Below are 72089 nucleotides of genomic sequence, written 5' to 3'. Positions count from 1 at the left end.
AATACTTTGAAGTGTAAAACAGATGGGTAATTCTCAACCCTTCACTTTTTTCTCTTCTGTTTCCTTCCAAGTATTTAATTAAACCAAATAGTGCACGATAAATACACAGGTATAAAGAGTAACAAGCAAAATGGATAACTGCTGGTTTCTTTTGTCATTTGCATCTTATTGCTAATAAGGAGCAATTAAAAACTGAGAATGCAGCTGTTTAAGACTTAAATAAGCAATAAGGGTTAAAAATCTTAACAAGGGACATAACTAAAATAAAGCAGAAGTTTCTAGAGCAATAAGTGCTTCTTATTAAGCAATTGGGTTGGAACAAAAACCTGCTGTCACTGCGGCCCTCCAGGAATGACTTTGCCCACCCCTGTTCTAGATAGTGGAATTTTTGATGTTCAATTGCTTGGAGATCTTTTTAAATCTATTTCCAGACTCACAGGCATCTAGAGCCTTCTTTCTGAACACCTCGGACATCTCTTTCATTCTATGAATTCACTCTAGGAAAACACACACATACACTCTAACAAAAAAGAGAAAACCAACCAAAATGAACAAGGTTTAAATACAAGGACAGGTGCTGACAAGATTGTTTCTAATGTTGTTATAAGCATTTGGTGATCTGATGCACCTGATTCTAATTGTAGGTATTTTATGGTATCAAAACATCCCTGGGCGGCATGGTGGCGCAGAGGTAGTGCTGCTGCCTAGGAGTTAGGAGACCTGGGTCTGCATGGGTTTCCTCCAGGTGCTCCGGTTTCCTCCCACAGTCCAAAGACATGCAGGTTATGTGCATTGGTGATTCTAAAATTGTCCCTCGTGTGTGCTTGTTGTGTGTGTGTGTGTGCACGCTCTGATGTGGGCTAGCGCCCTGCCTGGGGTTTGTTTCCTGCCTTGCACCCTGTGTTGGCTGGGATTGGCTCCAGCAAACCCCCATGACCCTGTAGTTAGGATATAGTGGGTTGGATAATGGATGGATAGAAAACATCCCTTAGTTTCAACCTACAGTGCTTTCGGAAAGTATTCACAGCGCATCACTTTTTCCACATTTTGTTATGTTACAGCCTTATTCCAAAATGGATTAAATTCATTTTTTTCCTCAGAATTCTACACACAACACCCCTTAATGACAACGTGAAAAAAGTTTACTTGAGGTTTTTGCAAATTTATTAAAAATAAAAAAATTGAGATGTACATAAGTATTCACAGCCTTTGCCATGAAGCTCCAAATTGAGCTCAGGTGCATGCTGTTTCCTCTGATCATCCTTGAGATGTTTCTGCAGCTTAATTGGAGTCCACCTGTGGTAAATTCAGTTGATTGGACATGATTTGGAAAGGCACACACCTGTCTATATAAGGTCCCACAGTTGACAGTTCATGTCAGAGCACAAACCAAGTATGAAGTCAAAGGAATTGTCTGTAGACCTCCGAGACAGGATTGTCTTGAGGCACAAATCTAGGGAAGGTTACAGAAAAATTTCTGCTGCTTTGAAGGTCCCAATGAGCACAGTGGCCTCCATCATCCGTAAGTGAAAGAAGTTTGAAACCACCAAGACTCATCCTAGAGCTGGCCGGCAATCTAAACTGAGCGACTGGGGGAGAAGGGAGGTGACCAAGAACCCGATGATCACTCTGTCAGAGCTCCAGAGTTCCTCTGTGGAGAGAGGAGAACCTTCCAGAAGGACAACCATCTTTGCGGCAATTCACCAATCAGGCCTGTATGGTAGAGTGGCCAGACGGAAGCCTCTCCTTAGTAAAAGGCACATGGCAGTCTGTCTGGAGTTTGCCAAAAGGCACCTGAAGGACTCTTAGACCATGAGAAACAAAATTCTCTGGTCTGATGAGACAAAGATTGAACTCTTTGGTGTGAATGCCAGGCGTCATGTTTGGAGGAAACCAGGAACCACTCATCACCAGGCCAATACCACCCCTACAGTAAAGCATGGTGGTGGCAGAATCATGCTGTGGGCATGTTTTTCAGTGGCAGGAACTGGGAGACTAGTCAGGATAAAGGGAAAGATGACTGCAGTAATGTACAGAGACATCCTGGATGAAAACCTGCTCCAAAGCGCTCTTGACCTCAGACTGGGGTGACAGTTCATCTTTCAGCAGGACAACGACCCTAAGCACACAGCCAAAATATCAAAGGAGTGGCTTCAGGACAACTCTGTGAATGTCCTTGAGTGGTCCAGCCAGAGCCCAGACTTGAATCTGATTGAACATCTCTGGAGAGATCTTAAAATGGCTGTGCACCGACGCTTCCCATCCAACCTGATGGAGCTTGAGAGGTGCTGCAAAGAGGAATGGGCGAAACTGGCCAAGGAGAGGTGTGCCAAGCTTGTGGCATCATATTCAAAAAGACTTGAGGCTGTAATTGCTGTCAAAGGTGCATCAACAAAGTATTGAGCAAAGGCTGTGAATACTTATGTACATGGGATTTCTCAGTTTTTTTATTTTTAATAAATTTGCAAAAACCTCAAGTAAACTTTTTTCACATTGTCATTATGGGGTGTTGTGTGTAGAATTCTGAGGAAAAAATGCATTTAATCCATTTTTTAATAAGGCTGTAACATAACAAAATGTGGAAAAAGTGATGTGCTGTGAATACTTTCCAGATGCACTGTATGTATATATATATATATATATATATATATATACTAAAATACCAGCTTCACAGCGGAGAAGTAGTGTGTTAAAGAAGTAATGAAAAAGAAAAGGAAACATTTTGAAAATAACGTAACATGATTGTCAATGTAATTGTTTTGTCACTGTTGTGAGTGATGATTGATGCTGTCACATATATATATATATATATATACACACACACACACACACACACACACACACACACACACACACACACATAAACATATATATATATATATATATACATATCTATACATATACACATATATATATACACACACACATATATACATATATATATACACTCTTTGGGGTGCAAGCAACTGTTGCTGGGGGTGGCAGAATCCATCAAGGAAGAAAATGAAAACATTATTTGTACAAAATCTTAATTTATTTATCCATTCCTAAATAATTAATTGGGCAGGCTATTTCGTATCAGTGCAATATGCTGCTTGTTAAAACGGATGACTCCCGCTCTTACATGCAAGTCTGCGTGGATATTATGAACTATCGTATTTGTTCAAGTTCTATTTAAATTTTAAATAGAAGGAATTTTTATTTAGTCGACAGAAATATCTTTGGTAGGAATGGTAAAAACAGACAGGAATATTATTCCTGAATAAATCATTAAATAATGATTATAATATTATAATATACTTAAATAATTTATAATATTTTGCTCTCCATAAAAATATATCCTGTCTAAATTATACAAGTTAGAAATAAAGTAAACGTTAAAAGAACAAACATTCAAATTTCTTTACTCTTATGTAATTTTATATTTTATAAAAAAATAAACTTAGATTTTAAATATCCCAAAAGATTTTGCTCTCCATAAAAATATATCCTGTCAAAATGATACAAATTCAAATATGAACATGCTGCATAACAAAACCTGGAAATATAAATAAAATGTGTTCCTTTCAGCAATAACAAATCAAATCATTCAGTTGTCTTTGCTCATATGTCATTTTAGAGCTGGACGCCTGGCATCTTTTTTTGGCAACAGGTTCGTTTCTGTTTGGTGTGAGGTTCTGTGTTGTGGAGATTCTCAGGATGGATTGCAGGTGCTCATCAGTGAGGCGACTCCTGTGTGCTGTTTTGTTAGTCTTTATCACTGAGAAGAGCTTCTCACACAGATATGTGCTACCAAACATGCACAAGGTTCGAGCCGCATGTAGACGGAGCTGGAGCATTTCTCCGGTAATGGAGTGAATAAACTGTGCGGGCCCTGCAGTATCGTACTTTGCCTTCAGTGTGCCATTACGCTGCAGCTCAACCACCTCCATCTGAATCTGCACAAGTGCAGTTTCCACATTGACAGCAAATGGGTTGCGAAACAAGTCATAATTCTTTTTTTGTTCTTCAAAGTCACCAAAGCGCCGTGCAAACTCAGTGGGCAGTGCGCTCAGTTTATCAGCAAAGTGCGTATTTGGGAACACCATTGTGCCGACTTGGTTCAACATGACTTGGCAACAGGGAAAGTGGGGCAAGTTGCACTGGTGCATTTGCGTCTCCCATAAAAGAAGCTTCACTTGAAATCATTTTGTGATTGTGCACGGGTAAAAACGTCTGCTGAAGTGTCAGATTCTTCTTTAACTCCTCTACTTTCTGTATCTTCTGCATTGCATTCAGGTCTTTCAGGTTATCCTGATGTTTTGTCTCATAGTGCCGTCTTAGATTAAATTCTGTAATTACAGCCACATTAGCACCACAAATGACAGATACGGGTTTACCGGCAATGTCAGTAAACATATAGAAAGCCTCCCAACGGTTTTTAAAGGCTCTATTTTCAGAATCAACTTTTCTCTTCAGCATCGTGTGGGCTAGTTTCGCAATAACTTGCAGCATCATAAGCTAGACTTGATTAACGCGGTAAGTGTTCGGCAAGGCAGCTGAAGCGCTGCATTATAGGATCTGTACTTTATTGTGTTACCAGCGCTTCATATACCCAGGCCATTAATAACAATAATACAGTATATAAAATGATCTTGCGGGCCGGATGTGGCCCGCGGCCATTGAGTTTGACACATATGGACTAAATAGAACTTGAAAAGATATATTTTTTCGTACATCGAGCCCACGTTCTATTGTTGTTTTGCCTGCATGCCTCAATAAGTCATCCTCCCCTCGCTCTTACTTTTTTACCGTTCATCTAATGGATACACTGAGTATGGCTTTACCAAAACAATCATTGATGGCGAATAAAGTATCCATTATTCGAGTATGTAGATCGAGGTATATATACATATATATATACCCGCGTATCGCAGCGGAGAAGTAGTGTGTTAAAGAAGCTATGAAAAAGAAAAGGGAACATTTTAAAAATAACGTAACATGACTGTCAATATACAGTAATTGTTTTGTGAGTGTTATTGAGTGTTGCTGTCATCAAGGATTTGATTATCATTATTTCTTTCAATCAGGTTTGTATTTGTAGGATGTGTTGTGTTCAAGTTACATTCCGTGTTTGTCAATCGTTGTAAAGATAACAGGTTTCATTCATCGATTTGTTTCTTACTGCATCAATAAACAGGTCGTCTTCTTCTTTATCTGAGACCTGACACACTGCATGCAAAGGTTTTTTTTTTACACTGTCTTCCTTTAGCGGGACATTGACTTTTTCCACTGTGTGCTTTGTTTCCGCAGTAGCCGCACTTATGAATATGCTTGTATGTATCAGACGCTTCATATTTTTTTGCTGTCTTTTCAATTGTGTAATTCGGTTTTTGTTTAGTGCTCTTTGGAACTGTTGCTTTTTGTCTGTGCACTGCGTCAGTTCACGTGAGTTGCTCAGTGTACATGCATCGAAGTTTCCCAGCTGTGCTGGTGCCATGTCGTGCTATGTCCATGGCTGTATTTAATGTTACCGAAGTCCCGGCACTTAAAACTTTCTCTCGCAGTTTCGCTGAGTTTGTGCCAAACACCACCCTGACCATCTCATCTTCCTCTGCATAAGCACAGTCCTTCACCCGTGAATATTTAGTGGCAGTGTTTCTATTGGATTGCTGCTGATGGACGGCCTTATATGGGCAGGCACTAAATTACAAATGCCAGCGGCAGCCTGTCTATGAACTTAATTTAAAGTGTAGGTTTACATCGTGCTTTGTTTCCGTAGTAGCATCACTCATGAATATGGTTGTATGTCACTCGCTTGCTTCTTATTGTTTCGCTGCCTTCTTAATTATATAATGCATTTTTTCTTCAGCGCTTTTTGGAGGTCTTCCTGGTTTTCTACGTACTGCGTAATTACGTGGGAGGCGTGATGTTGTCACACGAAACTCCGCCCCCACGGCTTTCACGCTCATCTCCATTACAGTAAATGGAGAAAAACAGATTCCAGTTATGACCATTACGCATAGAATTTCGAAATGAAACCAGCTTAACTTTTGTAAGTGAGCTTAAGGAATGAGCCTGCCAAATTTCAGCCTTCTACCTACACGGGAATTAGTCTAATAAGTCAGTGAGTGAGTATATATATATGAACTGCATATTACTAATGTTTTTGAAAGGTGATTTAAGTTTTTTACATGAAAAAGCTATGCCGAAATTTATATTGGACTGTTTGTGAGGTGATGTCTCCTTGATGTAATTTCATTTATTTCTAATTGTTTGTTAAAATATACAGTATAATACAAACATTTTAGGAAGATGGTAGACACCAAATAATTGTCATGTAATTAATCTCATTGCTGAAGGTTATTTATATTTGTTTTCATAATTATTATAAAATATATCATTCATTTTCAAAGAACGCAGAACCAATTTTCATGTTCAAAGAACAATTCCTAGAATGAAATGGTTCCTGTTTAAGCGATGGGTCTATGAAGAACCACACAACTCAGTAAAGTGCTATAAAAGAACTTATAATAATACAATAATGACCACATAAAACTAAACACATTTGATTTACTTTAACAAAGGTTTAGGTGAATGCCTACTGCATTTTAAGGTGAGCTTTATACTTAGCTTTTTCGTGTGTGTCTGCGTGTGTGTGTTTCTTGCTATGTTTGTAAATCGTTACAGATTTCCATACATCTGTGACATATTAGCATTTTTTCGTAAACTATCCATTGTCTGGAATACATCATTATGTATTAGTACTGTTTTACATTTTTAATACTGTATTTTCTTTTCAATAATTGTTGACACTTAAACAAAAACTTAACATTTCTACTCTGTATATGCACTTGGTGTGTCTTCTTCATCTCACATGACAGCAGTTAAGTTTCTATTCTTCTGAACAGGTTATATGTGACTACTGAGTGCCCTATTATAACAAAACCTATGATAATTGAAGGCGCATTTTTCACAACATCCTTTTGACTTGCCAAACTAAGGAGGCTACTCAATTAAACAAAGAACAGGTTTAACGACTAAGTGCTGTCCCTTTGCCAGCGCTGGTAGTTTGACTAAAATGCGGATTTCACAAATGGGAGATGAAGTGTGCTCTGTTCCTGCAAAGCGAGTTAAGTTTCGATTCTTCCGAACAGGTTAGATGTAACTACTAAGTGCCACCATATACCAAAACCTAGGATAATTGAAGGCGTATTTTTCACAACATCCTATCTCATATTTCTTGTGCGTAGTATCTATCTATCTATCTATCTATCTATCTATCTATCTATCTATCTATCTATCTATCTATCTATCTATCTATCTATAATGCAACTGCAATGTTAACTCTCAAGTGCGATGCATTTGTTTTTTTAAATGTTTAATTTACCTTTCAATAATAATAAAGTAAAAGAAACAGTTTATTGTTTAATAGCCGTATTGTATTCATGTGATGTTGTTAAAAATAATTCCACAGAAACATTTGGTTGCTAGTTAGTAAACAAATCAGAAAACAGTAGGAAGAAGAAATGTTCGGGCAGAATACGTGCCAGATGCTATATCTCTTTGCTTGCAGGTATGTACAGGAAGCTCCTTGAAAAAAATCTAATTAGGTATAAAATAAACCATGGTTTAGAAAAAAACAAGGCATAAACTGTGTGCTGGGGCTTGGTGGGGGTCTGGTGAGTTGGAGTTGTGCACTCTTCAAAAGGAAGGTGTCAGAGTGATTATTCAGAGCAACACCATAGGGGAACCATTTTTGTTCCCAAAAGACCCACTCACGAGAAGGTTCCAGAAAGACCAATAATTAATTTAGATCTGTAACAAGCTCCAAATAACCATGAATAGTGTGGACTGGGACCCGGACACAGACAGACGGACAGCATAGTTCCACCACCAACTGTTTATTTACACTATATATACAAATTACGTGCACCACAAACCCCAGTGCCTCTTGCACCGATTCCCCAAAGTCCAGGCCACACTCTCAGTCACTGTGCTTCTCTCTCGACCGCCTCCCATCCTCTCTCCAGCTCTGTCCTCTTCCACCCGACATCCACTACTGACTGGAGGGAGGCGGCCCTTTATATGGGAACCCGGATGGGCTCCAGCTGCTTCCCGGCAATCAGTCCTAGCCACACCCCAGTGTGGCGGAAGTGCCGGCTCCGCACCCGGAATCCGTCCAGGTGTCCCCTGTCATCTTCCCCCCAGCACTTCCTGGTGTGGCAGAAGTGCTGGGCTCCAGGGTTCCTCAGGCACCTGGGCGCTGCCTGTCAGTGGCCACGGGCCCCTACAGGGTTGGGCTTCCAAGCCCTCTACTCGTGGCCCCCAATACAACCAGGGCGATCACCCCCTTTTGGTCTGGAGGAGGCACAAGCCCTCCTCCGGTCCTCCAGGGCATCCCGGCCGGGCTCCAGCCCCGACCGGGTCCCACACGGGATACTCCGGCATCAGGACGCCGCCTAGCGGTGGCCACGGGTCCCTAAAGGGCTGGGCTTCCAAGCCCTTTACCCGAGGCCCCCTACATAACCAGGACGGACGCCCCCTCATGGTCCAGAGGAGGCACAAGCCTCCACAATAGGTAGTAAAGGATTTATCAAATATCAGTTCATTATGAGTTTAAATGGACTGTCGCTGCATACCTCTAGTAACACAAGCTAACTGCAGGTTTTCTTAATCCGTTTGTGTCCTGTAGCCCACCATACATTAATGATTTTTTCTACATATTAGGAAATTTTTCAAAGCATAAAGAACCAACTTCATATGCAAAGAACCCTCCCCAGAATGAAATGGTGCTTTGTCAAGTACTGCGGTAGTTCTATGAGAAACCATACAACCCAGAAAAGAACCATGAAATTCCAATAAAGAAACAGTATTTTTAAGAGTGAATACCTTAAGTGACACATTTGGCAATCTATAATAAAATTAGAAAAATATATATTTCAACCAGTCTGCAAATCTATCCCATCGCATGATGTCACCTCTTACTCTCCATTTGCTTAAAGAGAAAAGGTCCAACTCTTCTCTATCTCTCCTTATACCTCTTATTCCGGCAATCATCCAAGTCGCTCTTCCCTGGTCTTTTTCTAGTGCTGCTATGTCTTTTTTGTAATATGGAGTCCAAACTCAAACAAAGCCCATGTGAGACCTCATGAGTGAGTTACAAAGATTAAGCATACAGTACCTTCTCTAGACTTGTACTCCACATATCACAATATATTACCATCTAACAATTAACCTATCAGCCTTCTTGATCACTTCTGTCTGCTGTCTGGATATAGATAGTGATGAGTCCACTGTCACTAAGGGACATTCAAGTTTCAGATCTCCCTTTGGGTACTCAAATTATATATTTTTTATGTCCTACATGTAATACTTTACATTTGCTTACATTAAGTTTCATCTGCCCAAGTCTGTAAGTACCTCTGTAACAATTTAAACAATTCTGCATTTTCTGCCCTTTCCACCTGTGAAGTCATCTGCAAACTCTACCAGTTTAAAGGTTATACTCTTGTGTAGATAATTTATGTATATTGTACTATATATAAATAGTACTCAGCAAAAAAAAAGAAACATCCCTTTTTCAGGACTTTGTATTTCAACAATAATGTTTTAAAAATCCAAATAACTTTACAGATCTTCATTGTAAAGGGTTTAAACAATGTTTTCCATGCATGTTTAATTAACCATAATCAATTAATTAACATGCAACTGTGGAATAGTCGTTAAGACCTTAACAGCTTACAGAAAGTAGGCATTTAAGGTCACAGTTCTAAAAACGCAGGACACTAAAGAGACTTGTCTACCGACTGTGAAAAACACCCAAAGAAAGATGCCCAGGGTTCCTGCTCATCTGCGTGAACGTGCATTAGGCATGCTGCAGGGAGGCATGAGGACTGCTGATGTGGCTAGGGCAATAAATTGCCATGTCCGCACTGTGAGACGCCTAAGACAGCGCTACAGAGAGACAGGAAGGACAGCTGATCATCCTCGCAGTGGAAGACCACGTGTAACAACACCTGCACAGGATCAGTACATCCGAATATCACACCTGCGTGACAGGTACAGGATGGCCACAACAACTGCCCGAGTCACACCAGAAACACACAATCCCTCCATCAGTGCTCAGACTGTCCGCAATAGGCTGAGAGAGGCTGGACTGAGGGCTTGTAGGCCTGTTGTAAGGCAGGTCCTTACCAGATATCACCAGCAACAACACCGCCTATGGGCACAAACCCACCTTCGCTGGACCAGACAGGAGTGGCAAAAAGTGCTCTTCACTGATGAGTCACGGTTTTGTCTCACCGGGGGTGATGGACGGATTTGTGTTTATCGTCAAAGGAATTGAGCACGTCTGGGACCTGTTGGATCGCAGGGTGAGGGCTAGGGCCATTCTCCCCAGAAATGTCCAGGAACTTGCAGGTGCCTTGGTGGAAGAGTGGGGTAATATCTCACAGCAAGAACTGACAAATCTGGTCCAGTCCATGAGGAGGAGATGCACTGCAGTACTTCAAGCAGCTGGTGGCCACACCAGATACTGACTGGTACTTTTGATTTTGAGCCTCCCTTCATTCAGGGACACATTGTGAAACATTTTTAGTTTATGTCTTATGGTGTTGACTCTTTTAGTGTTCATACAAATATTTACACATTAAGTTTACTGAAAGTAAAAACAGTTGAAAGTCAGAGGACGTTTCTTTTTTTGCTGAGTATATATACTGTATATATGAGCTGTATATTGCTAATGTTTTGGAAAGGTGATTTAAGTTTTTTACATGAAAAAGCTATGTCGACTGCGGTGGGCTGGCGCCCAGCCTCGGGTTTGTTTCCTGCCTTGCGCCCTGTGTTGGCTGGAATTGGATCCAGCAGACCCCCATGACCCTGTAGTTAGAATGTAGCGGGTTGGATAATGGATGGATGGATGGAAGCAATGCCGAGATTTAAATCGGACTGTTTCTGATGTGATGTGTCCCTGTTGTGATTTTAATTATTTCTAATTGTTTGTTAAAATATACAGTATAATGCAAACATTTTGGGAAGCTGATAGACACCAAATAATTGTCATGTAATTAATCACATTTGCTGAAGATTATTTATATTTGTTTTCATAATTATTCTAAAAAAAAATCATTCATTTTCAATGTACACAGAACCAATTTTCATGTTTAAAGAACAGTTCCTAGAATGAAATTGATTCTTGGTTAAGCGATGTGTTTATGGGGAACCATGCAACCCAGTAAAGTGCTATTAAAGAACTTTGTTCTGCCTCTTACTTATGGGGTTCTGCATCTACATATATTTGTAGGAAGCAAAAACAGGTGTTATAAGGTAAGGCAGTCATACTAACAAACCATGATGTGACAGTGGTCACGTGTTGCACGTTAATTAGCACATGCTAGCACATGCTAAGAAGAAATTCAGAATATAATAATACAATAATGACCATATAAAACTAAACACATTTGATTAACTTTAACAAAAGTTTAGGTGAATGTCTGCTGCCTTTTAAAGTGAGCTTTATACTTAGCTTTTTTGTGTATGTGTCTGCGTGTGTGCTTCTAGCTATGTTTGCAAATCTGTACAGATTTCTATACCCGTAACATATTAGCATTGCCGAAGGACTTTTTTTTCGTAAACTATTCATTGTCTGGAATATATCATTGTGTATCAGTACTGATTTCCATTGTTAATACTGTATTTTCTTGTCAATAAGCGTTGACCCTTAAACAAAAACTTAACATTTCTACTCTGTATATGCACTTAATGGTGTGTCTTCTTCATCTCACATGAAAACAGTCTAAGCAGTCTACCTTGCTGTTACCTACAACTGCCTTCCAGTTTATTCTTTATTCACAAAAATTATCAGAAGAAAGTAAACCTTAGGGATGCCTGCCGTCTTGCAAGAGCACTGGTCTCACGATGATGTATTAAGCAATACTAGTCATCTGTCATGGAATGTGCCTAAAATAACTGACAGTGGAAATCACTGCCGTATCAGTCTTTAAAAAGTAAGACAGTTTTGCGTTTCTTTTTAAAACGTGTTAAACTAAGGTGGCTACTCGATCAAACAAAGCGCAGGATGAACGAGTAAGTGCTGTCCCTTTGTCAGCGTTGGTAATTTGACTAAAATGCCGATTTCACAAACGGGAGAAGAAGTGTGCTCTGTTCCTGCAAAACGAGTTAAGTTTCGATTCTTCCGAACAGGTTATATGAGACTACTGAGTGCCACATTATAACAAAACCTATAATTGAACGCGTACTTTTCACAACATCCTATCTCATCTTTCTTTTGCGTTTATCTATCTATCTATCTATCTATCTATCTATCTATCTATCTATCTATCTATCTATCTATCTATCTATCTATCTATCTATCTATCTATCTATCATGCAATTACAATTCCAACTCTCAAGTGCGATGCATGTTTTTTCTTAAATATTTAATTTACCCTTTCAATAATAATAAAGTAAAATAAATGGTTTATTGTTTAATAGCTGTATTGTATTCGTGTGGTAGTTAACAAATCAGAAAACAACAGGAAGAAGAAACGTTCGGGCAGAACACGTGCCAGATGGCAACTCTTTGCTTACAGATACAGGAAGCTCCTTGAAAAAATGTAATTAGTCATAAAATCTATCGTTGTTTAGAAAAATGCAAGGCATAAACTTTGTGGGGGTTTGGTGGGGTGTGGTGGGTTGGAGTTGGATTGTGCACTCTTAAAAAGGAAGCTGTCAGAGTGATTGATTATTCAGAGGAACACCATAGAGGAACCACTTTTGTTCCCAAAAGACCCACTCACGAGAAGGTTCCAGAAAGACCCTTACTTTATTTCGATCTGTAACAATCTTCAAATAACCATAAATAAGTAGAAAAAGATTTATCAAAGATCGGTTCATTATGAGTTTAAATGGACTGTCGCTGCATACCTATAGTAACACAACCTAACTGCAGGTTTTCTTAATCTGTTTGTGTTCTGTAGCCCACCATACAACCCAGAAAAGAATCATAAATTCCATTAAAGCAACAGTATATTTAACAGTGAATTCCTTGAGCAATACATTTGGCAATCTATAATACAATTAGAAAAAAATATTTCAACCAATATGCATTTCTATTCCATCGCATGATGTCACCTCTTACTCTCCATTTGATTAAACAGAAAAGGTCCAACTCTTCTCTATCTCTCCTTATAACTTTTATTTCTGCAATCATCCAAGTCACTCTGCCCTGGACTTTTTCTAGTGCTGCTATGTCTTTTTTGTAATATGGAGTCCAAACTCAAACATAGCCCAGGTGAGACCTATCTATCTATCTATCTATCTATCTATCTATCTATCTATCTATCTATCTATCTATCTATCTATCTATCTATCTATCTATCTATCTATCTATCTATCTATCTATCTATCTATCTATCTATCTACAAGTGTGATGCATGCTTTTTAAAATATTTCAGTTACCCTATCAATAAAACTGAAGTAAAAGAAGCTGGTTGTTATTGTATTCATGTGATGATGTTAAAGAATATTTCCATAGAAAAATGTGTCTGCTAGGTAGTTAACAAATCATAAAAGAATAGGAAGAAGAACTCTTAGGCAGAATACGCGCCAGATACTAACTCTTTGCTCACAGGCATGTACAAGAAGCTCCTTGAAAAAAAAAACTAAATTAGGCATAAAAGCAACTGTCATTTAGAAATATACACGGCATGAACTTTGAGGGGGGCTTGGTGGGGTCTGATGGTTGGGGTTGGAGTTTTGGCGCAACACACTCTGCGATAAACCCAGGGTATCAGTGAGCCCCAAACCCCAACATGATCACATAAACAAAGTTCCTCAGCAAAAATAAATGAAGGTTTTATTTAAAGACCTCCAGAAGTATTACCTATACACACAAAGCACTGGTCTTTTTCTCTCCACAATATGTTCTCTCACCACTGCACTGCCCTCCTCCAGTCAAGTGTTGCCTCTCTACCACCCGGCTTCAACTTGCCTGAGTAAGGGAGTGCAGTCCCTTTTATTACACACCCGGGAGTACTTCCGGTGCCAGGGCAATTGCCCAATGGAAGTATTTCCGGGTCACACTGAAGTCAATTATTTGAGTAGGGAGCTTGTTTCCCTGGAACGCCCCCTTTTGGCACCCAGTGACCCAAGCAGGGCTGCCCTGCCAGACTACATTTCTCGGCATGCCCTGCTGGCTTCCCACTAGACGGGGATATCCAGGACTGCTGCCTTCTAGTGTGCTGTGGGAATAAATGTTCCCTAGCGATCTCTCTGCTTGTATAGGGGCTGTCTGTTCATTTCTTCCTTCTGGGTCTGCTTCCTTTCCTGGCTGGGATGTCCGTCCAGCCCATTTGGCATCTACAACTCTTAAAAATGAAGGTGTTAAATTGGTTCTTCAGAGTGTAAGAGTGGGTGTTAAGATTCCGCTATTCTCCTTACCAGAATTCGCCGTTGGTTCTTCTTGGCTTGTGGGCGACCTCGGTAGTGTAGCAGACTGAGTCTTCAATGTGTGGATAGGTACACAGAGATGGCCACCCCAGTTTGTGGACTATTTGCCAATTATATTTTATTTATTTTATAATACTGTACAACAGTGAAAATACAGCACTGAGCTACCCAAGAATACTTCTTTTTTTTCTCTCTCTCTCTCTCCCCACCAAATTTCTCCTCCCCTTATATAATCCATCAATTAACTTTATTACAACTTCCTGACATGAACTCCTGCTTACATTACTCCCTTTACCCCAGATGAAATGTCCTCATTTCAATAGCATTTTTTAGAAATAAAGTAAATGCAACTACACTTTAGGTCAACTACTATCAGACCTCACCTAAGCAGTAATTAAACAGTAATCATTAACTAAAGGCAGATTTCCCCATAAAATGAGAGGTGTATTCTAATAAAGTCCAAAATATCAGCAAGTAATGATTGCACATAAACAGTGTGCAGATTTAGCATAAGACCAGAGAGCACTTAGCTCTATCAATCAATCAATCAATCAATCAACATTTATTTATATAGCACATATTCATACAAAAAAATGTAGCTCAAAGTGCTTTACAAAATGAATAGAAAAATAGAAGACACAATAAAAAATAAACATAAGTCAACATTAATTAACATAGAATAAGAGTAAGGTCCGGTGGCCAGGGTGGACAGAAAAAAAAAAAACTCTAAAGGCTGGAGAAAAAAATAAAATCTGTAGGGGTTCCAGACCAAGAGACCGCCCAGTCCCCTCTGGGCAATCTACCTAACATAAGTCAAACAGTCCTCTTTGTATTTAGGGTTTTCATGGAAGGACCGGATGATGATGGTCACATAGACTACTGGCTTTCAGTCCATCAATGTTGGAGCATCATGATGCTTTGAGTAGGTGGTGGTGGCGCAGGCCGCCACCACAAAGAAACCGGAAAAAGAAACAGAAGAGAGAGTAGGGGTCAGTATGGATTTTGGAGCCACTGTGAATAGTTATTATGAAGAATTGAACATACAGAGTATCAGTATTAAGTTAAAGTGAAGTTATAAAAAGGCCATGTTAAAGTAGTCTAATCAAAACAATACTAACAATAATACAACTTAATATAACACAAAGTCCTTAACTCTTACAGGCGTGTTCCTTTGACGTGGAGGCAAGAAGCTGATGATCCTGGGCTACCTAAACTTACTGTATGTCATTCCTGGGTGAACTGGGTGGTTGGGGGATTGGGTCTGTTGTAGAGGAAGTACAGCTCTGGCTTGCAACAGTAGGATCAGGCAATTGTGGCTGTGATTGAAACTGTGCAGGAACTGAAGGTACAGATGGTGGTACAGGACTTGGAATAAGACCTGATAAGTTGTTTAAAGGTGGAGGTGAAACAAAGTTTGGGTGATAATGAGAAACCACATAATGAGATTTTGTGATATATGGCTTCAGTCGATTGTAATGAATAAGTTTTGGTTTAGTCTGGAGTTTTAACAAATCACGGAGCTTAAAGATGACAGGAGGGTCGTTTTCAGATGATAAGGGCCACTCGAACAAGGGGCTAATTTGTTTTGACGATGTGCTGGGTTATCCATCAGTACTAGGTCTCCAGTTCTATAAGGTGTGTTCTTCAAATTGCGATTGTAGTACAGCTGCTGCTGTTGTTGCACTTTATTCCTAAATGCAGTTGCAGATCTGAAGGTGTTTGTCAGCCTTGCTTTCAATGAGAGGCAGCATATGCTGCAGGGGTGCCAGCCATGGCACAGGTGGAACAGTCAATTTCATTGTGAATTATGTTAAGTGGAACTCTGGCAAAGAAAGGTGTGAAACCTGTTCTGGCATGAGTTGTTGTGTTATATGCCAATGCCACTTGAGGTAAATGATTGCCCCATTCTTGACCTATGTCAAATAGATATTTAGCCAGTTCCTCCTTTAAGGTGCGGTTATAACGTTCCACTGCTCCATCACATTATGCATGATAGGGAGAAGTGTCAGTTGATAACAAGTTGCAAAGGTGATTTATGAGGCCTGATTCAAATTAGTCTGAGTGCAGAGCTTCAAGAATTCCATGTTGGGGGATATATTGTTCAAAAATACAACGTGCAACTGAGACAGCAGTCTGATCCCTTAACGGATACAGGTTGACAAATTTAGTATAAAGATTCATCAGCACTAACACATAATGGTGGCCTTTCATGGAAACTGGCAGTTCTGTTACATCTGCAGCAACAATTTGAAAAGGCCGTTCAGGTAAAGTACAACCCAAAGGTGCCCGTAGGGTGAGGTACAGGGAACCACCTGGACTGACAAGCACCACATTGTTGGCAATATTTAGCCATGTCCGAAGACATATAAGGCCAGTAAAAGGACTGTATTGCTCTGTCCATTGTTTTGGCCAATCCATAATGACAAGCAGCTGGGTATCCATGAACATAATGGAGTACTTGAGGAATCAGTAATGTAGGAATAATAATTTATTTAACTGTTCTGTGAGAAGGTTGGCACAAGCCACAGTCCATTTTCTAGTGTAAGACGACCAAACTGTGACCATAGTTTCCTTAAATAAGGGGATGCATCATGAAGTCTCCAAAGAGGGGGTCGGTGTCCACTGTCCAGCCAAGAGAGGACAGTTGTAAGATCAGGATCCCTCTGTTGCTGTTCAGCAATGTTCTAATCCCTTGTATGTGCACAAGATTAGTGGTTGAAACTGGCCATGATGTAGAATATTCTATTACATGCTCTTTGCCATCAATGTGTTGGGCAAACTGTTTAATGAATTGTCTGTAATAGGAACAAATGCCAAGAAAGACTCTGACCTAAGTAGATGATTGTGGGACAGGCCATGATGCAACCTTGTCTGTGTTTGTAGCATCTGGCTGAATGCCTTCACTCGAAATGAGGTGGCCTGAAGGTGTTGGGAGAAATCCTCACTGTTGACAATAAGGTCATCAAGATATATTAAACATATACTCCAGTGTAAGTCATGGAGCACCAACTCCATCAAGTGCTGAAAACTTGGAGGGGCATTAGAAATACCCATTGGCATCATTTTGAACTGATAAAGTCCAATACCTGCCGAGAAAGCAGTTTTCTCCTTGTCTCTTGGATCAAGTGGAATTTGCCATTATCCTGCAGTAAGGTCAATAGTATGAAATATTTGGGAACCAGATAGCCTATCCGGTGTGTCATCAATCCTGGGAAGTGGGTGAGAGTCTTTAATGGTAACTGCATTAAGGCAACAATCATCAACGCAAAATCTGTGGGTACCATCCGTTTTTCTAACTAATGCGACTGGAGCAGACCATGGGCTATGAAACTCCTTAATAATATTATGCTCCAGGAGCTTCTCCACTTCCTGTTGCAACATAACCTGGTGTTTTATCTTGGTAGAGTAATATATATATATTGCTCTACTGTCCCCTATTGTATTATTAATATGTAGCCTTAGAATACCTAATCTCACAGACTTACCACTGTATATAACTTATCCCCACCTTCCCTTCTATATCTATAACCTCAGGCAATTAGATGTAGTAAAAAGACAAGCAGGAGTTACACATAAAATAATGTATTACTGATAATATTCATAAATAATAACAAAATGCAAAGTACATTTGAATATTGGCAACCATACAACCTGATAAAACGGTGATGTGTAATTCAGGTGGCACACAGACTTGCAGTTACTTAAAATGTCTCTAGTTAAGGCATCATTGGTGCTCAGCTTTCAGCCACATGTCTGTTCAATATGGCTGCTGAGCTGTGCTCTTCATTGTGTTGCCTTCATCATCACAGGTTAGCAAGAGAGATGCTTCTTCATCATATGTTGGTTAGAGAGAGAGATGCTTCTTCATCATATGTGAGTCAGAGAGAGAAAATGTGGTTGAGCAAGCAAAATTATATGTTTTCTGTCCAACTCCCTACAGCAAATAGGATATCATGGTACTTGAAGGCCTCTGAGACAAGCCAATTCCAAACAGCCATACCTCAGACCAATGGGAGAAATAGAACATCTTATCTCTTGCCCCCAAGACCATATATTACACTAACCTGGCTTTGTGTGGGTGATGGGGGAAAAGACTTTAGCAAAGAAATGCTCATCAAACTGGTTTAAGACACATACCCCCCAAATCCTGTCATAAAATTACAAAGAAAAGTCGTAAACATGGAGGGGATAAACAAGAATGCCTCTCACCAAGGTACCACTAAATTACATTGGTTTGCCTAAATTATAAATAAAGACACACAAAACATTTATCAAGTTATATGTAAAATCTCACATCACAACACCTGGGTTGCTGCGGATATTCTATTTGGATGTAATTTGATTGGCTTAGCATCCCCCGTAAGGATAATGTGGGTGATCAGGTTTGTTCTGCCATAATCATAAGGGTGTGAGCTACAAAATATCTGAATAGTCCCTTAGTAAAGTTTCAAGTTGTATTACTTCTGCTGAGGACAAATTTGTTTCAGACATGTCACTTGTGGCAGTGCTTCGTTAGACGCATCACTAGCTGTAACTCCTGACACTAAGGTGTATTCCTCGTGTCCCTGGCCTGTGATGGAGACAAGCTGGCCTAAAGGACATCCTTCACTGAGGGAAACAGGGTCTGTGGATGGATTAACAACTCTGACAAAGCCTCTGCCATTGTTTATGTTAATGTTCTAGCAACAGCTAATGACAGCGTAGGGGAGTGGCGTGGCTTTATAATGCCAACAAAATTATTGACATGGGACGAAGCTATGCAGCTTCCCATAACAGAGATTGCAATTGCCATTTCTGGCAAAGCTGGGATAGTCACTGGTGAGACAGTAGTGGCGGCACACTGTACAGGGACAAGATGTTGAGGGGAGGAGAGAGCCATTGTGGTGTCATACATTGACAGATGTGCATGCAGCAGGTTCAAGGTCACATGATGCTGGGTTAGAAAATCCCATCCTAAAATCACAGGATGGCTGGAAGAACACACCACATGAAAAACATGAGAAAAGGTAAAGTCTCCAGTATGTACAGGGCAGGAACAGATCCCAACATATCCAAAAAGTGCCCAGTTACAGAGGTAGCAAAGACAAATGCCTTACTGATGGGCCGAGTAGACAATGTTGGAATAGATCTGCAGCAGTCATCTTTGATCAGAAAGAGACCTGAGCCAGTGTCCACTTAAGCATGGAGTTCAGCTGCAGCTATTGTGAGTTGTGTAATGGAGTAAGGCTGATGTGTGCATTTGAATCAACATTATGTGGGTAGACTGATAAGTGATCAGAAACTGACATTTGGTCCTCAATACCAGCTTCTAATAGTCTCCCTGAATATGTTTAGAGGAAGACAGAGTGTTGTCTGGTGTGGAAAAATACACCTTTCTTGTGGGAAGTGTATGATAGCTATCTGAAGGATGGTGGTGTAACATAGTGGGTGAGGAGTGTCTATTTTGTCTGTAGAGGGGGCATGGTGATGGGGAAATGAGCTCTATGGGGTCTGTCACTATAATCAGAGTTAGAAGAATGTATTGCAGCATGGGCTGTGTGCTCACTTGAAGGAGAGCGGACAGGTGAATTATCACAACAGTACCTGGAGGGAGAAAAATCATCACAGTGATCTTTTTGAGAACGGTAGATTTTTGGATGTTGAGAGGCTGGGAAGCGGCTTTGATGTTGCTGAGACCCGGGATCGTCATTTTGAGGAATCATCATCAGAACAGATGTAACGATGAGGTGATGAAGCTCAGAAATATGGTGTAGAGATGTCATCACAGAGAGAGAGATTTCTTCCTGTAGAGGAATTTTGGGTAGAATTGTACCAGTTCTGCCAGCAGCACTGATGGTTGTTCCATTGTTTTGAGTGATGACCAGTGCAGCAGGTAAGATCTGTAATTTCACAGGCATGAGATGTGCTCCTTATTCCTTTCACTTCGTGTTTAAGGTCAGAAAACTGCTGTGTGAGTTTGGCCAGTCTCTCATCAGTATGTGGTTTGTTAGACTGTAGTAAGTCACGCAAGTCAGTCCGGAGATCAGCAATAGCAGTGACTAAGTTAGGATCAGCAGCTCGGCTGTCTGCATTGTTTTGTGTGACAGTCACTGGCATGACATTTGAAGGACCAGCTATGCTAAGAGCTAACTGAGCACGTTCACATTGCCTTGCTACTTTCAATACAGCATCCAGTGGTTAGTGCGCCATGCCCATGGATTTTTAATCGAAGAGAGGGATCTAATCCCGATAAAAAACCATCTAAAGATTTCACAATGTTGAGCATCAGCAGTGTATTTTGGAAAAGCTTCAGTGACTAAGTTAGTTAAATCTGCAGTATAAACCTCTAGTGGTTCTTCGGGTTTGCGAGGACGAGCATTCAAATACGTTTGAAATGTGCCCAGAAACGGCCGTCTTCCAAAAACTGCTCAGACTAGCTTTAGCCAGCGCGTAGTCAGCCTAATCAGTTTAAGTTTCGATTTTCCTAGAAATAGACTCCATTGTTGATTTTTCAGAGGGAGTGTCCATTTAAATTCCATAAAGATGTACCTGTATATAAAAAGACACTTCCTGGAAAGTACAGCCTGTATGCAAAATGAAGCTCTTCCTCTTGAGCCTGCTTTTCTCACTGGTCTGCACGGGTAAGAAGGTTGTTTGTGTTCATGGACAAGGGTAATATTGTGTCCGTCATGTCTCATTCAATGATGACTATATGTGAGGTTAAATATTAGACTGAAGCTCTGAACCTGTTCATTTTTCTTTTTCTCTTAAAACCGTCGTACGTCTATGTAACACAATGAAGCATTTTAAAGCATATAATGAAAAATATTGGTTATAATGTCCTGCATTAATCTGAAATCATGTCGCTACTGTTTTAATATTAAAGACTTTAATCATCACTCTGATGAACGGCATTTGTTTTAACTCGGCTTGGTAATCTTTCGATTTCATTCTTTGCGTTTTTTCATAACATGTCCTTAATTGTTTTATAGAGTTTTTCCAATTCATTGCAAGATTGATGTACAGCATCTTCATTATCACATTTACAACGAGTGCAACAACGTGTACACTCAACTGATACAACGTTTAAGATGTAAGCGAACATGTTATGATTTAAAATGTAGATACGCATTCTGTATGTGTGTGGTTGAACTATTTAAAACATTAAAAGACCACCTTAGTTATGCTGCTGCCTGTCGCTTCCTTACAGCCCCGAAGTCAGTACAAACTGCATGCGCGATGCTGCGTTCGGATTTTCTTGGCTTTTGTTATCTAGAGTTACGTGCTAAGCTCATAGGCAACTTAAAAATGGCTTAGTTTGACTGAGTATACCCTTATGAAGTGTCGCTCCGTCCAGGGTTGATTCCTTCCGTCCTCATTCCTTCCGTCCTCGTACCCTATGCTGAAAGAAAAGGCTCCAACCTCCACGACCCTGAACTGGATTGATTGAGCTCAAGGACTGATGTACATGTAAACCTTTTTAAGTTAGTAAAATTGTGTATTAATGTCGTTATCGTATATCTCACTAATGTTTTGTTTTTTTTTTTTTATCTTTTACTGAATTTATTAAAAGCAACATTCCATACATTCTAGTCAAACTTAACACAACTAAATTCAAATCAACCCTCAGCCATGAGAAAGAGAGAAAAGCCAACAGGCAGAGTAAAACTGTTGAGAGTAGTTAAGAGAGAAAAGAGTCTTTTCCCCCAATATAAGTGCTTACTCTAAAATGTTATTGATCCTGCCAGGTTATAAAAAAGTTTTACACAGATCCTCTAAATGATAATTTTTTTTCCAGTTTCAAATAGTATATAAAGTCAGAGGGCGGCATGGTGGCGCAGTGGTAGCGCCAGGTTCGCTTCCCGAGTCCTCCCTGCGTGGAGCTTGCATGCTCTCCTGCGTCCGCGTGGGATTCCTCCGTGTACTCCGGTTTCTTCACACAGTCCAAAGACATGCAGGTTAGGTGCACTGACGATTCCAAATTGTCCCTCATGTGTGCGTGCCCTGCCTGGGGTTTCTTTCCTGTGTTGGCTGGGATTGGCTCCAGCAGTTAGGATATAGCGGGTTGGATGATGGATGGATATAATATCAGACACTCACTGATTTCAAAGGATTCTTCCAGTTGAGTATTTTACCTATAAGGCACATTTCAATGATTAAAGATAAATTAACAGTGAAGTAACGGTTTAATTTAGCCTGGTTGCGGATCTCTGTGTAAGTGCAACGAAATACTTAAGGGTTATTTTAAACAAACTTTCCTCGCATAGTAAATTGTGAACTGTGTCCGGTACTTTATGCAGTTCATTGCTGACTATGAGCTTTATTATAAAGAAAAAAGTGCGAAACAAATACGGAGTTCAGTTATACTTAATCTGTTGCCAAACGCTAAGGGACGAGGTGTCGATACTTCCACATTGTTACTTTAGCGTTATCTCGCTGGCAATACCGTTCCGTTACTTTGCAAACCTAGATGGCACACCATCTCCTTTTCTTGTTGGTTTAATCCATGGCGGGTCAAGTAAGGCAAATTATTTGTTTTCCAGAATCAACATTCACTCACTGATTGGGTGATTTTGACAACGTGGTAACCTGAAGAGTTCAGAACTGCGTTTCCTGAAAACGATGAAAGTTACGAATTAAGAAGCAACTTTAAAATGCAGGCACGTAACTTGGGAGTCGTGTATTTCTCTAAAAACCTTCTTCAGCAGCCCCGTTACATGACAGATTAAAGTTCTATTTTGTAGTGAGAAGTCAAGCAAAATGACACCTTTTATTGGCTAACTAAAAAGATTACAATTGGCAAGCTTTCGACGCAACGCAGGCCCTTTCTTCAGGCAAGATGTAACAATCACATAATCAAATTCTTAAATTATGCAATCTTTTACGTTTACACAATACTTACATGAAGTAAATACATTTCATTTTGCATTATAAACTACCACAAAAAGGGTTATAATACAGTTGTGCCCTTTTCATGCAGTTCACTAGGCTCAGTGAAAATGACATAGATACTCCAAGGCACAATATCCGTAAAAAGTCCTTATGATTACAAAATCATCTCGGGGTTCAATACAGAGAAGCTTTATGGAGGGTGTAACAAGGCTGCAAGAGGCTGGGGTATAATCAGGTATCAGTTCTAGCCCACTAGTTTAATATATTTAACGTGTAATTGTTGGTGTCGTAACTGGTAGTTGGATCAACTGAGACAAAATTTAGTGGATGTTTTTTTCTGGGAAGGCTTTCTTTATTGCAGCTGTACTCTCTGTCTAAACGTAGCAACCCCTTGTCCCTGTCCTTCTGCTACTGTGCTTTCTGGAAACACAGCTCAGATTAGTGAATTTATTACATTGTGAGCAAGAAATAATAGAACTATCATGAATATATGTAGCAACATGAACCGTGAACTTCTACATACAGAAACAAACTTTTATGGTTGAAAATGAAAAGAGTGGAAGAAACAGAGCCAAGTTACAAAATGACCCTAAGTTCCACGGACCTCTTACCGTACCCTCAATCAGCACATCATAGTATGGACGCAGAACATTCTGAAAACCACAGGAAAGGTGTCTGAATAACACCATTGTCATAAATACTGGGGTTGGGTGTTAGGGTAGAGGATGAAAGTCAGAAGGCATGCCTGGGCACACAGATCTCACAAAGTAAATTTAAGTTAAAAACTATACCCATCCTGATACCAGTATAAAATACTTTAAAAGTTTATTAAATACATTTATACCCCATAGAATTGGTCCTAAATCTGTCCAAAATATAGTTAAAAGTGATCTATAAAATTATCCATAAAAAAAACACCAAATACTTCAACTAAAGTGAGGGTTCAAGATGTGGCACCCTCTACTGGCAGAATTAAGAAGTGTTTAAAATCCGGATTAAAAAAATCAATGAAAATACTGCCAAATCTAGACACTAAACGAACGTACAAACAGAGATAAAAGAAATCTGTTAAAAGCACTAAAATCATTTTATAAAAGAGCAAAAATCATAAATATTATACTAAGATACTAATACATTTTTTAAAATCAGAGGGCTTGTTAAGGGCTAAAAATAGTTTCTAAAACAGGGTAAATGACAGTTTTTAGGGTTAGGCAAAGAAAAGAAAGGATTTAAGATTAGGCATGGGAGTATAGAATATATAGGAAAACAAAGGGTTATAAAATTTAGGGTTTGTGAGAGGGATTGGGGAATCTAATCTAATAGGGTTACAAAACAAGAGTAGAAAAGAAAGGGTCTTAAGATAAGGGAAGGGTTAGAGAAATAGACAGGTAAACAGTGGGGTTAAGTTTAGAATTGGGGTTAGGGGTCGGGGATCTAATCCCTTTCAGAAACTTTTTAGGGTAAGGGTTAGCTCAGTTTGCTTCTTAAAGAAACAGTCAATACTGCGTAGAGACAGGGCCGTTTCTGTCCTATTTGGTACCCCTTTCACATGCCATACACAGACACACACACAATATGCTACTAATACAGGTTAATCACTTGTTTAATTAAAAATAAATAAATGTAAACTGAATAATAAAAGAATATTATAACAATAGAACTATTTTGCATGTAAATTGTGTATGTACCAAAACATACAAATCTTCAATAAAATAATAAAATAACAAAATAGAACCACTTTGCATGTAAATGTAACATTTAAAAAATATTTTTATTGATTTTAGTTAGAAGCAAATAACATTCCATACAATCAAGTCAAGCTTAGCAAACCAAAATTCAACCCTGATCCAGGAGAAAAAGAGGAGAGACAGCAGCCACAGCAAATCTTTAAAAGCAGCAAGGAAGGATGAGTGTCATTTTCTCCAATATAGATGCTTGGTCTAAAATGTTATTGATTAGATCCTGCCATATTTAAAAAAAATGTTTTGAACAGATCCTCTAAGTAAGAATTAGATTTTTTCCAGTTTAAAATCTTGTAGAACATCAGTTAACCCACTGACTTAAAAGAGGTGGGCTAGGAGTCCTCCAGTAGAGCAAGATAAGTCCATGTGCCAATAGTGAAGTAAAGACAATTTACCGTTTGTTTGTCCTTCTTCACTTTAAGACCATGTGGGAGTCCACCAAACACAGTTGTTAGTGGATTAGGAAAGACTGTGACTCCAAGGCTGTCTGAGAAGCATTCAAAGATTTTTGTCCAAAATGATGTTAATTTGGTGCAGGCCCAAAACATGTGGCCCAGTAAGGCTGGAGCTCAACTGCTGAATAACTTATTTAACAGACAGTAACTTTATATACAAAAAGGAAGTAGTACTAATAAATAATATGAAGGGCATTCAAAAAGTTTCCACACTTTTATATTTTTGTTGGAAATGGTGAAGGCGGGAGTAGTAGTAATTGGTCGTGTCTGAGAGTGTCATGCGATTGGGAAAATTGCATTGCAAAGGAAGGTGACTATGTAGAAAAGTGATGGCATTTGTTTTTGAAATTCGTAATAAATAGAGTTAAAAAAAGGGTGGAAACTTTTTGAACATCCCTTGTATTAGAAACACGTTGCTGGTAAATGGAGTGAGTTTTAAAATTGGACGTAACTTGACTTTCTTACTGCAAAATCATTTATAACGTCATCATATGAAAGATTCCTAGACATGTCTCTGTTAATGCTCATCATTGCAAGGCCATTGAGGCGGTCTTGTGACACAGTAGATCTCAAGTAATTTTTTATGAGCTTTAGGTTCGAGAAGCTTCTCTCTGCAAAAGCTACAATTATATTGGCTGCAATTCTGAGGGTTATCCACATATTTGGATGTATTTCATTTAAATTAGTTTCTTGTAAGAAAAGCTAACAGTTCCAGCGTGGTCATGTTAGGTTTAGAAAAATCCAGAAAAACTTCAATTTCTTGTGTCAATGCTTTCCCATCAAGGTCTGACTATTATAGTATGACTATCAGAGCCTTTTTGGGGAAAGGGACAACATCATAGTAGTGCTAAATGTGTCCCTGTGTAATGTGCCCCCTGGAGTGTACGTATTAGTTAAAAATCCCTTGTAGTGTAGTGGCCACAGTGCCCCTACTGCAGTGCCAGTACTCCTGCCTCCAATTCCTCTCCTCAGGCTTTGTCTCTCTCTTCTTAGTACCTTCTGACCTGAGGAATAAGCCAAGCAGGTGGCGGTGATGACAGGAGGCAGCTGTCTGGACTCATTCACTCAGTCGCTCACTGCACCTGAGTCAGCCGTCACTCACCTTGAGGCACCGCACTTGAAGAGGAGGAGGAGGAAGAGGAAACTGGGACCGAGCTGTGTGTCCATCTAGCAGGTTGCGCATCACATGGGAAGACACCGGCGACAAGTCCTGACTACTGGTCTTGGCATCAGCTAAATGCTGAAGTCAATAATATTGAGCTGCAGAGCCACAGTACCCTACGTCACCGCAGGTCTATGGCAGCAGTTCTTGACCAGCAGTTATAGGACGGAAGTTAAGGTTAGGGGTTAGTATGGTTAGCGTGTAGGATAAACGGTTAAGGTTAGGAATTAGTTCATTTTCGGGGTTAGTTTTGTTAAGGTTAGGGTTTGGTGTGGTTAGTGTGGCAATCAATTTGATTTGTAACAAGTTATAAGCATTTATTACTGAACTGCTGGTCTAGATATGTGGTGATGTCACTTCTGCCGTGAAACTGCTGTTGCAGACCTACGCTGATATATGGTCCTGTGACTCTGCAAGTGGATACTTTCACCGAAATTGAAGCGGCTCTGCCTCACAATCATGCATGTGGCTCAAAGGTAGCAAAGAGGCAGGACACACTGCCTGCACTAGTGTATAATGATAATTGTACAAAGGACTTCAGCTGTCAAAGTAACTTGAGTACTGCTTGCCTGTAATAGAGCAGATGGAGCTGGTCAGAAAATTACACTAAGAAAGAAGATACATCATCACAAAATAATCAAATGAGCACAAGACAAGCCTTCACAAATCTAAATGAAACAAAACATGAATAAATTCGGTCTTCATTCAGTTTGATTATGTTCTGCATGTTTTGACATAACATCAATGATTACTTCAGGTTTTTTAGGTTAAAAAAAAACAAAAAAAACAAAAAACAAACAGGGTATAGAAGTTGAAGATTGTGTACTTAAATTGAGTCATTCCTTGACTTCTTTTCTCACTTCAAACATAACTCAAGACAGTGGTGCCATAATGGGGTTGATAATTAGGATGATTTCAATGGCCTGTGGCTGAGTGGCATAATTTTATCAGTTTCTGTGTTCAGTTATTGAACAGACATTTAAAGATAACATCTATATATATAATTCACTAAGGGCACGCAAGACAGTAAGCGCAAGCAAGGCAGAGAGCCACTCCCACCAACTCACAGAGCCCCGCCCACCAACTCTAAGACCATGGGATACGCTCGACAGAGGCCCGCCCGCCAACTCTAACTCTCGAGCCATGTGCACTGCCTGCTCATGTGCCCGCACGCAACAACTAACCAAACACAGCCTCAGTCGCTTTCGTCTGTGCTACAGTCCACATGAGAGAGACACACACACAGGCGCGAGAGAGACACACACACAGGCGCACGAGAGAGACACATACACACACACAGGCACGCGAGAGAGAGAGACACACACACAGGCGCGCGAGAAAGACACACACAGTCGCACGAGAGAGAGACACACACACACAGGCACGCGAGAGAGACACATACACACAGGCGCGTGCGTGCATTGCTGCAATGTTACTTTTCTTGGTTGTTTATTAAATTACTGATTTTTCAAATGTTCATTTTTTTCCCTGTGCTTAAAACTCATTAAAAAAAAAGTGTTTTTAGTGAGCGGTTCATAGCGCTATAGTGCAAACTCTTGCAGTGTTAGTTTTTTCTGTTGTTCAAGGTTTTCTCAGTATTATTCAATGTTTTTACATTTAGTTTACTTTTACTCTTTGCATTCTATGGTATAATTAACTATATTTTTGCTTAAAAACTTAAAAAAGTATATATTTACATACAGTTCGTATGGTCTGGAATGGATTAATTGTATTTACATACAATCCTATGGGGGAAATTACTTTGGTTCATGACCATAATTCGTTCCAAAACTCTGGTTGTAAACCGATTTTCCACTGTATATATAATCGACCAAGACGCCTGACCATGGAGTATGCCCGACCGAACCCCGAATGCCCACTCTAACCCTCCTCCCGTGTCATGGGGTACGCACGACAGAGCCACGCCCACCAACTCTCACCCTCCTCCCACGTCCACCCTTGCTCTTGAGGCATGCGCATTGCTTGCTCATGTACGTAACCAAACACATCCTCACTCGCTTTGGTCTGTGATACAGTCCACATGCAGATGTGAGCCACGTTGACTGTTCACGATGATAATTATACGGCGTATGCTACGCCGCGGGTTGGCTAGTTTACTTATAATTTAGATACTTTATACTATGTTGCTTGCCAAAAGTAGCAATCTCCTTTAGCCAGAATGGTCCAGGCCAGTCCTCAAGGACTTCAATAGCAGAGCATCAGTAGCCCACTTGGGAGCCAAAGATAATTAACACATTTATGAAAGTCCAATTCTGGTTTCTGTAATACGAAAGAACTGCAAGTAACAGTAGTATGTTGCAGTTTTAATTTTGTTGAGATAGGGTTTGAAGGCAAATGCTGATATTGGATTGTAAAGGAATGGATGTTTGTTTTACCTTTGCACACCTTTCTCATTGTGTTAATCATGTCTTGATATGCAGTCATGCAGTATTTTCCAAATCTGTTGTTGTACATCACTTCTATTATTAGCCTTTGCATAAGTTTTTATAGTTTATTATCTCCATTAGTAACACTTACAGCTACACCAACTCACGTGAAGTTTTGGAAGTTTTTTTCCTATCACACTCACTTTTTGATCTACAAGTAACGGAGTCAGAGCTTATTCTAAACACTTCTCAGTACCCTAAAAGTATCTCTCTGCATTTGTTCTTGTTCCGATTTACTCCTAAACCTTAAATTCCTGACCACTATTTTTTGCTAAGACATTCTTATTAATGGAAATGGAAAATAACTGGCATGCTTTTGATTATCCTTTTATTATTATAACGTGTTAAAATCCCACCATTAAAGAGATATCTTCAGTGTCTGTAATGAGTGCCTACACCAACATGCAATGTAACAGAATTAGTTTACATCTTACATGGCTGCTGCTTAAAACATAATGTCTAATAGAATAAGGCAAAATGAAAAATATTCAGGCTACATTTATCACAGTTACTGTATACTGTGTCTGTCAAGGAGAAATAAGACCCCATTTAGTTTAATACCGGCTGTTCTTCATTGACTTCTGGCTCCAGTTGCAGCCCTAGAAAGATATTGTCATGTTTCAGGCAGGGTTCCTCCCCTGGCTGGGGTTCAAAATTTTGTTTCATGTCATTATTTGTTCATTTTTGTGTCATTGATTTATGTTAATGTTGCTTGCGTTGATTATGATCATTATTCTTTGGTTTTGATCTAGTGTATAAGCTGTCTGTGTTATGTTTCATGTGTTTTATGGGTGATCTCTCAAAAGGCGGGGCCACCTGCCCTAAATCTGGAGGGTCTTCCACAGTTCCTGGCAGTTCATTTAGAGCTTGTTCACCTGGGTTCCATTTTGTTTTAGGCAATTCCATTTTGCCTTTTGTGCTCTACAGAGTTTCATTCTTGTTACAAGTATTTTTTTGGAAATAAACCTTTTTTATAAAGATTCTGTATTGTCCTAATATCTAGCCAGGGTATAATGGTATTCCCCCATCTTGTGGGCATTTTTTACAAGTGTTCTTGGACATTATTGAGATTTATGTGCTTTGGGACTCCTAGTCCATAGCAGTTACCAAATTGGGTCCGCACAATCAAACAGCAACATTTTTTTAAACTAACCAACACCCTACACTCTTTGTGATTTTTTTTTCTCTTTTGCTTCATACTGTTTGTTAATCATTATTCATAAACACTCAAACTCATTACATGAATTTTAAGTTGCTTTGAAAACATCTGCTAAACAAAACTTATTATAAAGGGGACTAAACATTTACAGATCATTACAATGCAACATTTAATATATTCAGTTACGTCATTTGTGAGACACAAATACAGGCATCATCTTATTTAGTTGAGTCACAGTGTGTCCATTTCTATGAAATAGATTCTTTTCTGGCTTCAGGGAGCAAAATACTTCACTTAGCTGGTGAAAATAAATGAATGAAGACTGCATTTAGTTTGTTTAAGCAATCCTGGGTGATTTTTTTATGGGTTTCATATGAACATTACAGTTACTTTTATATGTGCAGTAAAGCACATATACACATAGTTCTTTTTGATCACATCACTTTGTACACACAGAGAAATGTGTTTTCAAGCAACAGGGCTTTGGGCTTTGCAGATTCACCACTATTAAAAGTATTAAAAGTGAGCCACAGTTATAGCATGCATGGTTTGTAAGGATTCAGCTTCTTTTTGTGGCTTATTTTAGAGCTTGCTATCAGGAACAAGTTCTCACCATGCCATCAGTTCTAGATTTGAAGATACTGCAATGGCTCTTGCTCTGAATATTGGTATTTTTGTTTTCCTGCTGATTTTTGCTCTGCATGATGCTGTTGGTGCCCTAATAATCCATCCATTATACAACCCGCTATATCCTAACTACAGGGTCACTTGGGGGCTCTGCTGGAGCCAATCCCAGCCAGGGCGCACAGGGCAGGAAACAAACCCCGGGCAGGGTGCCAGCCAACTGCAGGGCACACACACCAGAGACAATTTAGGATCATCAATGCATTTAACCTGCATGTCTTTGGACTGTGGGAGGAAACCAGAGTATCCCCACGCAGACATGGGCAGAACATGCAAACTCCACGCTGGGAGGACCCGGGAAGCGAACCAGGTCTCCTAACTGCGAGGCAGCAGCGCTACCCACTGCACCACCATGCCGTCCATGCCCTAATAATAAAATACAAAAAGCACATACAACCCAGAATGTTTAACCTAATTTGGTATATATTTGAATATTTACTTATTTTTAATTTCAATATTCAAATCTTACTTTTTGGCAAATCCAACAGCCATAGTAAGTATAGGGCTCAACTAGGACAATACTTTTCTACATTAGTAAAGTTATCAAAACCTTTAAGTTGGGGGGAGGGATAGTCACACTGGTAACAGGATGCAGGGTTGGTTTGGTCTGGGTTGGGAAATCATTATGATATATTTTCTTGGAGACCAAAATTTCTGGTGACTTTCCTGTAGCGAGATAATATGATCCTCAGGTCTTAATGTTGTTGGCAGTGTACAACAGAAGGCGATCAAAACTAATCTGCAGATTGACATGATGTGGTCTGCTGTTTATGGTGCAGTAAAGTATGGTCAGCTAATCATCACTGGTAAATAATGGCATACACTCTTGGAAACTGCATTAAATCATATCAAAACGTCTGCCATTGCATAGGCAGACTTCAGGATTATTGTAAATATTATTCACTTTGAAGAATGAAATGCAGAAAGAATTTTAAGCAGAGGTGGGAGGTTATACTCAGGAATTTTTATATGGCAATGTAGTAGGATGTGTGTTTCATTTCAGATCCATTGCTTGATAAAGCACCATTTCATGCAGTGAAGGGTTCTTTGTATATGAAATTGGTCCTTTGGGCCTCTAAAAAGGTTCATAATATGAAGACAAAAACAGAAATCTTTAATGTATGGTAGACCACCTAGAAGGATATGACAGTCCAATTTCAGCATAGCGTGTATTAATTTATGCAGCAAGAGCTCTTTAAAATCATACACTCACTGGTATTTCACAATTTTGCTATTATCAATTTATAGCCATTTATGTAACCTGTTACAAATGTAAATAAATAAATCCTCTTTCTGGATCCTTGATGTGAATCTTTCTTTTCAGAATTAAAAGTGGATCCTCTATGGCTTCACTCTGAAGGACCACTCTGCCACCTTTATTTTTCAAAGTGTAGGACCCCTTGTTACTGGAGATAGCAACTGTTGCAGTGTTTAGTGATTTTTGTTTTGATATACTTTGTTAATCTTCAATGAGAATATTGCATTTTATCATGATTTGTGGGTCAGAACATAGGGTTATACATTGTACAGCACTCCTGGAACAATATTCAGATTTAGAGCCTTGATCATGGGCTTCATGGGGTAGGATCCCTTTGGGGCAGTAATGAGATTTGAACCAGTAACCTTCTAGATACCAGTTCAGATCCACCACTTAATTAGTATATTAAAATAAAATTGCTGCAAATCACAACTTTGCAAAACTGGAGCTGCCTCCAATTCAGTGGACCATGCTTTGGGCCTTTGAAAAGGTCTTGAACTTCTCATATCGGTACCATTCACTGCAAAACATCCCGTGTATACTGTATCAGTAGGCGATGGTTGCCAGATGTCTGAATTTGAGTGGGACAGTCCCGAGTTCAGCAGACAAATTCTGAATCCTGCATTGCCTTTTCAAATCCTGATTGAACAAAAATTGTATGTTGAAAAAAAATCTCAAATCAACTTTTATATTGAATATCTAATTAAATAAGCTTGCTAAATTTTTGTCAGCCTGGAGTACCACATTTTATAAATAACATTTCTAACTGTTAACTGAATCTGAGTGTTTGAATCGTGCGTGTTCATGTGTGTTCGTGTATATTGTGTGCTCATGTCTTAATACGTTTCTCATGCTCATCATGTTTGTGTGTAATTTATTTTGTAATTGAAGTGATAATTATTGTGTGACTACTTTATATATGTTTTCTTCTATATATTGTAAAAAGAACATACAAAACAAAGAAAAAGCTTTGGGGATCCACCCCGTGTATTTGAAGGAAGTTGGTCAATGAATAGGTCTTTACAGACGTGTGTTGAAAACAGAACAGAATTGTATGAGAAAATCACTGACATATATAGCTGTTAGAGGAGAAGTCATATAATGCAGAGATGGAATTCTGGGAAATGGAAATGACTTCAGGTTTTGCAGGCTACAGCACTTACTGTACTTTGTCACTCCATTGTGGTGTTTTTCAATAGCTATCATTGAACACCAGGCAGAGAAGGGTAATACTCTGAAGATCTGTCCTCAATAATCACTTTTAAAGTTCAAAATTATTGTTAGCGCCCCCAGTTTATTCTTATTTATCTGTATAACTAGAAATCAGGAGACACCTGGTCTCATTAGCAGTCTTTTTTAGCAATAACTGGGTAAATGCATTCAATTTCAGATACCCTCATTAAAGTCCAGATTATCCTTCCAGACACTCATCTTGTTTCAGGATCATAGGAAGCTTTGGCAGACGTGAATGCATGTCAGCCACTACAGGCCATGCTAAGAGGCCTGATACCATTTTTTTTGGTTGTGATTATGGAGACAAGTTGATGAAGAAGTTTCCACTGTTATAACAATCTTTTGGAAAAGAAGCATTTTCTAAATATTGGAAAATTAAAATTGACTTCATGGTAAGCCAAAAGTAGCCCTGTCTTTTATTGTGTCAAAGTACCCTTCAGTAAAGATGCTGTTTGCAATTTGATGTTCACTTGTTGTCCAAATCTGAATGACAGCATGGCATTTTAAAGACATGTGGTAATAACTTTCCAATTTCTGTCATTCTCCTAGTGTCCTCATTGACTTGTTATCAGTGCTCATTTCTTTCTGCTCCATGCTATGAAACAGAGACAACTTGCAGTTCACTGGAAACAGCTTGTCAGAGTGCAGCAACCACATCCTATATAGGTAAAAAAAAGTAAAACAAAAAAAAAAAAAACAATAAGAATAAAATTATAATCAGTTAAGAAAATCAATGAAATGGCAGTTGGACCTGACATTATATACAGTATTCACAGTGTCTGAGTATTTTCATGTTCAAAGACTAGATTGTTAATATTGATTTGAATGCAGTAGAGCAGCAGTGACTTTTAAACTGGCAGCACACAGGTAGTTCCCTTTCTCTTTATTGTACAAAAATATAAGGCATAGACCAGATCTTCAATTAGGATATACAGTAAATGTGAAAAAATGGAAGTGGGCACACAAGCTCAAGCCATTTCCTTTGACACACATTCTATGTATTATACATTAATGAAGGTCACTCAGAATTTTCTCTCTTGCTTTCCAGTACTCTTTTCATTGATGAAAATGAAATAAATGAAAAAACAATTGAACTTATTAATGTCATAGTGTCAGGAGAAACATTAAATATTTTCAGTAAATTTAATTCGTCTTTTATGTTCCCAAGCACACTGAAATGCAACAATAACAAAAAAAAAAATGAAAAGAAAAAGAACAAATTAAATATTAACAACACTATAACATTTATCCAACATTTAAGAGAATTACAGCTATAGTAAATATGAATCCATTACAATACAGCACTCCAAATAAGTAATATTGCTTGAGGAAGAATGCTCTTTTGATCAAGTTTTAAAATGTCATTCTGTCCTGCCACCAGCCAGAGGCAAAGAGAAAGGAAAAAAAGCTTCTGACATGAATAGCTGTGATTCCGAAAGATTTTTCTGCCTTCTTACATTAATAGACTTTAAATGCTTTTAATCACCAAACGTTTTTGTTTTCCCTAATAATGGCTAATCACTGTATTCTCCACTCTCTGAGAAGCTTACATTCTGAATGTGAACCACTGCCATTTCATTCTTTGATGTAGTTGATAAATAAAGCTACTATTGCACACTTACTAAAAAAAATGTAACCTTCTGCAACCTTTCTACAGAAAATATGATACTTATGTTAATGTTCTAAAAATATACATTTAGCTAGAATTGTGTGTTAAATGTACCTGTCTTCGTATTTTTTTACAGGGAGGTATACTTTTAATGAAATTACGAAAAACTGCTCAACTCCAGCTGATTGTGGTGAAGTGTCTGTGCATGTACTTGGATCACGGATCACTGCCAACATTGAGTGCTGTAGCACAAGTTACTGCAACACTGGCTATGCTCCAGGTAACATTAAGTTATGCCCTCCACCAGGGCTTTTATTTTGTGTACTTTGTCGTGTCTAGGTTTATGCTGCATCCATTCATAAATCTCAGAAGTCGTATATCGGAGCTGGGAATGACATCACAAAAATGTTGACTGAATTCCAGTAAAAATATGGAAAACCAATATGGATTCATCCAGGAAAAGCTTTGTTCTGCTTGCTTCTTTGGAATAAATGCCAATTGATAGCAACATATTATGTGGTATTATTTGCATTCAAACATTGTAGCAACATGTCCACAGGTAGAAGTTGGACAGTTCTGTGTGTGCATCTGTTTTATTGAGACACAAACAGACATTACAGCTTTCACTAAAGTTTGGGTTGCATGTCATCATTCTCGATTGACGAATATGAGTCAGACAAATTTGGACTTCACAGATCAGGCCAAAGTTTCTGAATTTCAAATACTACTTGTGTGGGTCTTCCATCTGAAGATTCCGACTAGAAATTTAGATATTTCCAACTTCCAAGTTCAAGTGGAATGCAGCATTAGTGTGGACAGCACTGGGTAACACTACTGCTTCACAGATCCATCATTCTGAAATTAAATCCTGTACCTGGGTGTTCCCCATGTTCAGGTTCTCCCCATGTATGTGTGTGGGTTCCTCCATGTACTCTAGTTTACCTTCCAAATTTAACACTTTAAATTAGACCACACAAGATCCAGTCTAGAGGGTTCTCCTGTTTTGTACTCAGTGCTGCCATTCGTGACAGATTGGCAACAATGCATGTGAACTGGACTGAATGAGTTTGCCGATGTTATGCTATTGCAGCACAGTGAATGATGCTTCTGTATGACAAGAGGAGGAGTGCCATTTAGACATTTAGATAAATGCAAGGGCAACTGATCTATCCCTAAAACAGAAAAAAAAAAAATTCAGGTTCCTTTTAAAGGTTAACATTGACAGAGCCTCAGCCAGATCTAGAGAGAAGGAGTTCAATGTAGTAGAGACTACAAGGCTAATGGCTGTTCCCCAAGATTTGCATCATGAGGCTTTACAACACTGAGAAAGTCTACATCAGAAGATTTAGGATGTCAGGCAGCTTAGAGCAGGAGAAGAAGACAAGTCAAAGGTGCTGAATTGACAGATTGGTAAGTCAGTGGAAACATTTCAAGGATTATTCAGCATTAGACATTAAGGAAGTGTAATGAGGACATTGTGAGGTAATGTTTTCATTAAATTTCATCCTTGTCAGTACACTCGCAGTATTGTTTTTAACATGCTAATCTGTCATGCTGAAAGACCAAAAGGATTTTATTGTCTTGCAGAATCAAACTGTCTCCTCTGTTTTACACACAGCTTACACTAACAGCACTCCAAATGGCCTGAAATGCTGTGCTGATGAACATTGCCAGATTACCATGCAATGCCTTGGAATTGAAGATACTTGCCTATTTAATCAGTGTAAGTAAAATCCAAAATGGCCCTCTCTTAAAGAATAATCTATTTTCTCTTTTAAAATAGTGAAGTCTTCTAATTTGTACCTATATGCACTGCCCCTTAGCTGTCACATTTTTGCTTTGACAGACACTTTCACATTTCAAGGTCATTGCTTTCATATCTCTCACCACTTGCTGAAGCCTAAACAGGTTCCGTTATGTATGAGTGACCTTCCATTACAATTAGGTATATCTAAGGTAGTGGTGTTGCACAGAATCCATGGAATAATAATGGAGGTTGGGGCCCTTCTCTGAAAAAAAGTATTTACAACAAAACCCCAATTTAATGTTAGCATATTTAGAATTTTCACTAATTTATCATATGTTTAGATGCTGTTGTTGACATAAAAAGCTGTTGTCTAAAGAAGTGCGAGTGTTTTAAGGCACAAACAGTTTTTCACACGGTTTCTAAAAGTGACTCATCCTGATTTTTGCCACATATCTGTTTTTTTCTTCTTTTTTGATTATTCAGATCTGTTTTCCAACTGACCTATATCTGTCTATCCAGAATGTGTTTCACAAGCAAAAAATGAATAAAACAATTTTGTCAGACAGATACAAACTCAAAGATGCTGGTTGCTGCTCAGTCTCACATAATTTCCGTTCAGGTTCATGCAAATTCGTGAGACCATGATAGCAAGGAAGAGAATCAAGAAACAAAAGACCAGGAGCCTCATGCATAACGCCGTGTGTAGAATTAACACTATAACATGGCGTGCGGACAAAAGCGGAAATGTGCTTATGCACAAAAAATCCAGATGCATAAATCTGTACGAACGCCAACTTCCATGTTCTTCCGCTCCATTAATCCTGGTCAGCGTAAAAAGTAACGCACGTGCACACGCCAGCTGTCTCGCCCTGTCTCCTCCAGAATTACGCCTCTTTTAATATGCAAATCAATATAAACAACCCTTCAGCTCAGCCTTCTGTGAAAAGACAATGGCAAAAGCACGAGGGAAAATAGAAGAATTTCAGCAAATACCAAGTGGAGGCAAGGAAAAACATACTATTTGTTGGTTCAAACAGTGGTATAAACAACAAAAGGAAGTTGATCGAGTGACATAGCATGTCAGAGAAACTCGAAAGCTCAAGTTCACAAAGTCACACAGTGCCCGAAATAAAAAAGAAGCTGCCTGAAATAGAGAAACAACTAAAGAATTTCTTCTTGTTGTACAGGAATAGTTGACATTCGCAGTAGAGTGCCCATAGAAACACTTGGAAGGTAAATTTCAAATCCAAACCTTTAATTTGCAGATATAGTTGCACATATGACAGTGAAGGTGTGTGTGTCGTTGCTTCACCTGATGCACACTATTTCTAAGGAACTCTCTAACTTTGTGAAGTGCAAATACTTAAACAGACAGTGAAAACAACCATGCTTTCTCTTTCTTCCTGCTACCCACAGAGCTTCGCTCAGTGGAAGACAACATCTAAGTTCGTCCTCCTGATGACTGAACTCCGCCTCTCAGACACTGCCGTCCCCAAATATGTGGTGCATATTTGCTTCTTGAAGGGTGGAATTCTTAGGGTTCAGTAGTCATATCGTTGGAGTCGTCTTGAATTTCAGGTAGAGGAATCAGACGCGCTACAGGTCTTGTTAATATTTGGTCCTTGATTTTAACGTCTGCCGATCTAAACTGTCCATCTGGCCCAGGAAGCACCTTGATGACTCTTCCAATTAGCCAGCATGATCTAGGAGTTGGTGGTCAGTCAGCAACACTACATTACCTACTGATTAGTTCTTGTTTGAAGCATGCCACTTATCCCTTCTCTGAAGGTCTGGTAAATAATAGCTTACAAATTTAGACCAGAAATGATCGGCTAAACTCAGGCTATTTCTCCACTTTCTTTTGCCCTTTAATTCTGTTTCTGAATACAAAACTTGTTAGAGAGAACTTTCAGGCTGCCCCATAAGAAGAAGATTTGGTGTGATTGGGTCCTGATCAGCAACGTTACTGGATACATATCCTAATGGCTTGCTGTTTAAGATTCCTTCAGTCTCTGTCAAGACTGTCCTAAGCACTTCTTCAGTGACAGTCTGGGATCTTACTGAAATATGCAATGCATTTTTCACTGATTGTATCTCCCTTTCCCATGTTACTTCAAAGTGGGGTGTACCTGGTGGATTAAAACGGAATGTGATCTTCTGCTTAGCCAGTTGTTCTTGTAGTTCAGGACTAAGCTCGGCAAAGGCTCTTTGCAATTCTTTATCTCCTCCATGGAAATTGGTACCCTGGTCTGACAGAAGCTCATATGGTGTCATCGAGCAATTAATCTTCTCAAGGCCATCAGAAAGGAATCTGTGTTGATTCCTGTAATGATATCAAGATGAACAAATCTAGTGGTGAGACATTTAAATATAATTCCCCACCTCTTCTCTTTGCGTCTTCCCATCTTTACTTGAAATGGGCCAAAGCAGTCCATACCTGTACTAAAGAAAGGGGGTTTGTAAAGACGTAAGCACACTGGAGGCAAATCTGGCATTTTTGGTATGACTGGTTTAGCCGTCCACTTACGGCATTCTAAACAGTGGTACTGATGTTTGCGGATAGCCTCACACCCTCGAAGAATCCATATACTCCTTCAAATATCTGCAAAAACTCTCTCTGGACCTGGATGACACAGTTTATTGTCATATTCCTTAATTAACAGCTTAGTGGAGGGATGCTGGGGATCTAGTACTATGGGGTGCTTTGTGGATATCTCCACATTCTTAAGTTGCCGCAGACGTCCTCTAACTCTAATGAGATCATTAGATTTGTCAAACTCAGGGGCGAGAGTGAGCAGACAACTGGTAGGCGGAACTGATTTTCCGGCCTTTAGTAAATGGTATTCTTCAGGGAAGCTGTCCTGTTGAGCTGTCTGGAAAATCCACAACTCAGCATTTTGATATTCTTTAGCAGTTGGTTTCTTATTTATATCTGCCTCCCTGTGTCCTGCCTGGGTCATAGCTTCTACTAGTTCTGTCCATGTCTTGTATTTGTAGGCATCTGCAGTGGTATAAGTTACATTAATTCCACAAAAGACACCTTTCTGATGCTCTGTTACATCTTCTGCTAAGTCTACTGCTGGTGTTGATGGCCATTCTTTGGATTAATGTAATAGAAAAGATGGACCTTGTGACCATCGATTAGGTTCTATCAGTTCTGCCAAAGTCTTACCCTTTGGTAACGTCATCAGCTGGGTCATTGGGAGAGTTCACATAACACCATGAATAACGATCTGTAAGGTCTTGTATCTCTGCCACTCTAGTACCAACAAAAACTTCAAAACGACAAGAATCTGATTTTAGCCAGAACAGCACAGTAGTGGAATCAGACCAGAGAGTGATTTGTGTTATCTGTAAAGTCAGCTCATTGGTAAGTAACTTTGCTAACTGGGCACCATTTAAAGCTGCACAACGCTCCAATCTGGGAACAGTATTTCGCTTCCTTAGAGCATTCTTTGATCTTGCCATGACAAAGGCGAGTTGCACATTGCCATGGTTATCTTCTGTACGCAGGTAGCCTGAGCCATATGCGTGTTCTGAGGCATCACAGAAAATGTGGACTTCTCTTTTATTATCAGACTGATCCGTGTCTGGTGTTGTATAGCACCTGGGAAATGTAAGACTACATAGAAGGTGGAGCTCATTCTGCCACTCATTCCAAGCTCTGAGCAAGTCTTCTGGTAACTGGGGATCATCCCATTCTCTCTGCTTGTCCCACAGCCTTTGGACCAGTACCTTTGCTCGAATGGTAAATGGAAGTAGAAATCCAAGAGGATCATACTGACTAGCTGGTACTCTGTAGATATTATGCATGGTCGGTGCTTCTTGCTGTACTTGGCGATATTTATATCCAAGTTTATATGATGAACAATGCCACCATAATCCTAGTGTAGGTTCTTAAATGTCAGTTTTTGTTCTGAGACAACCACAATTCCGTATTGTCTGACCGAGCTTCTTTTGGAAGATGTCCTATGGTACTGGAGCTGTTACTGGCCCACTGACGTATTTCAAACCCACCTGAAGCCAAAAGGTTTGTCATCTTGTTGTCTTGCTTCCTGGGTAGATGACAGGCTTTGTAGAAAGTTATCAACGTAAAAACTTCTTTGTACAGATAGTCTCACATCATCATTGGGTTCACTGTTGTCTATGATGTGTTGGTGGAGCTCAAAAAAAGCGCAACAGGGCTGCAGGTGGTGCCAAAGGAAAGAACCTTCCATTCATACACATCAGGACAGCTGTCTCAATTCATATTACGCCAGACAAAACAGAGTAGATGTGTGTCATCAGGCAGGAGACGTACCTGGTGGAACATGCCTTTGATATCTCCACTAATAGCTGTACTATGTTCTCGGAAATGAAGAAATACTCCTAAAAGAGATGGGCCTAGTGTAGGTCCAGTAAGTAAGTGCTCATTTAGATTAAGGCCCTTGTACTGAAATGAACAGTTAAAAACTACTCGGTTTTTTCCATTATGACTAACCATGTTATGTGGAATAAACCATGATTCTCCATCCCTGCTCAGTTCTTCTGAGGTCAGTTTGGTTACATATCCAGCTGCTACCAACTTTCCGATTTCCTCATTATAGACAGTAGCTTGCTCTGGATCCCTAATCAATTTTCTTTCAGTATTCCTAAGACTTGGCATTACAACTTCTAGAGTAGCTTTGAATTGAGGCATTGATCCTTTGCGTAGCAAGGGTGTTGCATAGTGGCTAACTCCATTCACCACAACTGTCTGTGTTTTTAATTGAAGAAGATCCCGACATTTCTGGTCTACTTTAGACCTTGTCACTGTTTTCTCATTCCTATGAGGGAGAGTGTCAGCCAACCAAAGTTTTTCTACATTCTTAAACAGTTCAAACATTGAAGGACTAAGGGTTGTTAAGAAACACTGTTGCGTACTAATCTGATATTGGAGGGCTTTGGCTGGACCCTGAAGTGTCCACCCCAATTTTGTTCTGATAGCTGGGCCAAGTCGTACTGGTTCAATGGGGATAATTAAGTGGGAGTTATGAGCACCAATAAGGAGGAGAGGACATGCTTTATGGATTGGCTGGAGGGGTAGGTCATTAAGGTGATGATATTTCTGTTGCAATGCAGCCACAGGGTAGGAGTGTTCTGACAAGCTTAGATGATCAGCAGTGAAAGCTCTCTGAATATGGTATCTCTTATGAGGCTGGGATGCAGGAGATATGTTGAAAGAAACTGAAGCACCCTGTAGTTCTTTGATGCCCTGCCTAATAGTTTTCAAAGACAAAACTTCTTCTTTCCCTTGGAGACCCAATTTCTGAACAGCAGCTGGGAGCAAAATTGTTCTCTCTGATCCGTCGTCAAGCACTGCAAAGGTGTCTAAAGTTTGATTCTTGTGTCGAAGTAAAACTCTGATTACTTTGAAGAGTACTCAATCAGGTGAGCCTGGACGATCAAGGTAGGCTTTACTGGTACTGGAGATGCTTCTTCCTTTAATGGTTTACTGTTAACCTCATGAAGCACTTTAAGGTGATTTCCTTTGCACAAATTGTGAGATCTTTTTAGGGTGCACTGTGCAGTCTGATGAGATCTGCCACATTTCCAACAGCACTAGTTTGTCCTAATCCAATGTATCATTTGTTATTTATTTAATTTCTGGAAAGTTGGACACTGACCCAGATAATGATCAGAGGACTCACAATAAGGGCAGTACTTTGGTTTCTGGTCAGGCTTCTCTATTGGCATTTGTTTTGCCGGTAACTCTGGTTTGTGGGTTCCTGGTGATTGCTCAGTACCATGAAGGACAGTGGTTGTTCTGAGTTTATTCTTTGGGTCTTTACACCATTCAGTCTTTTGTGCTGTCCGATATTGCAGAGTCTTTATTCTGGGTTGACTTTCACCTTCCTGGCACCAGGATTCAAATTTAAGCCACTTGGCAAGGTCTAGTAAGGTGTATGAGGTACCAGGCTTGTGAAACAGCTGTCTACGGAATGATTCCCTCATGTCTGGTGGTAGCTTCGTGAGAAGACATGCTACATGGGAGCCACAGGACAGTTTAGCCTCACCTTCTGGACCTAGGGATTTAAGTAAACCAACCAATGATTGGATATGAAGTGCAAACTGTTCAAGTCCTACTGGATCACCTGGTTGGATATTAGGGAAATCCATTACAGTTGCTATCTTCTTAAGAGCTAGTTGGTGAGGTCTTCCAAACTTCTCAGCCAGTGCAGCCATAGTGTCCAAATATGGGGTTAATGAATGAAGGTAAGCATCTGCCACTAAACGAGCCTCTTCCAGCTTCAAATGATCTACTAGAACTTGATACTTGAAAAGTTCAGTTGCATCATTAGGGAGAAGATTGCCCAATGCTAATTTCAATCTACCAAACTCACTTGGATCACGATGGATAAAATCGGGAATAGTTGGTTTTGGCCCCCTATACTGCATTTCTGTCTTAAATTCTTGCTTATTGCCAGCTTGACTTAAGGGTGTACAATGTTGTGAATGTACTTGAGCTGAATAATTAGGGATCATCAGCTGCTATTCATCTTGCCAGTTGGCAAAGGGTGAAATTTGCATGCCTGTACGTTCCTGCGTTTCCTGGTAGAAACGCTGAAGTGTTGGAGGATTAAAATAGCTTTGGACTGAAGGTGAGGGTTCACTATTGTGCCTTTCATCTAAATACTCCTTATTCATGGCATCAATTTGTTCATTTTGAAGATGGGCAAGAAGACAGCGTGGCATTGGGACTAGTGTAGTCTGTGGTAGTGATTCAGATGCTGCAGCTGTTAATTGTCTGTTGGTAATACGTGGACGTGGCACTGGTGCATTACCTAAAGTCTGATGACTTGGAATTTGAGGAAACATCTGTCTAGGAGCTATTGTGAGTCTCTTCATCTCCTCCTGGGCATCTCTCAATATTTCTATTTGCTTATTCATTGCTTGTTGTGTCTGCCGCAATTGTTGGTTCACCTTCTGAAGTTCGTATACTGCCAGTCAGAACTTCCTTGGCAGGTAATCAGTTTCCCTTATTTGGCTAAGGATGTCTCCTTGTTCAGATCCACTCATCCTATCAACTGTTGTATACCAAGGCTCTTCTTGTGAAATTGGTGAGTCATAGGGTATTGATCCAACTGGATTTCGACTGGTAATAATATATCCATGATAGGATGAGCTAACTCTCTGCTGATTGAGGGGTGTCATCTTGGCAATTCCCTCCACACCAATTGGCCTGATCCCTGCTTGATGTTGTATATTATGTGCTGCGTATGATTCTCGGCTAGGATTATACACTTCATAATCTTCTAAGTAGGCAGGCCGACGGGTGACCCTCTGTGGGCGACCTGAATCACTGCTTGTATGGAACTGAAACATCTGGGCTACTGTAAACACCACATCCGGCTTGAAGGACCACAATGAAATAGAGAAACAACTAAAGGATTTCTTCTGGTTGTACAGGAATAGTTGGCATTCGCAGTAGAGTGTCCATAAAAACACTTGAAAGGTAGATTTCAAATCCAAACTTTTAATTTGCAGATATAGCTGCACATATGACAGTGAAGGTGTGTGTGTTGTTGCTTCACCTGATTCACACTATTTCTAAGGAACTCTCTAACTTTGTGAAGTGCAAATACTTAAACAGACAGTAAAAACAATCATGCTTTCACTTTCTTCCTGCTACCCATAGTGCTTCGCTCAGTGGAAGACAGCATTTAAGTCTGTCCTCGTGATGACTGAACTCCGCCTCTCAGACACTGTCACATATCAAAGTCACCGTGAAAGGCGAATCATAGCCCACCGTCTGAGTGTCATATGAAAGCTTATTAGGGTATAGAGAAAAAAAAAAGGCACACAGAGGAAAAAAAGCACAAAATGTCAACTTTGATCTCTACATTTCCACTTTAATCAAGTAGTTTATTTTGTCATTAAAGTAGAACATCATAAACTTCATCTTAAATCATTTAATTTACTAGTTTCTCAAATCCCATCGTAACTACAGTAGCACGTTAAATGATTCGTTTTGCATTTCTTCTATGTGCTCTACAGTATGTGTGTGAATCACTATGTGCTTCTGGGTTTTCTCTTCCTTCGACAGGACACAGAATCCATTACATTCATAATATTACAGCGCTCTGAATAATTAAAATACTGAGATGTATACGTGATATCATTTTCATGATGATAGGAGTTAAAGCATGTTATTAAATATGGGAACATGGTGATTGTTCATGTCTCACACAAGACGCTTGCTGCGCCATGTGCGACCTTTGATGAAATACTTTATTACAGAAGTACTGTCTCTTTCAAACATACTAACTTCCAATTCCTGTCCTTACTACAGTGAACCCTTGTTTATCACAGTTAATCCGTTCCAGACTCTACCATGATAAATGAATTTTCACAAAGTAGGATTCTTTATTTATAAATCGCATATTTTCGCAGTTAGATTATAGAAAACCTGTTCACGACCTTCTAAATACGTTTTTTAACATTATTAGAGCCCTCTAGACATGAAATAACACCCTTTAGTCACCATTACACTTGTATTACCCAATATATTAGACAAAATAAGAGAACATAAGACATATTAGACGTTACAAATATCATATTATTACTAGGTTCACCCGCCTTTTAAGGCGACCGACTTTTATCCTCAATTTGTGCGCGCTCCATGTGTACATCAGGCATGTAAGTGTACGGAATGAGAACATCAAAGTGCCCATTCATAACATCTCCAGAAAACCTATGTTTTTTTATCCCCTCGAGTGCCTGTCCAAAGTCATACAATGTCAGCCCGAATCTGTACCGCTAAAGACAGAGTTTTATGCACTAAATAAGCTATAGATGGGAATAAGCAAGCACCATCTCCCCTGATATTTACTACGCGGTGAGGCATTTGTACTCCATCAACATTAATTATTTCCAGAGACATGATTTTGTCTATTTTTCCAGCGCATCGCGCACAAAAGCAAGAGAACGATGAGAGCACCAGAACTCTGCTCACATCACGTCACTTCGTACCTCAAGCCACAAAAATAGTAAGTCAGTGATAAGCGGAATACCATTACGCTTTGCACTCACGGGACGGAAGGACAATCCTGACCGCTTTTATATAGTAGATTATTGTACTGTACATTTAATTACATGCACACACAGTTCTTACACACAACCACTAACCTATGAAGGCACGACCTCAGTAGGAGAGTCTTCAGGTGGTGCAGTATCTTCAGCAGGTGCGTTGTTGTCTTCAGTGAAGAAGTACTAGGAGTAGGGAGTGGGTGTCTGGGTGTGCGGCTGAAGAACATCTTGATAGGCATTTGCTGGCGCGGTCTTTTCATATGCGTGAGGAGGCTTTTGTAGGGTATTGCCATCTTTGATCATATCCAAGAGTTTCACCTTCACGTTTAGGAGCCATCGTGGGGCTTAGATAAAAGTTCTCAGAAAGACAACGCGACGACACAGAAAAAATGGCGTCATTTATATTTGTCTGTTGTAGAGGCCACATGCAGTGCAGGTCAAGTTAATGTCATGCACCTCCGAGCTAAGTTGACTGTTCATAGAGGCATGTTTCTCGCGGAGGTGAATCGCCATATGCAGTGTGTAAAACGGTTTGCAAGGGTTATCCCATGGGATCCTTAAAACAATCCTTTACAACTGAGCTTACAGCACAATGAAGTAAGCAGTCTTTAAAAACCAACTTTTCGGTTACAACGCACGACCGCGTGCACCATAGCAAACTGTTTTACACGCTACATACAGCTATTCGCTTCCGTGACAAACATGCGTCTTCTTAGATGCTCCTGCAGGAACACGGAAGACGTTTTCCTGCCCACCAACGCTCCTTTTTCACCGGCCGGCATCTACCCTCGCTCTCTAGGCATTCACACTGCCTGCCCATTTGCCCGGATGCTAAAACTCACCGACCACCCAGTTAGTCCCTTTCATCTGTGGTAAGAGTCCACATGCACGTCTGAGCCACGCGGCGTTTGTTATGCCGCAGGTTCACTATTATGCTGTACTGTATTTTTCTCTCTCCAGAGTTCCATCTTTTCATTCACTTGTTGTTGCATTCTCACACCAACCTGTTTTAGACATCCGTGTCTTTCCAGAAGTGTTTAGCATTCAATAAATAATTATGCATGACATTGACCATGTGTCTACCCAGCGCAGATTGGCGTGAGTAAGCCATTGAATCCCATTCGGGCTGCAAGCCGTGGAATTCCCACTAAATGTGACTGATACGCTCCCACTCATTACGTCCCTACCCTTTGTTCACACCCCCCTTCTACCGTGGTCGGGTATCTTGGTGGATTATATATAGAAAAGCAACCAAAACTGAGGGGTATCCCATGGGGTCCTTAAAACATTCCTTTACAACTGAGGTTAAAACACACTGAAGTAGGCAGTCTTTAAAAACTGAGTTTTCAGTTACGACGCACGCCCGCATGCACCATAGCAAACTGTTTTACAGGCTACATGCAGCAATTCGCATCCGCGACAAACATGCTTCTTCTTAGATGCTCCTGCACTTTGTTCACAACCCCCTCACTACTACCGTGATCGGGTGTCTTGGTTGGATTATATAGAGAAAGGCAGCCAAAACTGCACAGAGCAATGAAAAGTCTAGAGTTCAATCTTTTCATTCACTTTCTGTTGTATCCTCAAACCCTCCCTTTTTAGACAACTCTGTCTTTCCAGAAGTGTTCAACCATCAATAAATAATTATGCGGCGTTTGTTATGGCGCGGGTTCACTATTGTGTTGTATTTTGCTCTCTCCAGAGTTCCATCTTTTCATTCACTTACTGTTGTATTCTCACAGCAACCCGTTTTAGACAACCGTGTCTTTCCAGAAGTGTTTAGCATTCAATAAATAGTTATGCATGACATTGAGAGTGTGTCTACCCGGCGTGGGTTTGCCGTTGAACCCCATTTGGGCTGCAAACCGTGGAATTCCCACTAAGTGCGACTCATACGCTCCCACTGGTTGCGTCCCAAGCCTTTGTACACACCCCCCTCGCACCTCGCTACTACCGTGGTCAGGTATCTTGGTGGATTATACAGTATATAGAACAGCTGCCAACACTCCTCCCGTTCCACACTCCGCGCCGTCCACCCCCATCCCTCCGTCTGGCAGGAGAAGGCGTGAGGACGGTGCGCTAGTTTTCAGTCACGGACGATTGTGTGCTGGTTCGTTCCGTGCGTTGTTACAATGTTGCTTTTCTTGCTAATTTATTACATTACCGATTTTTCAAATGTTAATTTTCTCCCTCTGCTTAAAAATCATTAAAAAACTGGCCTGATTATGCGGCGTATGGTATGCCGCAGGTTGGCTAGTATAGATTATTTAAATGAAGTTAAAATTTTATCTGTATAATATAATAAACATATTTTGCTGCATTTCATCTTAAAAATGATATCATCATCATATGTAAATAAGCTCATTATAAAGTGGCTCAGATTGTGCAATATTATAACTGTAGTGCAAGTTTACAGTGGGGTAATTATACTTATAAGTACAAACAGTTCTACAAGGAGCACTTGATGGACTGATTGAGTACATTTGGAGTTCTTGGGATGAAACTTTTTCTGAACCGCGAGGAAAGGCTCTGAAGCGTTTGACATATGAGAGCAGTTCGATAGACAACATGGCTGAGGCAGCATGTGCTTGATGCTGTATACTTATAGTTATCTTTTCGATCAGCTGCTGTAGAGCTGTGATTCCCCACTCAGATACAGTGATAATAATACTCCAAGTGGTGCAGTGAGAGTAATAAGGAAAAAGATGATCTGTCGTGGCAACCCCTAACGGGAGCAGCTGAAAGAAGAAGAAGGAGGTGCAGCGAGAGTAACAACGCTAAAGCAGTTATGGTATTTAGAATAGTTTGGCCATTCTGTGGACCATTTTATTGTTACAGGTTAATTACAATCAGATGCATTAAACTAATAAACAATATGCAGTTAATTTCAGTGTATTTATAAAGCTGCGTTAGGAATGTGGATCAAAAAAAGAAAGGGTAACCACACTGGAACAGTAGAACTGCTTTGACGCTGGGTGCCGCCAGTCTGCAAAACCGGGCGCAGAACTTTTGTACTCCAGGGTATGAGGTACCATGGAAATGTTCACGCAACGGGAGTACGCAAATTTTTTTTGCGTATGCACCGTTTATACATGAGGCCCCAGACCTGTTGGTTGGAGTGCATTTATCCCTACCAGTATTCTGTACATAAATAACAAAAGGCCCAAAGAACAGGAGATAGGGCTGGTGACAACATTATGGATAGTTTGAATACAAACAGTTGTTTCTAGAGTAGTGTAAATACTATCTGAATGGCTTTGATTACATGATTTGTTTGCTAATCATAGTTTAATAAATAATAAGATAACTGTTACATTCAAGAGAAAACATAGGAATTCAGCTGCAGTGTGATTGAAGCAGTTGTTCATTTTAAATATCAAATGCAAGATGGTATACTGTGTTTTACAACAATGGCGTAGTTACTGTCGGCAACACTGCACCATTTATGAAATGAAATAGCAATCATAAACATCAGAAATGACAGTAATAATTTAACAGACTAAATAGTTCAAATCCGGACACTTCAGATGGGATGATAACTATTAATCCCTAAAGTAACTGTAGTGAAATTGCATATTAAAGACCCTAAACAGAACAAATAAAGACACGCAGTAACAGGATCATAAGAAATCTTCGGTAGTTTCTTGCATTTAACCGTTATTTTTTTGTTTCTCATTTGTTCCCTAGAAAACTGCTAGATGGGTGTTCTCTTGTACTTCATACTTTTTTCATCTGCTGTTGTCAGAATCTATTCAAAGAAATGTTTAGAGCTTAAATTAAAGTCACGCTCTGCCTGGCCAATTTATTTCAGTTAGGAACAAAACTGCTGTGGCATATAACAATGAAACATTTTGAGACCCCATGTTATAATTTACTTATTTCTGTTTAAACACAGCATTACTTTATTTTTACTTAGGTCTGGGGTTGTCTGGTTGTTCAGCTCACCTTTATAAATAAGCTTGTGGTTGTCTGCAATGGGAAGAGATGGCAAAAAGGACATGGAAAAGAAGCCTTTCTGTCACACTTGCCGTGATGCTCCACTCACTTGATGTGCAGTAATCTGCTCTCTTGATGACACTGATAGCATTTTGCCAGTTCCCTCTGATGCTTTAAGGACAGATGTTTTTTCTGGTAGTTTGGCAATGGCCTGTTTCGTTAGTTGCTTGATTTGGGCAGTGCTTAGTTATTTTCGTTTCCTTATCATGATGAACTTAGTCATTGTCTACTAGATGAGTTATGCAGATTTGATGTATTTGTATAAGTTTCAGGGCTTTTTCAATCACCTATGGACTTGTGTACCATTACGCTGCATTGTAAGCTACATGAACAGCCAACATATTTTTAAAATATATAAAAAACTCTTCACTTTAAAATGCAATTTTGTGTGGTAAATTAATATATAACCTGATTCTGAAAAAATAACTTTGACTTGAAAAATACCAAATTTATCTTTTTAAGTCTGTTAAAGCTGCAGTCTGCCTCTGCACTGTCCATGGGAGCTTTTTCCATATTACTCTCACTGCACCACTCGGAGTATTTATATTTATTAATCTCTTTGACAATTTTTCCTGTTCACTTGCTAAAATGTTGTATTTGGGCAAGTTAGTGGTTTAAATGCAATTCAGATTTTCCAGGGTGCCAGAAAACAACTTCACTGTAGAGCATGATGATGTCACTTTAGGAACGATAAGATTTCAATTATGGGCACAGCAATGTACTGTACATACAAGGTCTTTGCACTACAGATTTCTGTCACTCATTGTTGAAGGCTTGACAAGTGTCCCGACATTGACATAGCTCCATCACATGCTGGCTCTTGTATGCTATCAACATTAAGTCCTACTTCATAGATGATATTAATTTACAAATAAAGGAATATTTCTGCACTGCCTTGAATACATTCCTCTAACTTAATGAAACATTTAACACTTTCACACTTTAACAACATACATTTAAAGACACAAAGAATTGATCTGTTTTTACTGTGTCAATTATGCAGTCAGTAATGACTATGTGAAAAACAAAATCCTGAATGATAATTGGCAAAGTATCACTGACACCACAGGATATTTGCTCATTTCATGATAACATAAACATACATTTGTTACTGACTTTTGCACAAATATGGTGCTTCATGACATGCTTGCATTTTGTATCTTTAAAAGCTTGAGAAAGTTACCCTGATCTGCTCTGAATTCCCTGCAGAAGGACCGCCAAAGCTTGTGCTGTGGCCCCTGAAAGCCAGAGGTTATTTCGTTAAAAAGAGGGTAACATTAAGTAGTCTTTTTAGGAGTTTTGGCTTTCTTTTGACGGCTCACCTTTCTGCTTCCAGAAGCCCTGCAATGACAGTTTTCTCTTTTGTGATTATGATGGCTGGGTTGTTCGTAGCTGGCAGTAACTCCTTGGATTTGGGACATCAATAGCCATAGACCAAGATGGAGTGGACATTGAGAACACATAACAAAGCAACAAGTGGTGCAAAAGTGAAGAACGCTTTTATTTCCACAACAAAGTGTTCAGAACAAAGTGCAGTGCAGTCCGCATAAATAAATAATACTTCCATAAAAAAAGAGTGTCTTTTGTGGAGGTTAAATCAACAGTAAATAATCCAAATACTGGTTAAAATTTAAACTGATTAAATCTGGATTTTTCTCTCTTCCATATTTTGGTACTTCTCTGAAACTTCTGAGCCCCAGCTCACCCTACCGGTATGTTCAGGCAAGAGCTGACACCACAAAGCACTCCCAGTCTTTTAAAAACTGGGTTGCGTCCCTGTCACCGTCAGCAGGTCACCACTGAGGCGTTCCAAACACAGGATGATCTCCAGTACTCATTGGCCACTGCTCTCTGGGTGCTCAATAGGTGTGATCCTACCCTGCGAACTCCATCCACTTACTCCTATGAGGCAAACTCCTGACTGCTAAGCCTCCATTCCACTCTCACTCTCACTCTCACTCTGCTCTCTGATCCTTACACCTTCCAAATCATCCTACAGATGCAACACCCTAATTATGACTTCCGGAGAGCCGATGTGGATAAGCTGAGCTGATCACACAGAGTAGCAAACAATCAGCTCGCCTCCACACTTTACACCCTGCTGTCACACAGCTCCGCAGCCGCTTACACCCTCAGAGCCCTAAACACACTGCTTTTATTCCTAAAACTCACCCACTGCCATGGACCCCTTACTTGCTTCACCACAGTGATCAAATATTTTGTCATTAGTAACTTTTTTTGGATTTGGACTGGTCTGCAGACTTTTTGTCGAGCTGTTTTGCTGAGTCATTCCAAATGCTTAGAGTCCCCGCAAACCTGCCAAAAGCCAACAAGTGAAACAGATAATTTTTTGCTTTGATGTAGTGTGACCAGTCGTGCTCTTTTCCCTGACATGTCATCTTTATTATTATTCCAACTAGGATTTATGAAATTCTTAAAATTGTCCAGGAATGTGTTTTTCTCATTAACCAGTCTATATAAACAAACAACAGCATATGTATTTTGGTTCATTCCGTGCACTTTTTAACTTGCACAAACTATAAATTAACTGTGGCTACAACACAGCATGCATTTACAGGAATAGTGAAATGTGTATTTAAAGAGAAACGTTCATGACAGTTAGATTTAATTGACAGCCAGAGGGAGGCACAAGAGATGAACGAACAAAATTGTAAATGTAAAACCTAGCTAAATAATACATTTTCATGTTTTAAACCCACAATAAATAAGTGGAAAGCTAGATGTATCATCTGCAGAGCTGGTACGCCTTGTGTCAGTAGCAAATTAAAGTGAGAGAAGCTCATGTTCATTCTACAAAACACAAAAAACTGATTCTATGGGAGACGGATCGTTTGTAAAAATGACAGGCTATTTGTGGGACCAGGTTAAATGGAGGGTACTTCAGAGGAGGGTGTGTGGTTTTTAGCATGGTTAAGGAAAAATAATAGTTACAGGTAAACAGAAAGTCTAGTAGAAGAAAGGGGTTACTCTGTGCATGTGTGTATTGTTAAGGCCATGAGAAATAACAGTGCTTTAGTTGTTTAATTGTGCTTTTTCCCAAAATGTTTCATTAAAGTTAAACTTTTTTTCAACCAAAGAGGACTTCATCCAATGTTGACAAGTGTAACTGCTTTCATTAGTTCCTCGTATGCTAAGAATTTTATTTCATTAAAAGGAAAAAACTTCAAATTTAAATTTTAGTAATAGTTTTCTTTTTTTCCCTTTTTTACCTTTATGGAAGAGAAATAGCAAAACTGCTGCTGTTAAAAAGTTTAATAGGCAGTGTAAACTAATCAGTACTCTGGAGGAATGTGCTGGGTGTTGATTGCCCTTCATACCCACTTTGCCATCTTTTTTAAAAAACAAAACATGGTGACACTATTTGAGTGAACATACAGTATAAGGATAATCTTTCCACACAACATTTGCTAGTAGTGCTTACGCACCACGTAGTTTGAAGTTTTAACCATCAACAAAATTACACCAATAACCCAGCTGTCCCAGCTGTCAAGGGATCACACTTAATAATGACTTAAATTGTAGAAGTAGTCAATGTTTTGTTTTTGCATGAATCTAATAGGTGTGGTAGTAGCCACACCACATGCACTTCAGAAGAGGTCATCCACCTAAAGCTAAGCATGTTTGGGACAATTAAAATAATTAAAATCCATATTTTTTCAGTCCAATTCAAAATTACTATTAAAAGTAGGGTAATTTTCTATTAACTATTTTAAGCCCAATTACCAGTGCACATATCATTTTCTCTATTGTAAGTCACTTTTATAATACATAGCACCACATATGATTGAGCTGTATTTTTTTTAAATAAGTAAATATGTAAAGAATTGTTTCTCTTTTGTTTGGGTAGGTGAAATGCCAACAGAGTCAAGTTAGGCTTTTTCAGAACTTTTGACATGCTGAAACCAAAAGGTTCACCATCACTGGTTTAGGGAATGTACCTGCAGTAGCCTACAGTATGAATGACACGTTAGAAGTTCCACTACACTATAGTATTTAATTATTCTCAGATAACGTGTCAAATAGTTTCCATGCTATTAATCGCTTTTCTCCAGTTCTGTACTCCATATTTAATACAGCATCGTCTCTGTAAATACAAACAGCAATTTTCACTCCCCTTTTATAGCATGTGGGGTGTGGGATAGTGCACAACTTAGGAACAGTCAGATCATTTTTGGAGTTTCATTAACATTTGCATCTTTGAACATCAACAATCATGTGGTAATAAAGCTTCGAGACAAGCTGTAGCACACTTGACACAGTGTGGTTCATTAAAGCAATACAAGCTTCAAATCCTCACTGTCAAATCTCCCATCCCTACTCCTATCTTTGTCATGTAGTGTCACTTCTTTAGTTCTTAAATTTTATTTTTGGAATATTTTTTTTTCCAATTTCAGGAGGCCGTATTCCTTGTAAATTTCCACATATGACTTATAAAATCTGATTCTCTTATGGCGATTTACACCACTGCCTAGAAGTTTGTTTTTTTCCCCCCAGTATAAGATCCTGTCTGACCCCAAGATTTATAATTAGATATGTGAGACATTCATAATCTTGACTTAAATGCTCATTATCATTAAATTTGTAGCGGTCCAGTGCCACTAAGATTCACACCATCAAGAAGACGGTGATTTATTTATTTTTATGGAGGAGGTCCCAGGGATGCTCCCAGCCTTGGTCCGACCCACACACACTCACAGACAGAGACAAAATAATGCACACTGGAATCAAACAACAATTAAAGAATATAATGAAATTAAATGAAATAAATGACAACAACAATACCACCCCTGCACTCCTAAGGTGATATTACATTAAACATACAAATACAGACAGTCCCCCACAGCAAAGTCCATGGAAAACAGCACCGGATGTAATGAAATGATGAAGATAGTAAGTCCAGAGATTTGTACGTTGAAAGGGAATGAAAAGACAGTCCTACCGGTAGTTCCTGAAATAGTGAAGACAGGTGGATGGTTCAGAAGTGCTTCTTTTCTTGCGGGAAGGCAATGAATCCACTATCAGTCCTCAGCACACAGGCAGACAGAAGACAATCCAGACCCCAACAACGAAACAATCCAGGGCACAACGACTAAGCACGGTTAACCCAACAGAAGGCAAGCAGGCAGGCAGGCAAACAGACAGGTACAGAGAATGCAGATTACAAAAAAATAACTCTTCTTTTCTTTGGACACTGGCCCTCCTTTTAAGAGCCATTACGACCACCTTTGGCCACAACAGTACCTACAACCTAGACAGAAGACCAATCAGAACCTCTACAGGGACTGCTGGGAGGTGCAGTTTTAACTTATAGTAGCATTGCTACAAATTCATTTTTGAAATCCCTGGATAAAATTGTAGCCAAATATACAGTATTTTCATGGAAACTCATCTAGCATCTTTAATTAATTGAGACATATTGGGTCACGATCCAGCAGCCATTCCGTTTGATGATGAAAACACCTTCTGATCAGAAGACACTATTTCAAGTATGTACAACATTATACAGCACAAAATAATGTTTACTTATGCATTTTTTTTACCATTACCATTTTTTTTAGATGTAGAGGATGGATTAACATGGACGATGAGAGGATGTGCATCCAGCAATGCATGTGGATCCCAGTTTTCACATATAACTCTTCTAATTGGACAAATAACCTGCTGTAAGGGAAACTTCTGTAACCACAACAATGTTTATTTAAATAGCACATTTTCACACAACCATGCCAGGCTCATCACCCTGGACATCCTTCTGGCTTTGCTCCCAATTGTTGTACTCAAGTTCATTTCTTAGTGTTCAAAAAAGCTTTTGTCATAAATGCAACTCCAAGAGAGAAGTGGTTATCTTTACTGAGTACTTGCTTTTGAAATATTCAATCCATTGCAAAATTTCGCATAAGTCAATTTTGTTAAACTTTATCTAAGCATACAATTTATAATGTTTTAAAATAATACTTTGTATTTTAGATAGGGTTACTGATTTTTATTAAATTGATATACATCTTTTGTTATTGATTATTAATGTTAAGATTTGGCCTCTGCCTAGTTACTGTAATTTACTATATATATTTATTTCTGAATATGTTGTTAAACTAATGAGATGCTGCTGTCATCGCTGACTTGAGCTTTGGCTTGCCTAAATGATGAGCACTGAGCTACCTTATATCCACAACATCTGTGAATGTAAAAGACTATGAGGAATGTAAAGTGGGATATATTAAATACCCCTGTACTCATATGGTAGCACTGTGTTGATACCACCAATGGATACTGTATTGGAGGAATAGCTTATCCGACAAAGCAAGTGCGAAGATCCAGAACAATTTTAAACATAAGGTGGAAGCAATATAAAACTGGCTAGCCTCAATTGCTTATTAAGTGAGAAAGAAGATCTCATAGCAAGTTATGGTGACTACAGGTATTGTGGCATTTTGAATATTTAATGATGGAAACATTAACTCCGATGTGATCAGACAGAGTGGAAAAAACAGTAGGTGATTTAGAGACTTACACGAACAAGATACACAAAAAATTAAGCACATTACAATTAAAGCTGAAATTTGCATTCCAGACTTTGAAGTGCAGTCTGAATTTGTCCATGTTACTGACCAGGAGGGGTTTGCATCTTTCTGCTAATGCTTATCCATAATAGAAATGATTCACTCTGTTGTGAACACTCTAAAGATGAGTCATTCTAAATGGATTTTTAACCAGGCAACTTTGAATGGAATGGACTTCTTATGTCATGTTTAATTTGTGGACATGGCAGGCTGGACCTGCTTTATTCAAGTGCTGATGCCTTTAAATATACTTGTGGTGCGTCTAGACAGGTCTCACCATCTTGCTGCCACCTACAAGCCTGTAATTGATAGCAGCAGCTCTTCATTATCTAAGGCAGAAGGTCTTGTGTGTTTGGGGTGGTTGTTGTTTGTTTATTATAATATAAATATATAAATATAAACACATATATTTATATAAATTATATATTTATATATAATTTCATTAATTAATTAATTTTTTCTCTTGAGCTTCTGTAAAGTGAAAATAAGTGGACAAATAAGTAAATCTAATCTAATCAAATCTAAAGAATTGGTTTTCAATGTCATTTTTACATTTGTATTCTTGTACTGTTCCATGGCATTTTAGATAACCTGAGAAGAATTTATGGGATGTGTGTGATTAATAGAGTACAGTATAAACAACCACACACTCAAAGCGTAAGAAGATGCCTATTTTGCCATGTAGATGCTAGTAGGTGACAGTCTTATTGCTGCAACTATGTGCTAAAAGAAGGCGGGAAGCATGCTGGGAGAAAGAAGTGCTGGCTAGGAAGATCACGGATTCTCGGCAGCGTTTGACGCAGATGGCAGCTCGTTAGCAAACATTCTAAACAATTAAGACACATTTACGCCAAATTTATTTACTGACAACGCAATTAATCCGGTAAGTATAACTCACTCAACCTGGAGGTAAGTGAAGAAAATTTGGAAAGTTTACAAAATCATATTGATCAAGTTTTTGAGTCTGTTGTCATGGGGCCTAAGAAAGCAGCAGCTAACACGGAAACACCTGCTACCAAGTGAAGCCGTCCTCAGGATTCGCCCGAGGTGACCTCATCTCCCCGCAAGGATATATTAGAATTATTAGATTGTATAGATAAAAGGCTTTTGGGATTTGAGGGACGACTCCACTTGCTCGAGGTTCTACACCAGGAGTTCTAGAATCTCCGACAATCTCTGGAATTCAGCCAGGATCAGGTGGAGCGGCTTGCTGCTGAAAACGCGTCTCTGCGGGAGACTGTGTCTTCCCTGACAGAGGGATTGACACGGATCTCCCAGGACAACAAGACCCTGAAGGAGACGGTTTTGGATCTTCAGGCCCGCAGCATGAGAGACAATCTGGTGTTCGCAGGCCTGCGGAGCAGACGGGAGGACAACCGGAGGATTGCGAACAAACAATCAAGTATTTTCTCCAGACCCACATGAAGATACCCGAAGAAACGGTAAAAAACATCACCTTTCACTAGGTACATCACCTTGGAGCCAAGAGAGCAGACAGCAGAAGACCTCGTCCCATCGTGGCTAAATTTGAGCATTTTAAACAAAAGGATTTTGTTAAGAGCCACGGGAAAGAGCTCAAAGGGAAAAATTTCAGCGTGAACGATCAATTTCCTAAAGAAATTTTGGATCGCCGCAGAGTTCTGTTCCCAATGCGTAAAAAATTCATGCAAGAAGGCAGCCGCGCTGTCATTTCTGTGGACAAGCTCTACGTCAACAACAGGCTGTACAAGGAGCGAGGAGTGACAGACTGGCTTTATTAGCCCAACATGAGGTCACAAGTTTATATTCTTATCGGGATTCACTGGGTATGATGAGCATGTCAGGATATAAAAAAAAGCTGCTTTATCCGTGTTTAGATGATGGGATCACCTGTTCTCTCACCACCCCACACCTCTAGCACCTTTTCTTTTAACTTCTTTTTTCTTTTTTTAACCTTTATCACTCTTTCCATTCCTTCTTTTACCTGCTTCTGGAGCTTTACATCTGCATGACACAATCACACAACTTTCCTACACTGCGTCAGCATATACACAACGCGCACATACAAACACTGGATTATAATTATTAAATTTTATCGTACAACCACAAACACTCTTGGTTCTGTCTGATTATTATTATTATTATTATTATTATTATTATTGTCTGAATATTATCAGCATTAGTATTATTATCAGCATTAGTATTATTATTATCAGCATTATTATTATTATCAGCACTATTATTATTAGTAGTATTTTTTATTATTATTATCATTAGCACTATTATTATCAGCATTATTATTATTATTTATTTTCAGCATTAATATTATTATTTATTTTCAGCATTAATATTATTATCATCAGCATTAATAATATTATTATTGTTATTAGCATTATTATACATATATTTTTTATTTACTTATTTATTGCTTCATTTTTATTTATATATATATATTTTTTTTTTTTTTTTTTTTTCAGATTAAATTATACATTTATTTACTTAACTAACTCACATGAAGGCACCATACATTAGCTAATCACACACACAACTATGGGTACACTAAGGTTTGTCAGTTGGAATGTTCATGGAACTGGCTCTAGAGAGAAGAGATTAAAGATTTTTGATCAGCTTAAAAGACTGCAGGCAGATGTTGTCTTATTACAAGAGACTCATAGGTCTGCCACAGTTGCAGATGAACTTAAAACATCTGAGTTTCCCAGACTGTTCTCTGCCGCCTATAACTCTAGACAAAGAGGTGTAGCTATTTTAATACACAAAAATACAAATTTCAAAGTATTGGACACAGTCTCAGATCCAGATGGTAGATTTATAATACTAAAACTATCTATACAAAATCAAAGCTTATGTATTGTTAGCATATACTGTCCAAACATAGATGACCCGCATTCTTTCATAATTTTTCTCTGTACTCTCCGAACACTTGGACTGTCCACTTATACTTTGGGAGATTTTAATTTTTGGATGGATCATTCTTCAGACAGGCTCAGTACAGCTGGGACTCAGCGCATTGGCATTCCACTAATATAGTCAAACAGTATATGAGTGATTATGGGCTTTGTGATGCATGGCGATCTTTTATCCCAGCCGTAGAGAGTATACTTTTTTCTCACATGTTCATCACTCTCACTCACGTTTGGACTATTTTCTAGTCAGCAGCTCATTATTGGCTGACATTTCAGACACTGAGATACACCCTATAGTTGTCAGCGATCATGCTCCAGTTTCTTTAACTCTGTTAAATAAGAAAACAATCCCATCAGGTAAAACTGGAGGTTTAATACGTCACTGCTTAAAGATGAAGGTTTTGTGGAATATTATAAAAAAGAGTGGGCTTTATATTTAGAACACAATGACATTCCTGGAACATCAGCATCTGTTCTCTGGGAGGCAGGGAAAGCAGTGATGAGAGGTAAAATAATTTCCTTCTCATCACATAAGAAAAAAATAGAAAACAAACGTATTCAGGAATTAGAAGAAATCATTAAGTCTCTAGAGGCATCCCCAGAAGAAGAATTACAAAACAAATTGTGTAAAAGTAAACTAGAACTTAAAGGAATTATTGACAAAAAAACACAATTTTTAGCACAAAGACTACGAATAGAAAACTTTGAACACGGTAATAAATCAGGCAAGTTTTTAGCCAACCAGTTAAAAATAAACAAAGAGAAAACTGCCATATCTGCTGTTAAAGACTCAACTGGGAATATAGTATATGACCCTGAAAGAATAAACAACACTTTCAGAGATTTTTACAAAACCTTGTACTCACCACAGATTAACCCATCAGATAATGAGATCAATGAGTTTCTAGACAGGATAATACTTCCTAAATTATCAGATAGCCAAGCTACAGTCCTGGACTCGCCATTAACATCAGATGAGCTTCAGGAAGCTCTTAACTCCATGCCTAATAGGAAGGCTCCAGGTCCAGATGGGTTTCCAGCAGAGTTCTACAAAGAATTCTGGATCATTCTGGCTCCAACATTCTTCAGAATGATGAGTGAAATAGAAGAAAATGGTAGACTACAGCCAAACATGAATTCAGCCAACATTAGTCTCCTGTTAAAACCAGGCAAAGATCCTATATTTCCTACCAGCTATCGCCCAATTTCTCTTATTAATGTTGACCTGAAAATAATTTGTAAAGCCCTTGCAAAAAGATTAGAGAAGGTAACCCCTTTCATAATACATCCAGACCAAACTGGTTTCATTAAGGGGAGACATTCATCCACAAATTCACGTAGATTACTCAACTTAATAGACTTTTCTTATAGCAGAAACATGGAAACCAGTATATTATCTCTCGATGCAGAAAAGGCTTTTGATAGAGTTAACTGGAAGTTCTTATTTGCAACTTTACATAAATTTGGTTTTGGAAACTTCTTCATAAACTGGTTAAAAATTTATACAGTTCACCAACAGCATGCGTCAGGACAAATGACCAAACATCAGATAGCTTCTGTCTTCAGAGGGGGACCAGGCAGGGATGCCCTCTCTCCCCCTCGCTATTTGCTATCTTTATTGAACCACTAGCAGCAGCAATCAGGCAAACTACAGTTATTAAAGGCATAAAGTGTAAGAACATAGAACATAAAATCAGTCTTTATGCAGATGACGTGTTACTTTATCTTCAGAATTCTCAATCCTCTCTCTCCCAGGCAATTGAACTAATAAACTCCTTTTCAAGAGTTTCAGATTATTCAATAAACTGGTTAAAATCCACAGTTCTTCCAATTAATTTCTCTTTTGTCAATTCCCTTAATACACAATTGGAATCAGGGAATATTACATACCTGGGCATTCATGTGTCTCCCAGGCTGGCAGATCTAACTAAACTAAACTACATCCCACTATTAAAGAAAGTGGAAGATGATCTTGCTAGATGGAAATCCTTACCGATATCACTTATGGGGAGGGTTGCCACAATTAAAATGATGGTTTTACCAAGAATCAATTACTTATTTTCTATGATCCCAAACAAGCCATCATCTGATTGGTTTAGATCCCTGGACTCCTCCATCACTAAATTCCTTTGGAAGGATAAACCTCCACGAATTAGCTTAAAAACACTACAGAAGACCAAAGATAGAGGAGGGTTGGATCTACCCAACTTCTATCATTATTTCTTAACCAACAGGCTCCAATATATACCAAGATGGTTGCAACATAACCCGCTGGATGAGTCCTGGTTAGATGTAGAACAGACACTTTGCAATACTATAGAGCTTTCGGACCTACCGTTTATTAGCTCAAAAATAAGAAAGCATGAAAGCTTTAAAAGTATTAATATCAGTACCTCACTGACAGCATGGTGGGAATATCTAAAAATGACGGAGTCTTCACTAATTCCATGCAGACGCACACCCATCTGGAATAATCCTGACATATTGCAAAACAATAAAATGATGAACCTCCCATACTGGAAAAGTAAAGGAATTCTATACATGGAACACATAGTTGAAGGATTGGATTTCATTCCATTTAACAGAATAGTCTCCCAATTTGGGATAGACAAGAATAGATTTTAGAATATCTCCAAATTAAATCAGTAGTTAAAGAAAAATTTAAGCTTAAAGTAGAATTACAAACACCATCAAGGGTATTAGACTTCTGTAATCTCAAACACCCCAAATTACTGTCTAAAGTATATAAAACATTGACCAAAATAGATGATACAATAGCAATTCCTATAGGCAAATGGGAGGAGGATCTATTAGTTAGCTTTGATCAGACTTTCTGGTCCCAAACCTGTTTAAAAACTTTTAAAACGATCAGAAACCCCAATTTACAACTAATTCAATACAAAATTCTACACAGAGTACACTATACAGGTCATCGGATGTTCAGGATGGGATTTGTGCCATCTGACACCTGCACACACTGCACAGACAACATTCCTGACAGTTATATCCACGCACTGTGGTCATGTCCACCTGTTCAGGGATTCTGGTATAGAGTATGTGAAGACCTGTCAAAGTGTCTGAAATGTGATATCCCAACTTCCCCCTCATTTTGCTTGCTGGGGAACCTAGAGGATGTCCCGATTGAAACAAATTTGGTTCACGTGGTTCTCACTGCCATATGCATCGCTAAGAAAACTATCCTCATAAACTGGAAAAACAAAGATAATCTTTGCATTAACCAGTATAGAAATCTTTTATTGGATCATATTACACTTGAGACAGCCTCTGCCTCCACTTCAAATCAATCTCTCTGGGCTCCTTTGATCGGTTCCATCACATAGCGATGATGGAGGGTCATTGATATGGTCCTGCGGGATGCTGTGGTTGATGTGGTGGAGAGTCTGAGCTTGGAGTATCTGGAGGATCCCTGGGGTGGGTTCACTAGGGGGGTCTTGGGCTGGGGGGCTGCTGCCCGACTCTGGTGGTGCTTGGGTTACCTCGGGGGGTGGGCTTCTGGTGGTTGTGTGTGGGGCCTTAGGGGGGTCTTGACGGTGGCTGCGGGGTGCTGCCTAGTGGCTGCAATGCCCCTGGGTTGGTCTGGGTGTGGGCCTGGTGGCTTAGGGTATGGGGGCGGCCGTCCCCGGATGGGGATATGGGTGGGGCCTTGGGGATTGGGTCCTGGCATGCGCTGCGGGAAGAGGGCGGAACATGCGGCAGTTCCACCATGGGGAGGGATGTCCGGGAGGGGGAGGATCCAGCTTTATCCTGGGTGTCTTATGTCTTACTTAATCTGAATGTTGAGTAAATGTGGGGATGGGAGTAAATATTCTGCTGGGGTGGTGTGGGTTGGTGGCCTCAGACTCCGTGGGGCTCTGTGATGCTGCTGCTTCGGGCCATGGCTAGATAGGCTGGGGCCTCCGTGCCCGGGTGGATTTTGGGAACGGAGGTGCCTATTGGGGCCAGTAGGGGAGCTGGCTCCCTGGAGGGCTCAGGCCCCTCAGCCGTTCCTCCCCATCCTCAGACATTTCCCTCCTCCTGCTCCTTCACATCATCACACAAACATGCACATAGGGCCTTGGGGTGTGGGTAAGTCAGGGGGTGCGGGTATGGATCCCATTTCCGCAGTCCTGTGGCAGCCTACACCCCAATTTTATTTGCACATTAAACACTTCCACAAACAACATTCCACACAAATGCACACTTAGGGCCTTGGGAGTGGGGGGAAATTTCAGCCTCACTCCGAGTGCCGGTGCCCACTTCCAATTTTAAACTGCACCTAGTCACGGAGAGTTTTGGGGGGGAGGTGGGGCTGTGTGTTGGCATCAGCTGGTGTAGGCCACATGGTGCCGGCACTGCCTGCGCCCCCAACCACAAAATGCACCTTATCCACAAACACCAACACTACATTAGAGCAGGCGGAGGGAGACTAGAGGTCTTATTACACCTCTGATCTCAGTTAGCTGCCCGGGGCTGGAGGCTAGGAGTGGGAGCCGGCCGTCTGCCTGTGGTCTGGAGTGGTGGGTTGCTTTGCTCTCGTTGGGGGGGTGCCTGCTCACTATTACCCCTGCAGAAGGGGCTAACTCTGGCGTCCAGGAATGGCTGTACCTCAGGTACAGCAGCACGGGACCAGAGTTAGGTAGGGTGTGTATGGGGAGTGTGAATGGGTGTCTGGCGTACATCCTTGTAAGTCTTGGGTTGTATGTGTATGTGAGAGCATGAGGGAGGGAGTGTATGACTGTGTTTGTGTGTGACTGTATATGTCAGGTGGGGTTTTGGACTCCTCCCCTCTCCTGGGACATCTGGCAATACTACAACATCTTCGCCTACCCTCCCCCTGCCTTAAGCATCTGTCTGGGTCCTTGGCGGGGTGGGTCGCCCTTGGGTCCTGGGCTGCTGGGTTCCGGGCCCGACCGACTCGGGGGTGAGCGGCTGCGGGCGGGCCTGAGGGCTTGCCGTTGATATCTCCCGGGACTCTGCCGGCTGCTGGTTGTGACCCCCGGGGTGATCCTCTGCGCCTCTCGAGGGGGGGTTGGGGCTTCTCTGGTCTCCACGCTCTGGGGTGACCTTTGGATCTCTGGGGGCAGGTCTGTGGCCCTTCACACTCACTATTGGATGCTCTTATAGAGAAACCTTACACATACAAGCGTGCGTACGCACACAGGTGCTCACATGGTGATTTCATAAGTATGACTTGGACATCTTCAGCACATGACCTAAGGGTGTGGTTGGCCCTAAATGCCTTAGTAATAATTACTGTATGATTGTCAGCAAACATTTTTACTTTTATATATCTTCATGTAGCTGATGCAGCAATGTTTTTGTCTTGTGTTTTTTTTTTTCTCTGCAGGTCTAGAAGTGGATTCTGGTTCATTTATTGTTTATTCTATACGAAAACCACCCCCTTCCCCCTTTACCTCCAAGAAGGCACACTTGATATTTATGATGAGAAAAGTCCAGGTTAATTGGAAACATGCTTATCTACAGTATATACATGAAAAGACCATGGGCCTTTATCTCATGGCCATATTATCTATTATACAGGAATGCTAATATAGTCATAACTACTCTGTTAACCTTCCTTTCTGTAGAACAGTACTGTAAATACAGTACTTAGATCCAAAGCATGTTCCGAGTTAGAAGCCGTAAGAACCTGTACTGCATGGTGGTGTAAGTCTCTAGAATGATCAAGGATTTACAAGGGTTTTGAGGAAAATGAGGAAAAAGAAAAAGCAAGAGATTCTACTTCTGGAATATGCAGATTACAGTAACATAAATAAAAATGTAGTCCATAACTGCTCCAAAAGGCTGATAAAACACATTAAAAAGATGAATAAATGTCAGAGGCCAAGTTACAATGCAAGGTTATTCCATGGACATTTCCTAGTTTATTGTTCAAATGCATGTTAAGCTCTCACAATAGATGTCCCCAAAGTCCAGTGCCTGCATCCTGCTTTGAAGTCTTCAAATTCCAATATATTGGAAATAAGGGCATATGCATGAATAATTTTTCTTTCTTCCAGAACTTATGAGTGAAAACATAGGAGAATTTGAAGTCTCAAAATAGGTGAATTCTTCATGCCATGGATTGTACAATATGTTGGCAACCTTTCTTTGAGATTCTGGACCATATTGAAATGATTGCATCACACACTTTCTGCAGATATGTCAGCTGCAAATGTATGCTGTAAATCTCCCATTCTGCCACATCCCAAAAGTGTTCGATTCAGATCTGGTGGATGGAAAGGCCACTGAAGAACTGATGTTCATGAAGCCAGTTTCAGATGACTTGTGCTGTGACATGGTGTATTACCATTCTGGAAATAACCATTAGAAAATGGGGAAATTTAGGCCATGAAGGGATGCATATGGTCACCAACAAAACTCAAATAGGTTATGTTGTTCCGAGTGATGACTGGTATTAGCAGGCCCAAAGTCTACCAAGAAAACATTCCCCACACCATTACACCACCAGCACTGTTTATATATATAGAAAATCCAATGTCTGTCTGTATGTCTGTCTGCTTTTCATGAGAGAACTACTTAATGGATTTAAATCGGGTTTTTTTTCTATAATTTGCTTGAATATTCTGGTTGATTTTGCAATTTATCTCATTGCACTAAGTATCATACTTTGGTTGTGGCACTGATGTACTGTATTTGCGAGAATCCGAGACAGAGGCTGCAGGTCCAGGGTAGGGGGAAGCAGTTCCTATGGAGTAGGGAGTGGGGCGGGGTCATCCTCACTCACGAGCCAGCTGCATTCGAGCGTGTTGGAGCGTACCTTGCCTCTGCTTAACTATTGATACCTGTTTGTTCAGCAGACATTATCTTCTAGAGATTAAGAAGTAACTTTTGATGTTTTTCACTACTATGCGGGGGACAGCTAGTATATAACTACTACTTTGTCATAGATGACACATGTTAGCTGACATCTTGGCCAAGTGGATGGTTCCTTACTTGGGTAGGAAGCCTTTATAAATGAAGGACATGGATGGATGGGTGCCCTAACTGGATTGGTTAGTGGTACCTTTTCTTATCAGAAGGATATTGAGAAAGAAGACTTCCCAGGGCCATGTGTACCCCAGTACTTTGGGCGTTAGTAGCTCTCCAATATGGTTGCTGTCTGGACACCCACAGGGCTGTTTGTAATTTAGTTGTTCTAATGGACAATCTTATCAGAATCCTTGACTACTGCTAGGGGGAGATGCAGGATGCAGGCTCCCCTATCACTGAGAAATTGACTTAAAGTTGGCAGTCTTGTTACACTCCCAGGTTCCAATTGAAAAGCAGCTGCTCTGCTTCACCCAGGCGAGTTGGAGTCAGGAGTGGAGGGGAACAAACATACGAATTGAAAGGAAAGTATGATAAATCACCGTGCCATAAGGCAAAAGTGACAACTAAGTGGCACCGGGAACAAAACATGGAAATTTTGGGTCCATGGCCAGGAATCTCCCTAGACCTTAATCCCATTGAGAACTTGTGGTCAATCCTCAAGAGGTAGGTGGACAAACAAAAACCCACAAATTCTGACAAACTCCATACATTAATTATGCAAGAATGAGCAGCCATCATTCAAGATTTGGCCCAGAAGTTGATTGACAGAATGCCAGGGTGAATTGCAGAGGTCTTGAAAAAGACAAAAGGGCCAACACTACAAATATTGACTCTTTGCATAAACGTAATGTAATTGTCAATAAAAACCTTTGAGACTTATGAAATGCTTGTAATTATACTTCAGTATACCATAGAAACGTCTGACAAAAAGATCTAAAAATAATGGAGCAGCATACTTTGTGAAAAACAGTACTTGTGTCATTCTCAAAAGTTTTGGCCGTGACTGTAATGTTATTAAGAAATGGCAGTTAACAGGAATAGTGGAGGTCAAGTTGAGGTCTGGAAGGCCAAGAAAACGTTTTGAAAGAATTGCTTGTTGGATTGCTAGAAAGGCAAATAAAAATTCTATTTAACTGCAAATGACCTTCAGGAAGATTTAGCAAGAGTGGTGGTGCACCGTTATGCTGGCAGCAACACCTCACAAATATGACCTTCATGACAGAGTCAGCAGAAGAAAACCTATCCTGCGTCTATCCACAAAATTCAATCCATGAATTTTACAATTGAACTCCTAAACAAGCCTGATGCATTTTGAAAAAAGTCCTGTGGACTGATGAATTCAAAATATAACTTTTTGGCCACAATGTGCAAAGGTACATTTGGAGAAAAAAGGATGCCGAAAACCAGGAGAAGAACATGTCTCCAGCTATTACATATGGGGTGGATGATCATGCTTTGGGCTTGTGTTGCAGCCAGTGGCACAAGGAACATGCCATTAATAGAGGGAAGAATGGATTCAAATAAATACCAGCAAATTCTGGAAGTAAACATCACACCATCTGTAAAAATGTTCAAGTTAAGAAGAGGAGGGGTCCTACAACAAGACAATGATCTGAAGCACACCTCAAACTCTTCAATGGAATACCTCAAGAGGCACAAGCTGATGGATCTGCCTTGACCCTCACAGTCCACTAACCTAAAAGTCATTGAAAATCAGTGGATAGATCTCAAAGGAGCAAAGCATGCAAGATGGCCCAAGACTCTTGCAAAATTAGAAGCCTTTTGCAAGGAAAAATGGGCACAAATACCCCACTTGAGAACTGGAAGACTCTCAGCTGGCTACAAAAAGCATTTACTAGCTGTGATACCTGACGGTGTTGGGTACCCAGGCTTTTGCTTTAGGTCCTTAACATTTTTTTTGCCATTTTGTACAAGTGAATGATGGAAATAAAAATGTAATCTTGCTTAAAATATTAAAGAAATATGTCAAGTTCAACTTTATACCTTTTGGTGATCATCTTCTGCTCACTTAACTATTCACAGTAACAGGAATTTTAAGCAAGGGGCCCAAACTTTTGCATGCCACTGTACATGCAAAATCCATGAATCATTAAAAAATTTATGAAAGTTGTTAACAATAATAAATAATAATAATACATACTTAATGTAAGACTACAGTAGATGTCAAACTCTTCCCAGAAATGCTTTGTAGATTCAAACCCTTATGTCTCCTTGTTATTAATTTAAGTCATAATAGGGCAAAACATCTTAACTTTATATTTAGTAATTTTATAAATAAAACTTTTTACCTGTCCCTAGACATATTTCCAACAAATCTATGAAAAAGTTCAAACTCTGTCTATCTCTTGGTGGGCTCCTACACTACTTGCACGATTACTCCTCATCTAGGCAGATTTACAGCTCTCATAGTATTTCCATTTGTTAATGGCTGATTTCACTGGACTCCAAGAGATATTGAGTGAGTTGAATATTTTCTTCTTTTCACCCCCCTGACTTGTGCTTTTCAGTCGCCTTTCCGTGGAGTTGTTTGGAGTGTTCTTTGGTCTTCATTGTGTAGGATGAACACACAAGATGAACTTTCAGATAAGGTGTATTTAGACTGGACTACCCTTGATCACTGAATGGTTATATCTAGTAATTTGACTTCTAAAATGAACTTGCTATATTAGCAATGATTTAGGTGTATTGTAATACACTTATGAAGCTGTATTTCATATTTGTAATTAATTTATTATCACTTTGTAGAAATCTGTTTTCACTTTCACACTAAAGAATCACTTCCTGCTGCTCAGTATAAAAAAATAAAATTAAACCCATAGTGATTCAGTGCTGCATTACAGTAAAATGTGGAACCTTGATGACTACTTGTTATATGCAATGCATGTAGTTATTACATTTGTGTTGTAGAGTAAAAGTAAAGCTTAATTTAGGCATGTCTGTTATTCCATGACTGACTGCTTCTGTCCATAGAACCTAAATGGTGTCCCACCCCATGAAGTACCAAGCTGTGTGCAGCACAACTGCCTACACTTCCCGTGCTTTGTACTTTAATTTTGCTCTATTGTTTAAATTTTTTCATTTTTTTTTAAATGTATGTTTCAGAACTATTTCTAAACGGTCAGAAAACTGTATGCTTATCTCATTTCTAATTTGAAAATGGGTCTTTTAAGTCCCTCTTTACTGGGACTTGTTCTTACCACAACTAAGCTTATTATCACACTTTTCTCACAGTTATAGTAAGAAGGTTCTATCTCTTACTAACTTATAGGGGGAAAAACTATACCATAAGTTATGACTATGAAAGAAATATATGTTCTATTTAAATTAAGCAAACATTAATATGAGTTTAACTCAAATTTTAACTTTCTAAGATTGGCTCTTACACTTATTATTTTTTCATTTCGGTACAAATGCCTTTCTATACGCTCCAGCCAATCAAGATCCGCAGCCTAATATAAAAATACACCTGACTCAAACATTCCACAGTTCTTATTGAACTGCAAGAAACACACAAACAAATTTTAATGGCTGACAAAGACACAAAAATACAGTTAAATATTGCCAGATGTTAGATAATGGCTTCCTTGACTCAAAGGAGCTGGCTAATTACATGGCAGTTTAATTAGCACTAAAAGTCTAGTTGAAAGCCCTACTGTATCTTATTGATTTTCGGAATGGCTTTTCTGTATTCTGGAACTGCCCAGCTTTCTGTTTTTCTTTTCCCTCGCTACGCTGCCCCATTTTAAATAAACCATTGGTTGCCACAAGGCTACCATGGGAAAACCAGCTTTTTCAAGGTGGCTATGCATTTGTGTCACATTCCGGTATGCGTAGCAGTCTTAATTTATGTTTACATATTTAATTATTGTTTTTTCGTTTTCTTTAATAAAATACCATGCACTTGTTATGTTTTATTTTTTGGACCTCTAGCAATTCGGTATAGGTTGAACGAACTACCATAACCCAACGCACCCCCACCCAGTTTACACCCCTGCTTTACTGCCAGACATGGCTAATGACTGCTAAAACACTCCTGCATCTCATATGGGAGAGAATCTTCTAGAAAGTGTAAGTGTGTTAATGTTTGGAAATAAAAATGGCAGGATGCCAGTAACCTCTGAATCTCCAAATGCTCAAGAACAACAAAATCTCTTAAGAAGTGCTCCCATACCTCTCAGCAACACTTTCAAAAATTTGCATCTTTTGCTACTAAGATTCCCAGTCCAGTTCTGAAGACAACATTGGGTCTGGTTACCTAATGGAGTGTTTTGTGTTGAAAAGAGATCCTGCCAAGTTCACTGTCACAAATATAGAAAACTGCCTAATCCTTTTTAAGTCTTTTGTACACTGTGATGGGCGGCCACGGCCACTACCTGACCAGGACGCCAACAGAGTGGAAAGTCCAGGGGAGAGGGCATTGGTCAGGCAATACCTCCCCTGAACACTAGAGGGCAGCCCTCCTGGGCAGCTGTGGCACCACAGATTCCTGCAGGGCATGTCGGGAGCTGGAGTTTGGTGAAGCCCCGTTGGGTTCCGCGGGGGCCGCCAGGGGGAGCTGCAGTGCAGCTGGGAGTGATTCCAGGTAATACTAATGAGCCACCTGGAACACTCCTGGGACCGGCATAAGAGGAATGGCCAGAGTCAGGAGGAAGAAGACAAAGCCTGAGGAGGAGTGGAGGCAGATGGACTGAACCGTATGTTGCGGTGTTGGTGATTTGTGCACACTTTAAAACTGTAAATAAACCAGGTGTTGAGTATGAACCTGTGTGTCCAGGTTAGGGCGGCTGTACTTGCCCAGGTGGCTTCACAACAGCAAGGGAAGTATCATAGGTGAGCCTGTTCTTCAGTACTTGCAAATCACCTTTGGATTTCTCCCCAAGATTCTTTAGAAATTGTTTTCTTAAATAAGGTAAGGGGTACTAAAATTAAGAGTGAGAAAGATAATTGTTTTCAGATATAAAAATAATGTAGGTATATCATAAATTAAATTAACACACCTATACTTCTTCACAATGGATAAAGATGACAATCTACCTTAAATGGGGTGTCCCAAGAACAAATCTATGTGTAAACTGGAAAAACATGAAAATTCCATACAGATGGTCATAATGCTGAAGTAAATAACTGTGCTCCAAGTCTAGCAAGGTGGCAGCATTGCCCTTATAGTTACTCCAAGATCTGCTTATATTAAAGAAAACAATAACTCCATTATAATATATTGTCACAGTTTGCTAAGCCTCGTCAGGCAAAATATCTGTTTTAATGTCATTAAAGTTTCTGAAGACTTCCAGATTCCTAAAAACAGCTTCTGTCTCCAAGGAAGGGCAACAAATTCACCATAAAGGACACAACTCAGAAGGATAACTGGATGTTTCTGGGAAATGATAACGTGACCCCCAGGACAGAAGTTTCTCTATGAATGGCAAAACTCCTGATCACAACATTTTAACAGGACACCTGACTCTAATAACTGGTGATGGACTGGTGATTGAAACGTCCCCCAGCCCAATAAGTGCTCTACTATGGTGAGAATAATATGAAAACAACTATTTGTAGTTCCGCAGTGACCATAACTGAATTAGCTGGTACTACTTGTATGTAAAGATATCCATACTTATTAATGGTATTAATCGTCTTTTCTCTGAGGCCTTTCACAGAATTCTTGCAGTCACCTTCTCCACAGGATTTTAGGCTAGTTTTCTATTTTAAAGTTCTCTGCAAAAACAAAGCAAATAAGATGTGCACAAAGCATCAGGTCAAGATTTTGGTATTCATAGAAAGACTACGATTAAATGATTGGACCAAATATCATTATTGCGTCTTCTGTGGCAAAGACACATGTTACAGAATCATACTATTCCTTTAGAAGATTTCTTTTTCTCCTTGACACTCTTAAATGTGCAAAAGTT

The 72089-nt window shown here is 39.6% G+C and overlaps 1 protein-coding gene across 1 annotated transcript; it reads left to right on the top strand.

Moving 5' to 3' along the window:
- The first annotated feature begins 20995 nt into the window (after positions 1–20995).
- On the top strand, positions 20996–55832 carry LOC120541064 (phospholipase A2 inhibitor and Ly6/PLAUR domain-containing protein-like). Its single transcript, XM_039772338.1, has 5 exons — positions 20996–21050; positions 33991–34107; positions 35187–35330; positions 36669–36773; positions 55421–55832. Exons 1-5 carry the CDS (start codon positions 21005–21007, stop codon positions 55654–55656), a joined length of 648 nt encoding a protein of 215 aa, XP_039628272.1. The 5' UTR covers positions 20996–21004; the 3' UTR covers positions 55657–55832.
- The last annotated feature ends 16257 nt before the right edge of the window (positions 55833–72089 follow it).

This window comes from Polypterus senegalus, chromosome 12, assembly GCF_016835505.1.
Source record: "Polypterus senegalus isolate Bchr_013 chromosome 12, ASM1683550v1, whole genome shotgun sequence".
Taxonomy (NCBI): domain Eukaryota; kingdom Metazoa; phylum Chordata; class Cladistia; order Polypteriformes; family Polypteridae; genus Polypterus; species Polypterus senegalus.
The sequence above is the reverse complement of the archived record's forward strand: the minus strand, read 5'-3'. Positions and strand labels throughout refer to the sequence as shown.

Coding starts and splice junctions, on each gene's coding strand:
- LOC120541064 (XM_039772338.1), top strand. CDS start 21,005: ATGAAGCTCTTCCTCTTGAGCCTGCTTTTCTCACTGGTCTGCACGG. Junction 21,051..33,990: donor TTTCTCACTGGTCTGCACGG/GTAAGAAGGTTG, acceptor TCATTCTCCTAG/TGTCCTCATTGACTTGTTAT. Junction 36,774..55,420: donor TACTTGCCTATTTAATCAGT/GTAAGTAAAATC, acceptor CATTTTTTTTAG/ATGTAGAGGATGGATTAACA.